General features: G+C 48.4%; 1 long non-coding RNA gene across 1 annotated transcript; it reads right to left on the bottom strand.

Moving 5' to 3' along the window:
• Positions 1-6,356: 6,356 nt before the first annotated feature.
• On the bottom strand, positions 6,357-60,214 carry LOC124416668. Its single transcript, XR_006930799.1, has 3 exons — positions 60,093-60,214; positions 23,678-23,798; positions 6,357-6,419 (listed from the first exon to the last, which is right to left on the bottom strand). It is a non-coding gene; the product is annotated as an uncharacterized LOC124416668 (long non-coding RNA).
• Between the last annotated feature and the right edge of the window lie 346 nt (positions 60,215-60,560).

Raw genomic sequence — 60,560 nt, 5'->3', positions numbered from 1 at the left:
GGTTCACCGCTTACCGAAGACGGTCGAGAGGCTCGGAAGGCTTGGGGTTCCCATCGCCCTTGGAAGGAGAGTCCATCTTGTGCTCGTTGGTGCCGCGTTCGCCAGAGGTCCACCTGAGGTTGCAAGACCACGTGCTATGGGGGACCACGTGGTCGTCGGCTCCGGTTATCCTTGAACCCTCCCTCAACCGGGTGCAGTAAACAGCCACGTGGGCGTGCATTAGGCCGCGAAACAAACCCTGAACGGAAACGGGGTTGGAACGTCTTCACCGCGCCACTGTCTCGACAAGAATGCACCATCGTCGCGGATGGGATCTGAATTTTATATGTAAGTCACCTGAACCGAACGCGAAAGGGAACCGCACGACGGGCTTCCTGGCAGACAGGGAGAGGAATACGAACTAAGGGTCCTATATCCATCGGAGCGCGCTGAGCCGAGCCGAGCATAGCATAGGATAGCAGAGCAAGGAACACTGCCTGCCTGCCGCCTGGCACCACCCTGGTAGGGGTAGCCGGCGTCCGTCCCAGGACTTGCGTCTCTTTCCTCATCTGCAAGTCGTATAGCCGAGCTAATTATCAAGTTAATATGGCCATTCTGTATGGGGCCTGAGAGTGGGTGGAAGAGAGCGCGCTGACGAGCGCGGGGGGCGCGGAAGAGGGCAGAGAGAGACGCCAGGCGTCGCCGCAGGGGCGCGCGGACGCGTGCGAGGGAGACGCCGAAGTACATTGATATTATAAGTTGCTTCAATCGCTGTATTCATTTGTAAACTAACCAGGCTAAATGTATTCACCGGCGCGCCACGGCGCTGCGATAGGCGGGGCCGGCGCCCTTCCACCCTCCGCAACGACGAGCCAAGCCGCGACGGGGCTCCGGCACCAGAGCTCGCCCAGAAACGACGGCGATCCCAGGACGAGGCCGCTCGCTCCGCGCCGAGACGCGACTCCAGCGCCAACCTCATGTATGTTTCATATAATTTAAAGCAGTTCGGTCTGCTCAAACTCTGCGGCATTGAGGAGAGTCAGCTGGCGCAAGCTCTGCAACCGGAGGACGTCGCTCGAGGGACCGGAAATGCGGAGTCACCGGAGCCTAGGTTGCCTCGCGTCGTCCCGTTGCGTGCAGGGTACGTCTTCGGTTCCGATTTCCGTTCTTTGCCTGTGTTCGTTCGAATCGAAATTTTGTTTTTCTCTCTATTTTAGAACACTGCTTATGACTCCTAGGAAATTATTTTCCTTCATACCGCCTCCGCAAACTTACCCGCATCTCTTGTTTTTCTTCAGTACATGCCACCTAACCCCGCTTGCGAAGAGTCACTCTGTGCTCCAGCCGCCCCGAGTATGGAGACGACTTCTTGCCGACGCGCGAGAGAGCCGCAAACCGCAGAAATATGAATGCATGAATGCATAAGTGCCCCCCCCCCCTCCCCCCTTCCGTCCCGTCACCGACGTCGAGCCGCTCCCGCCCACCGGCTTCTTGCCAACTCCAGATTTCTTCCCCTTCGCCCCTCCAGGTCGTCTCCTTGGTTTACTCGCGCGATGTCCCTGAGGACGCGGAACAGCTTTGTTTTCCTCCTCATTCGAATCCGTAATTGTCGAGGTGTTATAAGCTATTAATATTGTCTAAACACCCGTGCATCTATTGTCGGATTTTTCAATTCCTTGGGGAGTTGGGGATGCGGATGAGACTGCAGGTACGTCAACCTCTTGGTAAAACACTCTCGAACAGCTACTTTTTCTTATATACCGTCCGTAACTGATCCTTGCTGATGCCTGACGAGGTTCTCACTGCTTGCGTGGGGGATGCTTAACTTTTTATCTGTCTCACGCGTCTCGATGCCGCCACGTTGGCTTATATCCTCCAAGGATCAAAGCGGAAAAGGGTAACAAATCTTTACCGCAAAAAGCAGCACCACCAACGCGGACTCGACGCAGTATTGAACGGAAAATTGGCATTAAATGCATGTCTAACCACACTACCTCGTAAGAATTGACGGTTTTTCCAGCGAAAATGTGCGAGGGTGTTGCCAGTGCGAACAAACGGATTGACGAGACGTCGCGGAGACTACGGACGTCCTTTAATCAAGCCTGAGGTTTATAACGACGATAACGATACAAACAGAGTGCGCCGAAAGAATTGGGAGTAGTATTTGCAGCAGCTCCGCACGCGTGTTATTATTCCACCTCTACGGCAGCCCCTCGAGGAAATAAGGGTTGGGAATAGAGAAAAATGATGCAAATAACGCGTTTAATAAAGTGTCACTCGGTGCTCCTCGCGTTCACCATTTGAATATTGTAGCATATTCACTTTACTCTTCGGAACAAGAGGATGAGAAAAGAGGAAGGTGGCGGCGATGGGCCGGGGGAGTAATGGCATGAGATAGCGAATCGCACCTTTCCTCTCATGCATGATTCAGTCGCAGTATCTCATTTCATCCGCGGGCCTCTGCTAAACTATATCTCCTAATGGTAATGCTATTCCGAGGCACATATCTCTTTATATTACGCGGCTGCTTCTGCTCAGGCTATATCTAGCCCAACCTAACCTATACTCGAGGCCGACTTTTAGCCACCCTGTACATGAGCCCACCCACCTCCCTCTCTTCCTTACCCCACCGCCCCATTTTTTCTTTCCTCCGGTGCTTCGAGCTAGGCAGTAAAGATCACGAGGCTGTACGGGTATCCGTCTGCGGTGCCGCGGCTCGAAGAGGAGAAGAAGAGCTGAGGACGCTGAGGATCGGCCATAGAACACAGGGGGAGAAATAAAGAAAGAAATTGTTAGTTCTCGCTGTTTTAAATTACCATTTATTACGACACGTAAACCCAACCATCGCGGGAGGTCCTACCAGCGGCCATCTTGTCCCGCTCCACCCCCACCCGATATTTTCCTTCATCTTCAGTGGGGTGAGATCGCCGAGTCGACTATATCATTTTAGCTGGCTCTTCTTCTTTCGCTCGCGTCTGGAGGACCCCGCGAACTTTGCGCTGCAGCGTTCCTCGTTTCGGCGCGAGCAGGGGCTGAACCCCGGTAATGATCATTACATCCGGTATAGTGACAAGTGAGCGCAGCCCTGCCTGCAGGAAATGGTCCCAGATAACGGCTGTCAGAGTCATTTTTATATTATGACGAATGGATCATTTTTTCTTCACTTCGCGAAAGGTTTCTCTATATTTCTCACTGTGATCATCCCTTCGCAGCGCGCGGAGGTAGGTGTGTAACATATTGGTAACCGGCAAAGTATCGAAAGAAAAATCACCCTCCTACGAATATCTGACGATTATCTTATACCTCTGCGGAAGACGCGGGGATAAGAACAAAAGAAACGAAATAGAAACAATTGTATGATAAGAGAGAAAAAAAAATTGTTCATCGCTACATTTTTCACAAGTAATTTCATCTTCCTGGACAATTTTGACCCAGAATCTGCTTGCCTCTGCAGCGAGCTTCTCTGCGGGTAAAACTACCGATCGTAAACGTCGGTCGGTGGGAAAAATATCTGTGTATAGGGTAGTGGAAAGTCCGAGAACCGAGCTGTTCGCCCCTTCCCGCCCACTTTGGCAATAGCGTCAGCCACTCTTTCATATCATATCGAAGCAGCTCGTCTATGTGGAAATGCGATCACTTAGAGCCGGCCCCGACGTATAATTCGGTTCCCTGTCTGCGATCGGCGGTGGGTCTGCACAGCATCCAAGATCGTATATTTTTTATTATTGGTCAGAGCCCTGGAGTCGGGGTAGTTTCGATAGCTGACCGCCGTTCTCCGGGCTTTTTCATCCTCGCGTGTGTGTCCGGGTGTGTGTGGGGCGTAGTCGGCGAACCGAATCTCGCGAAGACACCCGTCGAACTTGAGCACCGTATACGGTGTCGTCGGTGTGCGGCAGCCGTCGGGTGGGAGAGGAGGGCTGCCGGGTTTTATTGAGTGTGGACGGCCGAAGCGATCCTCATGTTTTTACATCGGGGCAATTTTTCCATCGCGCCTCGTTGCCTTCGACTACGCACTAGCCTGGAAGAGATACTCGATGCTGGAGGCAAAGCCCTACCTGCAGTGGGTATCTACGTATATATATCAAGTCAAGACCACAGGTACGTGTAATACGTATGCTTTTGTGCCTGTGAAAATTCTACCTGCAGTACTTTGTTAGTTTTATTCAATTTCTCGGTCAAGTGCATTGTGCAGGTACCCGGTGCGGATTTGCACGCGTGTGATGCTGCGAGGATTGGTTATTGTGTGGGGGTGGTGTCCTCTTCTCCGTCGCAAGCACACACGTGTACGTCGCGGGAATCTGTATCCGGGTAAGTTGAAACAGCTGCAGGGTGCGGAAGCGAGACTTCTTCTTTGGTCGGTCGTGGTTGGCTCACCCTGCCGACCTGGGGGTTCGCCAGGAGAACGCGGATTGGTCTAGAGCGGCTGGTCCGCATTCTCTCGTCGCCCAGAGTCCTCATTATACGTTGACCTAAGAAAATGAACCCCTTTCCTAGCGGCTAGGGGCTGAAACGGGGGTGTGGGTAGCCGCGGCGAACAACCGAACCAGGTGCCAGCCTGCCTTCAGCCTCGCAAACTCCTCGCGATAGCGGCAGGGGTGGACCAGGGAAGGGATGAAGGAACGTGGGAGGGCGGGAGGGGCAACTCATCACTTATGGATACTGATGACTCCTGCAATGAACTGAACCTCGTCTCGCCCCCGTGACTCTCCTGCAGCGCCTCTTACAGCTCTGGTAAACCTTCGATAACATTTTCTTTTCCTCTCGTTTCCTTACTCCGGCAGAGAAGAAGAAGAACAAGAAGAAGTAGAAGAAGAAGAAGGAGGAGGAGGAGTAGGAGGAGAAGCAGCGGAAACTCCTCGAGAGCTGGAAACACAGAGGTGGTTCAGATGGTGCTGGGAAACTGTATTTTATTCGATTCTCTTCCCTCGGTGATGGCTGCCGGCTGCACGGACCGCGATCACTTTGTGAAACTAATAAGGGGAATGGTAATTGATCACGGAAACGTCATGACGTTGAGGAGCAGCGCAAGGACCTGCAGGCACTCTACCTCATCGACTCACAGTGATTAAATGATAACAGAATCGTCGATCGAAATAACTCGTGGCTCTAGTCTTGCGGAAAACGTCCAAAGACCTCGGAAGATATAACAAAGCTCACTCGTCGACTGTCATTAGGTGAAAAAATCACAAACGCTGGCAGCGTAGAGCGTCTACTGTACCGCGGAAGCGGGGCAGTGAAATTTTACGACATATCGAGATATATATATATACGAGTATATACAATGTATATATATATATATATATATATAAACTATTCTCTTCCCTTGCCATTCGTTTCTATTACTCGGTCTCGGCGTTTCCGGGGGTAGTTGCCCGAGTTAGGTTAGACTAGATTTATTTTCACTTCGTGAGTAGGTATTTTTTATGGCCTTCCGAGCTCCGAACGTATACGTTACCGAAGGCCCAGCTCGCCTGCTGCAACCGCGACGAGCGTGGTGGACGCCAAGATGATCTCCGCACGCGTCTCGCCCGAGTTCACGGACGCTGTTATCGTGTATGCAACTTATAAATGTATCCATACATCGGCGTGGGTACGCGGTTGTTACCCGAGCACCCATACGCATGTGTATGCCACAGAGCCAGTCGACTCATCGTATAATAAACCCATAAACACCCCCGAGTCGAGCGGCGCACGGGCCACCCCATATGATACATAAAACTGCCTGCACAAGCTCCGAATGCAGGCCTTGATACCAGCTTAGAGGTCGCATAGGTGGGTGCAAGTCTACTAGAATCGACGAGAGGTTCGATCGTTTTTCACCAAGCACTCGAAGTATCACTCGGAAAGTTTCAGGTCTTGCAGACCACAGACGTTGTATACTGTAATATGTGTTATTTTGTACTTTGCTTGTGGATTTCCGGAACGTTGATTCAAGCTTTCAAGCTTTGGAATAAATTTTCGTTGATGAAGCGATGTTGAATCGGAATGGAAGGATAGTTCCTTCAACTTGTGGTTGTGCACTGTTAATACTCTGGTAATACCGAATTTAAGAATTCTACAACTCGAATCCAATATGATAGATGTTGAATTCAATATTTTTTCATATCAATTGACAAAGAATGAACCCAAGAAGGATGGCGTTATTGTCTTTCCATAATTTCGTTTTTCGTTCAGAAAAATTTAATTTCCTGGTAATCAGTGTCGTCTATTAATATCAAATTCAACACTGTGGGTAATGGATCACTTACGTAAAGCTTAAGCTGTGGCTTACCGAAAATTTAAATCTCTGGCTACCCGAATTACTAGCAATGATTTGGCCATTCCATACGCCTGAGTATGGCCATGTACTTAGCAACGATTTCGTATGACGCCAATCAGGAAATGATCAGGAAACATATTCAGGAAATATTTGATTATCCGTGAGACGCTGGTATCGAATGCTAATGGAATTCATTGTTTTGCTTATTTATTTTTGTGACAATCGTATGTAAATTTTGATCACGCAGATCGCGAGTGTAGAGTGATGTTGGAATTGTCAGGCAAAGCAGGTGAGCGATTTATAGACGGTGTGACGGAATGATCGAATCTCGGTGAATAAACTCAGTGGAAAAGAAGAAGAAGAAGAAAGAGCACGTGCCATTGAAGAGGCGAGGGGCGAAGGGAGCCTGCAATGGTTGTGTAACCGGTGGATCGGATCGGTTCGTTGGGATCGGGTTAATTAATGCGTTTTAAGAAACGGCGTGTACACAAGGCGGTGGCAGGCATAAGTAGCTGGCGTACTACGTAAATGATATGCGTCATGTGCGCGAGACGACCTTGCGATGCGCGGATGCACACGTGGTGAATATATAGTAAGATTGTTGCTCGGAAGCTTACATTTGAGTTGAGCATACTTAAGTACCATTCGTTAACCACCGGCGCAGAGTTAAGTAGGTACTACAGGACCTTAGAGCGCATCAAGGAAACAAACAGAAGCGAGCTGCCGCGCGCGCGCGCAATATGAATTAAACATGTTGATTAATAATTAACAAGTTGCCCCGGCTTCTTGCGTATGCTTCGTGGGTATAAGCCATGGCACCCGGGGGCATTCGCATGGCCGATAGAGGACCATCAATCCATCCATCCATCCATCCATCCATCCATAACGATCTGCATGCGTGAGCTCATATCGTCCGCTTAGGACGTCACATGTGAAAGAATGAGCACCAAAATTACAATACGCGCATGCCGCGGTTCACCGACTTGCCGCCGGTTCGGATGCATGATGCATGTAGGTACACACAATATGCCGCGTCTATTTGAATTTAAACGGCTCATAGATTGCCCTAGGTCAGTTTCATTATCTGAAAAGCAAGAGTGAAACAGCGAATCGATCCTCCCGCCCATTAATAAACATGAATTCTTCCTCCTTTTACCTCTCCGCGTCCACAACACACGCCACGTCGTCCACAACGACGCCAAATGAATGAAATTAGCCATTATTCCATTAGTCGAGTCTCGGCACACTCGCACAACTGGTCACATGGGCGCGGGGCACGTGCCATGCCGCAACTGCAGATGCTGTTCTTCCTGCATGGCAGTGCACTGATCAAATATCTCCTTCGCTCATCTCCGCTCCACCTTCCTCTCGCCTTGGGTTTTGCATACTTTGTCGATTCATTCTGACGGGAAGAAAATAGCAATTAAGTGAGCCGGTGTATGACACGAAATTGATATTGATATTGATCTTCCAAAATGAATAATAATCAACAGATTTCTCTCCAAGCATGAATACCTCACTTTTTCGTTTTGGTTTTCTTGGATTCGTGAGTTTGCACCGATGGGGGTGGGCCGCGTATTTTCTCCATTGCGAAGTGTCGGAGTCCTGCTGTGGTATTACATAAACGCGAAGGAGTAATTAGTTTTGTGAGACTTGCGGAATAATTACGCGTGGGCGAAGCGGGACTTTCGGTGTCAGCGAGCCGCGGTCGAAATATACATGCCTACCTACTCCTCAAATGTAAATCACCCAGCTGAACACTTTGAAGTCAAAGTTATAACGTTGTAATTAGTCAAACGAGTACAAAACATTTGTCGCCGTTGTACAGCTATTGCGTGTCCGTTTTATATATCATACGCACGGTACTTTTAACCAACAACCAACCGCTCGACGCATTTTCACTCGAGAAAAATTAAAAGCTCTTCAACGAGTCTTCGGTACGATGGGTTTCACATCGGCGTGTAGAATATTCCGCTTTGACCCCCGTGTCGAGCCGCGATCGGAATACGGCAAGAGAAAAAAGAGAAAGAAGAAAAAAAACAGTCATAGAGATTAAAGAAAAAGGTTTGGCGGTTTTACCGCATCCTCACCCGACGCGCTTTGGAACGTTATACCCAAAGCTTAACTTACCTTGAGCTCGGTGCTCCGGTGCTTCGTTACGGTTTCGTCATAGTGTGATATTCTGGCGGGTAAAGGGCTCTGAGACAGGGGACCGTGAAGTTACGGCTTTACGGATTAATTAGCGATAAGGTTTCTAATGAGCGGCAGGTGCCGAAGTGCCCGTTGCACCGTGCGTTTGGTGAGAGGTGAGAGGCGACGCGGATGGCTTCTCCTGGACATCGTCATCCTGCAGGTCCCACCTTAAGTCGAACCTCATCGAAGACTCCCGGCACTCTGTGGCCGCGGTTCGCGACGCCATTTCGCGCTCTCTACGTGGCTCGAATCTTCATCAATATCACGCGGCATGCTGTAGAGCCGAAAAGATATCGCGAAGCGTCGAGACGCTCGCCTCCCGCACGAGTCACGTACCCCAATCCACGCGGAGACACGTGAGCAAGGTGTGACGCTACGAAACGATGTCATCGGACTCGAACGAGGAATGCGCTTCGCCGTTTGCCGCACCCATTGTTCAATCCATCTGGCACAGCGCGTCCGTCTCCGACTCGATTCTCTCGCATCGGCAACGACAAAAAGACGAAAATCTCCCGCGGCCCAAATGATCTCTATCGGTCCTTGGCCGCGAAAGTGGGGCCCCATTTTCATAGCCCGAGAAATTTCTGTTACGTTTTTATTTTTGCTCTCCCGTCAATCGGGAGAATTAACGACGCTGGCATTGGTGCACTGTGACCTTATTTTCATCGCTGATATACGCACCTTGAATGCAAAACTAACGAGCATCGACGCGAAATGAAACGCGTAGGTACGATCTTAAAAGTTCGCAACGCAGATTATAAACTTACAGGATATAGTAAATTTGTTTATTATTGCGTTTTTCTTGAAAAGTAAAGGATATAACATTTTAGAAAACTCATAGGAGGAAGGAAAGAAATCGTTAATTTATTACTTTTCAATATTTTCTAGTATCGCTGAATAGAGTGTCATCAGGTTTTTAATACAATAATTATTTAGGTGCTCAAGGATGTAGAATAGCTCTAAGTTTTCATCAATTAAAGGTACATAATAAGAATTCTCTCGTTTTATGTACAAAATTTTCACCCGCGTCAGCGTCAAAACTTGGAAGTGTCAATATTTTGAATGGCCGATATATCGAAATTTCAAACATGCGAAATTAAAATAACAAAAGACGAATTGTTCGAAATTTTGGTATTCGAAAGTGTGACTGATTAGAATGACTGCTAATCCGTAATACTTTGATAAATCAAGATTTCAAACAATTCATCTTTCATCATTTTTATTTCCACATCCCTTTCAAGTTTTGACCCCCACCCTTTCAAATTCTGAAAAGAAATGAAAAATATCCCCGAATTTTCCTAATCGATTGCCTTACAGAATATATATGCTCGACTTAGGTGCACAGCTGCCATTCTTCTGATTCTTGGTATCCGTTGCGGAGGTGGACTCGATTGGAAATTGAATCCAGACATGGAATCCGACTGCGATGATTGTCAACCGGTTAGTCCGGCTCTTGCAATCGCGTAAAGATTGATCGTGGAATAGGTGTCAACTCGTTACGGCTTGGACTTTCGGACTTCTTTGAGTCGGGTTGACCACCGACTGCCTTCCGGTTAGCCGCGCTTTACGGTTCGCGGGTCTTATTATCGCGGTAACGCAATTAAAGGAGAGGAAGCCTAGAAATTAGCTCGTGTAAATATAGACTGCCCAAACTTATACCGTATATATATGTAAGGTATATTACGGAGAATAAAGAAACAGGCGGCACCAGCCGGCCGAGCCGAGCTTAAGGGTGGCGAACGCACCGAGCCAGGCGAGAGCTGGGTGGAAGAGGGCAGAGAGAAAGAAGAGTGGAGGCTCCTGAATATGCATGCCCCGAAGGGGACCCGCCGTCGTGCGACTGCCCGAGATAAGAGTCGACTTATTTTTCCTGCCTTTTATTTCACTCCATCCTTATTTTATTTTGGCGCTAACTGCTGCCCACTCGAGTCCCCGCCGGAGATGGTCCCGTTCCTTAACTTCCTCCTTCCCTTTCCCCTACTGCAGTCGCTTCCTCCTTTTCAACGGTATTGTTTTCACCGGCGCCAGATGTATAATTCTCGGACCTGTTTTTCCTCCCTGGGATCCTGAAGGATACCTATTCTATCACATCAAATGCTGATTTGTTATGCTTATAAATTAAGATTTGAAAGCGACGTATCGAAGCTGATCGATGGCTGGAAATTTTAACTTTTTCTCGGATAACGGAGAGCGTGGTGTGGCTGCTGTATCGCATTTTTGTATATTACAGATGCTTCTGTACTGCAGGGACATACCGAGGCATAACAACAAACGCGATGTCGACAAGAATTTTATGACTTCTTATTCTCGAGTCTGAAGTAGAGAGCTTTTCAGCGCTTGCTAATCAGATTAAAGAAATTTGTGAGCTTATATTCGTGGCGGTGCTGAGCTACGGCCGGAAAGTCGTTGGGCGCTTAATTTTTTGAGGACCGCGAACGAGATACTAACGCCGTTCCGGGGGATTTTGAGCAAACGGCAATTCACGCGGCTCAACGAAACAATTAAATTAATGCGGCAAGTATATACCGGCTACGGCGAAACGGGAAATAGAAGCCCCGGTTACTACCCTGCTCTCGACTCCTCCCGAGCATCGCTGCAGCCTTTACAATTAAGCCCCATAAAAATGTAAGTTGTCTCCCCCGTCCGGTCGCTACTCAACGCCAATGAATATTTTTATCCACCCGGCCATTACTGCGGCCTCCGCCTGCCTCCAGTGTTCAAAGGGTCTCGAAAACCTCGACCTGCGATTTAGTGCATAATGTATACACTCAACGAGTGATCCTTGCATCTTTTGCCAAAGCAATTTTGGCCCCCGGTACCTTCGAGGGACCTCAGAATTCTGATAGTAATTAACAAAAACCTTCAGTATGCAGATCAGGGTGTCAGGGAATGAAGTTAAACTTATCTTTTCTACCTTTATTCGCTGATTATCCTCATTGGTTGAAAGCTACAATATCGGAAGTTGGAAATATTAACTTACAAAGTGCCTTACAGATCAGTAGACTTTCGTTTATAATGAGTTTTCTTTGTCTGTATGTGTTACAAAGGTTTGAATAATCGTCACATAATCCTACGAAAAAGTGTGTATAAATGTACGCTTTGAATCTTTCCGTAAATGGTTAGCCTAAATGAACTTCTTACAACGTTTCTTCCTTTATGTGTGCTTCTCAAACAATACTTACAGCCAATAAGCTGTATATGTACAGTTGATTATACACAAAAATGAAGTAACTAATTCTCATTCCATTTCCTTGAGGTAGATCAAGTTTTCTGTACAATTAAAGTTCATCTCGATAAACTGCCTCACTGCGTGGAGAGAATTAAAGAAACGAAAAACCGAAAACCGTGGCCGAACAAACGGCATGAGCAGGCAACGGGAAGGGGGATTTTATGAGCGTTACTTGTCAGAACGTGTCGCTAGGAGCTGCGGGCTACTGCGAACTGGTATTATCGGTTCTCCAGGACGTTACGGACTCCTATCCGCTGCGCTATGGGCCCCATACGCGGTCCCACAACAAACAGACGTGCCTACTTCCTTTTCCCGCGGTGTCCACCGATGAAAAAATCATGAATATGCATCAGCCGAGGTACGGGACGCCCTGCGTGCACCGGTGTGCTGGCACATCGTGGCAGTCCCTGTATTCGTGCGCACTTGCGATTGTGTTTCACGTGGATATACCGGCGTACACGCGGCTCGTATCTACGCAATAAGGGACTAGATTATCGTTGTCCCGGTTATTTCGATTTCAGTTGGCTTCTGTGAGCCCACCGCCTCATGCTAATGACGAATGCTAAAGTTACGATACGTAGCCCATACTTGAGCGGTTCGTAACTTTCGACTGGTTAGACGATTGTGTTCTCCAGGTTGGTTACTGGCCGACATCGTGAGTTTGAAATTTAAAAAAAAGACGCAGCGTTGCGCCGGTCTCCGGGACCGATCCTCCTGGTCGACGAACTGAGCCTGCACACCCGGGTCGCAACAGGAAGGAAACGTGAAATGAAATACACGCCGGTAACTCGGCAGGCCGTCAGGCTGTAGGGTGGAACTCGAAGTGGAAGTAGAGCTCGGCTTGGAACCAGGTCTGGAACCGCGGCTGGACGGTAGTCCGGTCAGAAAGATACATATTTTTAAATATTTTAGTCACGGTTCGCAATTGCCCCGTCACGCAGCCTTCCCACCCACTAGCATGGCATCGGGACTGGATGGCGTTCCTACGACCGAACACACCTACCACCAACTTCCACGGGTTGTAGCTGCCTGCGTGCCGCGGACCGACTTTCGTACACCGCGCTTAATGCCCGGCTGAAAGGATGAAACGCGAACAACTCCACCGGGAAATGTAACAGCCCGCAACTGGGTACACGCACCAGCTACTCTTACAGTCTCGGAGATATGCCTCTGCTCAGCTACGCGCTCGTTTCGTACCTTCAAATTTATTTATCTACAGACGACGAAGGCCTACGCGATAACCTATACGTTGGGATTAAACAGAGCACGAATTACTGTGCTCAGTTGAGGGGGAGAGGGGATAGAGCCTGCAGGATGGTCTAAGATCATACCTATGTATAACAGTATTTGTTTTTTTTTTTCTTTTTTTTTTTTGAAGAAAATGGAAACACTTGGAGCAATTTGAGTTCAAGGGCTTTATTAATTACAGTTTCAAGAACATTGGAGAATTTTTTTTATCGGAATTAGTAATGAAATTGTGGCATGGCGCATATAGGTAGCGAACGATTCCAAACTCGAGGGCCTTTGTGGTGGTGCATCTCCTGACGTCACTGTCCAACTTGTAACAGATAGTAAAATATTCTTTAGGTAAAAACATTTTTTTGGGTTAGTTATGTCGTAGCCCAAATGTTAAAAGACAAGCTTTTTCAAATATATGTACGATTATGAACAAAAAATTTCATCTTTCGATCGTGAAATAGATGAAAAACAAATTTGGAAATTCAAAAATCTAGCCACAAGGTTGAATCGATTAAAAAGTTTTAAAGATTTTGCCAAAATTTCAAGTTGATTGGATAAAAGTTGGAGTACCTACTCAACTACGCTGAATCGATGCATGTGTTATAGTTTTGGAAGAAGGCTGTAAAGTCATTGTAGTGTTATTTTATCAGTCTAACGATATGAAATTTGACTCTTGGACATTTTCGAGATTCGTTGTACCTAATTTTGCGATAGGACAATAAACCAAACGCAACTATTCATTATTTGTACCGAAGATTTAGGTGCTTCTGAAACGAAATGATCCAAGTCTTTCCTATGCCGAGTAAATATTAAAAACATATACTAAGTCTTGAATCTTTGGCATAAAAGTGTTCCTTCGAATGCCGTTGGCCAGTATATAGAATATATACAACATTCGAAAAGCAGGTGATCGGAGCTTATTGTTAGAGGATACGCGAAGGCTCGGTGTCTGACCCTTCGGCTTTGGTGAGGGGCTATTACTTTCCACAGTAATACAGTAAGAATTACAACCGTGAGTAAGATAACGCATCTGCTGCGTCCGTCGTCTCAATTTAATGCTAGCGATACCGGACGTCCTGGGGCTGCCATATTGCCCGCGAAACTGTTACTCCGAGCTTGTAGCAAACTTCGGCGGTGCGTCCAGGACGGCCAGACCCTCCTGGGTCCTTCTCCAGGAGACATACCCGCCATTCTTTTGTCTTGCCGCTCTGGTGGGTTTCTGTAAGCCGCAACCCACACCAATTAGTTGATATATATACCCGATGCCTCTGTGCTGGAGTTTTCAAACCACCGCTGCGAATCGCCACGGAGCCGTCGTACTGTTGCGCGTCTTCTGCCACGTTTATTGCCTCGCCCGTACATTTCCTTGTTGCTATAATTACACGCGCGGGCTTATCTCTACTTCTCGTCTACCACGTCGTGGCCACCTAGGTACATTCGTTAAAAACTCACGCCGTCTGTAATCCGACGTACAAGACGAGTCGTATACGCACACCTTGGACGTATAATCGTACACGCGGCGCGATGACTTCCTCGAAATCTCTGTATTTCAACACCTAATTCTTGACCAGGAAGCTTACGCTCGCGATTTTCATTTCTGATAGTTGAGTCGAAGCCAAAACGCGGAAGAAGTTTATACCTAACTCCGTGAACCGAGAATGATTTGTGTGAAATAATGTTCATTCGTCTTTGCTGCGATTAGTTAATTTTTTTTTTTTTTTTAATAATTCGTCACGACCGATTCACAGTCGTTAAAGATTGGACGGAGATCGGTGTGGTGTTCAAGAAAAACCTCAACCTTGAACCCGTTTCGAATGAAATTAAAAAACGTGCCAAGGTCATGGCATGATGCAGAACAGTCTCCCCTATTATTTCCATACGGAATATTTTGGCTTCATATCGCGGTTCGTTAGCGCCTCCGCAGCTCGGCCTGACAGTGGGAGAAGAAGGAGTATCGAAAACATGCGGATAATACAGTATCTATAGGTAAGATTTGTCCTCGGTCGACTTGCGATGGGGATAGAGATTGCGGCGAGCTTTGAGCGACACTGCGATTTGACGAGATGACGTGTCATTACGACGAGGGGTGTTTCGGGGAGGTTAGGGGTAGTATTAGCGTAACGCTTTGGAAACGAAATCCCGGAAGCCTCGCGCGGGAAGTCAGCATGGTTGGAAAAATGCCTCGGTCTTTGCGCATACATTTCCATACATCAGCTCGAGACTTAGGGTACAAAGAGCGAGCGAGCGAACAGGCGAACCAGTTGAGGAGCGAAGCAAGGGGGCAGAACGGAATAAATCCAACTAATTAGACGAGGAAAAACCGCGGATTAATTACCCGTCGCCTCTGACGTGCCTCCGGCGGCCCTTCGTGGCTCGTCCGTTTGCCGAGGCGAAAACAATTTTTCACTCCGGAGCTTTCGAGTTTGCTCTGGTTTGAGATCTCGGCGCTGCGCTGAGAGGTCGGAGAAGACGGAGCGCGGATCTTCTACTCGAATGAAAAGGAGGATGAGATGACGAGGCGAGAGTCTAGATCGAAGGTGCGTGTGCAGCTCCTGTCGCTGATGTAAAATTTCATTGCAAATTTTCTAGGCAGCTATAGCAGACTGAGTTACGAGTCAGGCAGAGAGATCCTGGGACCACAAGTTGACTCACTTGTGTAGACGACAGTCGGTGCAGCCGTGATCGCGGGGAAAGAGGAGGACGATTGTCCCTTTCTTTGACAAAGCGCTGATCTCGTTCGAATAAAACAAGTGGGTTCACACTCTTCTAAGGTAAATACTAAAATGCTAGAGCGAGATCGGCCGGGCGTGTGACACGCGGATAGTCGGAGGAGGCCTCCATCGGAAGCGGAGAAGGACCTGAACCGAAAGAGAAGCCGAACGAGAGATGAGATGAGATGAGGATGAGAGGAGGGAGGGGGAGGGCGGGAGATCTCCCGAGTGTTTGCGCGACTCTCGAAAGCTCTTTGGCTCTGCGGGGGATGGAACGAAAGCCTGGATGGAGAAAGGCCGGCTAAAATGCAGATTTCGCGCGACTCTCGAGTTCTGAAAGCGTCGCCCTGAACCCGCCCCCTCCTCTTTGGCCCCCCGGCCCGTAACCTCGGTGCCGCGTCATCTCACCGTAGCCGGGGATTTACTTAGTGCGACTTATTTTATGCCCGAGACCCACTCGAGCGGCCCTCTTCTTCCATCGGATATTTCTTCCTCCGTTGGTGACGTCGTTTCGACGCCTCGATCTGCATCGTCGTTACAGGCTTCTAAGATAGAATGCAGCGTACTAATTTCTTGGCTCGAGTTCGTCGTCTTCGATACTGACTATGAGTCGCCTCATTTCAGTAATGAAAAACTCTCGAGAATGAAGACATCGAGCAAGAATGATATGAACCTGTCGCGTGATTCTTTGATAGTTTACAGTTCTGTTCATCCCTTGTTCAAAATCACTCAATTCTTCTGGGTCAATGTTATAGGTTCGAGTGAAATTTAAATCGTGTTACAGAAGCACGGAGCGAAGAGAAGCAAAATAAATTGTTTGATGTGAAGAAACATGGAGGATTATTCTCGGTGTTTGAGAAAGTGCCGGGGTGCAGTTAATTTATCGACTCGCGGTTAAACGATCTGCATGATTTATGCAAGTAGATTCGGGGTTGGAGTAAAAATAATTCTAAATAAAATTCCGAGGCCGCGATATTATTCCGTTTAAGTTTATACCAGCTCTTGCAATTATTCTAACGAGTTTGCCAAGTTGTATGTACGTGGATAATATGGGTGTACGTATATTTGTATAATACATACTTGGAGTAGATACTCGTAAGTTTTTCAAAATTAACGATATACAGTTGGAAAAATTTGTGATACGCATACGCATCCCGTCCTTGGCACGAGTAAATCAAGATTGAAATTCGATGCGTCGTATCAAGGTTTTCGAAAACCGATGCAAAACAGTTTTATCTGCGCACGGTGTTTTTGCAATTGGAAAAGAATCGCAGATAGACGAGCCCTACCCACCCGTTCGTCGGATCAAGTCGAATTTCTTCGAGATAAGGTAAAGATAAGGCAAACGAAGATGAAAAAAGGAAAAGCAAAAAAACAGCAGGAATCCGGTATACATCGCGCTCCGGTATCTGACCCGTCCAATAATTCACTTTATGGAAATACAAGGGGCAGCATATTTTCTCTAAAATTTTTGCGCACGGGGGTGGCTCTCAGACCTAATAAATCAAACTGACCGGAGGCTGACCGCCCCGACAGCCCCGCAGGACCTTAGCATACAGACAGCGGGCGTTTTACTCCGCAAAGGCAGCGAGGACGCGCCTATCTCGGAAAAGTTGTATCGTTTCCCGTGGGTGGAAGTCGCCGACGGCGCCTTAGCCGAGGCGGTTGGCCTGCGGGGGTTGGGGGTGGTCTACAGGGTGAGGGTTCGGGGGTGGCGTGGTATAAGTCTGTTGTTTTATAAGGGTAGCGTGGGCCTGACTGGATAAAAATTATGGAATATGTTGCATATAAAGTAAGTGAAAAACAGACGGAGATGATGAATTGCTGTAAGAACAAGGAAAGTAGGAAGATAACGGCGAGAAGCATCAATCACGTCGTTGGGACGGGCGTCGACGGAGCGCGACGGAGGCGTCGAGGAGCGTCGCGACGTCCGCGAAAACTTCCACGAGACGTACGGAGCATCCAGGTGCGGTGACTCGAGTCGGGCCGATTCTTCCCCGCGGAATCCCCGCGCAATATGTCTCCGTTAATTCGTTATCCCCGAGGCATCTCACCCCGGGCATATAATCCACGCTCGTCCGACGGCGTGACGGTTAAGTCACGTCGTGACACCGACTTCCCCGGTCGCAGCACTCGTGCCCGTCGAATCGAACAACTGACGTGCGTCTTTTCCTCCTTGGCACGGTGGCCGCGGTTCTTTAGATCGTATCGCTGCGGTCACGGCTCTTATCTCCGTTGCACTAACACACTTTTAACTACCGGGCGACTCCTCGCCGCGCCGGTTTCCCCGGAGAAGGACGCCGGGCTTCTTCCAGCACCGCGACGTCGAGGGTGCCGTCGGCTGGCTTATCCGAGTCTCTCGACGACAGGCACCTGCCGCGCAAGGTGTGCGGCCAGAGTCCTCCTCCTCAGGGCCTGAGCGTTGAAACTAACGGTTCAAATTACCACTCGGCTTACCTAAATATCGTTTATACATGCCAGCTTGGAGCAGCGATACATCGCGGTGTCGAAATTTGAGTACAATCCTTATTCTGCTAAAGCACGAGCCTTGTTCGTGTTGCTGTGCTTCGATTGTACGGATGTTCTTCGGAGAAATTTGACGAAGAAACATTTCTGCAGAGAGGAAATGGAAGAGGAGGAAACGCGGCGTGGCAAGCGAGTTTGGCGCAGGTGAAGGCGATCGCAGGTGGGCCAAGTGCTGACCTCGCGTCGACCGCGGTAATCAGAGAGATCGAGAGATGCGAGGAACGCATTCGGCACCCGACACACCGACATCGGGCAGCTGCACTTTACCACCGGATAAATACACGGAAAGATGACCACCGGATAGCCATGCTACATGTACACGGCCGGCCTTCTTTCACTTATCCTTAGCCCTGTGCAATATTTCTCCTTCACGCCGGTCGTTAAAGTCTCAACGTATTTATACTGACGTGAAAAATTTTACCGGACTCGGAAATTACGGTGGAGTCATTCACACGGTATGTAGAGGGATGCCAGTTATGGGTTACTTGGAGGGAAGTGAAACAATTATCCAAATTGCAGTAGAACATCATTCTAACTCGACCTTTATTGACAGGGTAATACTTTTGAAAACGCTGAAGTACACAGATCGCTTTTATTCAGTATCTATAATTTTGTTATAATTTTACCCAATCTCACTTAAGGCTAGATTTTATTGTAGCGTAGCATTTCGCAAGCTCTATCGAAAATCAATTGGCTAAGAATATGACTGTTTTAATTAGATATTACTTGGATAGGGACACATAAATTTCTGTATTTTATAGTATCGAATATAAGCTTGAAACAGTTGAAATCGTTGTATCGGAAAACCAGTCAAGGAAAGTCATTGAAAAAATTTAAAAAAATTATCAACGTGACACTGTTTCCGATACGCATATTTCGCTTTGGAGAACTAAGCTATTTAAAACTTTGAAAAGCTCCCATTACTCTGTGTGAAAGAAGAATTGGATATGAAGGTAAAAGTTGAATAGAAGTACGAAAGTCGCGCCGAATCGATTGTTAAGCCTGGAATCCAGAAACTTCAAGATTTCGCCGTGAGTCCTCTGGCGCACTAAGACGTGGAGGATAAGCTGCTGGGCTCAGCTCGCAAGCTCGCCTCGAAAGGATTCCTGCCTTGCCTTCGGAGGTTCAGCCTTCGAGGCGTCCGGCGCATGCCCAGATAAAGCTCTAGATAGGGGTCGTCGCAAAGCGGCGCGACGTACCATGGAAGCTGAAAGTTTGGATGGAAAGTTCGGCCGAGCTTTAGGCGGTGCAGGGATCGTCGGCAACTTCCGGCAGCTGGGCTCTCCGTTCCCCGGAACTACAGTTCCGGCGAGACTCGATAGATACCATCCTTACCGGCGCGTTTTACGCTTTTTGTCACGTACGTCTCACGCCGTCGTACCTTCGCCTTCGCACAGCCCTGACTGCCCGCTACGTGAGGAGCACCTCGCACCCCGCCTCGCCGTATGCCGGCGTCATACCAATTAATCGGCTGCGATCCCTATCGCCCCTACACCGTGTCCGGGGCCTTTTCACGGGTCCGGGCCCCAGCCACGCTCGCCGGCAGTTGTTTCTCTATCGTCCGAACCATCGTCCGCAGAAGGGAGGCGGTGCTCTTGCTCCCACTGTCGCGCTATGGGAAACCCTGACGAGAATACAACCGTTGCGACAGGGCTGCAGGCTGTACCGTCATCGTCATGAGAATTCACTTCTACCTTATTATAGATATATATATATATATATATATATATATATATATGTATATATACATACGAGTGTATAGTCCGATCTGGGTCAATGCTGCGGTTGTGTACCTCTCGCTGGAGGACCTATACGCAATTGTCGCGCTACCGGGAACATCGTCAGCCGCTTGTCGAGCCGTCAGAATCTCATCAGTGAACCTCCTGTAACTACGTCGGTAACCGGAACAGCGTTTCGCGTTGAGAAGGAGAATCATTTTAGATTAAAACGCCTGTTGCCCATCTTCACAGCTCACTGTAACATATAATGCATACATCTTGTTTTTAATGGAAATAAAATAGTAGGGGGTGCAGTTTTCCGCGGGTGAAAGGTCGCGGCGTTGCGACGCGGGGGGACGGGAGAAACGCCGGTACACTGCAGACGAGCGCGCGTAGCGAGGAGTGATTGATTTTTGTCGCGGCTTTGGTTGTCGGTACATCAGCGAGATTCCACGGTACGTGGGTGTGCGTGTTTGGCAGACCGCACCGTGACAAAGGCGTCGCGACGCCGCGGACCGATTGGCGGTTACCGTCCCCGGGGGGCGGTGCCGATCATCGTCGGACCGCGCGATGCGCCGTCTCGATTTTAACCACTGCGCTGCGCCGGCGAAGTTTCGGTTTCAAGTTTTACTCGTTACAGCACATGGATCATGCATGATGCATCAATTAGCGAAACGAGATCGCACCGGAAATCGCCTGACGAGTGTGCAACGGGAAGTTGAAAACAGGTCGCAAGTAAGGGTGACTGGATCGGTCGAAATTGGACAGCGATCTGCGATCGCATCACCGAGATAGAACTTCGCTTCGCGTATACATAATACCTGTTGTGATGGGGATCGCTCGCAGAAAAAATATCAAGATCAAATTATATTTTTTTCTCTCGTGAACTCCTCTTCAAGATTCTATCTCACAATCGGTTCTCGTAATTCGATCTAAATCGGAGGATTGATGACCTAAAAAGGTGACGGAAGAAAGGGAAATTTACTTGATAAGGGCCGATAAATCATGGCCGAAACGAAGTGATAATAGCCGTGCATATTCGGACTGAGAGACACGCACATTGCGGATAGACGTACCTAGGGTTGGTAGGTATATGTATACATTGTACAATATCGAGAGAGCGCAGCGCGTTTCGCCGAGGGAATGGCGCTGCTGGGGTGGAGAGGGGGCGGAAATACGGCGAGGGGAGGGGGAGCAGCTAGAGGCGGGGGGGTTGCCACTTGGCACTTGGCACTTGGCACTTACCTCCCACTACCCGTCGCCCCGGGATAGCGACGTGCTGGAGGAGAAGAGACCAAGAGCAAGAGCAAGAGCAAGAGCAAGAGCAGCGGAGCGTCAACGCGAGAGGAATGGCGTGGAGCGACGGGAGAGGAGAGGAGAGAGGACCTGGAGGAAGCCGTGGGAGGGACCAATGGACATGCGCGGGTGTGCCGCGACACCACGGCGACCTTCTGGCCACCTCCAGAAACAAAATGGCTACCTGTACTCGAAAGCTCACCGTCAGATGGCACCAGCACCTTCCGAAGCCGCTCGCTGGACGTATTTGCAAGAGTTTCGTGGTTTTACAACCCAAGCAGCTTTGCGAGAACTCGAATCTTTCAACAACGAGACCTACTGCAGGAGAGAGAATATTTTTTCATACAATATAATTATATCCATCGGATCGAATGGGGAATCGAGTGCCTGACTGTTTTCTTTCTTCTTCTGTCTTTAAAGGGGAAACTTCGATCGCGGAATTAATTTGTAGGAAATTCAGGTGCTGTATGCGATTATTCAGAAATCTATTCAGCGGATGACTGACCTTATGGTGAGGTTTAAAGTACACGGGGAAAGTTACGAAGCGTACTCTCCTGCAAAGACCGACGGGACCGTAAAAAGTTTTCTTCACGGTTTCGCAATTTGACTGTTATTTTTACCGCCTCGTTTCCTCGTCGTTTAGGAGGATCCGTAGGCATGCCTTATACGCACATGCTGCCTACCTGTATACCCATACACATGGTGATCGTGTATACGGCATTCGCCCGCACCAGGGACTCGATAATAAATACGCCACAAAATTCCTGGTTTATGCCCGGTTTACGGTTTGTTGCTGTTATCGGTCGCTCGTTTCATTCACCGTGCAACACGGCCGAGCACCGAGTTCGACCCCGCAAATACCGCGGAGCTCGAGTAGAAAAATCATTTCTACAAAGCATTCAGAAATATGATTTTCCAAACAGGTTATCCGACGGAGTAGTAACGGACCGTCTAGTCAGGCCAAATTCGTATCCGCGCTTCGCCGCATCCTCAGTCAGCTATAAAAATTCGTATATCATATTATAAGTATGAAGCTGTACGTGCGACGTAAAATATTATTATAACACTGGTTGAGAATATATGTGAAATCCCTATACTCTTCCGCAGAGTATATAAGATTAAATCGCTGGCATACGGAAATCTCTTTAGGTTATATACAGTACAGAGTGATCACGTTGCACTGGGAATAAAATATTGCTGCAGCTCGCATCTGTGGCTAAAGATAGGTAGAATTTATGTTTCGAAAATACGTATTAGGTATGGAATTTTTTCTTATGCAAAATAAAAAGTCAACCTTAAAGCTTTTGTTTAATGAAATTGGATGCATAACGGAACGACTTATCATTTCAGAAAGACGTTTTATTCTATTTTTCAATTCAAATTTGTAAACCTGAAAGAATGAATCATGAGGAAAAAAACTGAATCATTCACTGCTGTTCGGCAGCAAATATCCTCGAAAGGATGTAACATCTACTATAGTCACTACAACGTGTCATAATCATATGGGAGAAAGATTGAAATCTCAATTGTATAGCAAAATATAAAAATTCTTAGAGAAAATTTGAATGACAAATCGACCCAAGGTGGAGAGAGATTCGGCAAAAATATTTCGTTCACAATTATAATAAACTTTTTTCACTCCCGTTCTAGTTTTGCATTTTTGATTAGCATTGTGAATTTAGTTGAGTGAAATAAGACGGCTGCAATAATCTTCTGTCATGTTTTGTTAGAGAAAAGCGGTGTATTCGATTGTGAGTGTAAGTGACCAAGGCATAAAATATCGCAATGAAAACACACGAGACCCTGTTCGGTTATACCGCCATATGCTGTTTATTATTAATAACTGGCTCATTAATTCACAAGTGCTAAAACAGCGACAGCTTTGGTCTCCTTCCGCATTAAGATGTAACATTGTACCAAGCCCGTGATATTAAATATGTATGTATGCAGCGAGCGATAGATCTGAGCTAAGAATCGGTAACCTACCTCAATAATTTAACCAGCATTACATCACGAATTCCAAGCATATCTCGAGCGCGGAGCAGACGCGCGCCCCTGAAAATCGAAAGTGGTGCAGCTCGCACATCCATATTTCATTCGGCGAGCTACCGCGCTGTGTTCTCTCTCATTGAAACTGATTACGTGAGAAATTCAGTAATTACACAGCTCGTAATAATCGTTGCTGTACATTCCGATTTCACCTGCGTATATTATCCAGGCTGCTTGAAGGTATGCGACTCATTTTAAGAATCGCTGCATCGCTTCAGTATGCGCGAGTGATCGGTGCGCCGGTGATTGAGTTCTTTTCATTTTTTGCCGCAAAAATACCGACGGCAAGGCGTTCGCGAGGCGCTTTCGCAGATCTTACGCCACTCGGCTTAGCTGCTCCTGTGCCACGTGTGAATATCATTTGAATGCATTAAGCGATGCGTGGAAAAGGCGTGTATACTACAGATATACAGAGCCGTGCTAGCAGGTCTAAGCGACGGTGCCGAAATCGTCGAGTCAGAAAGTCAAAAGTACCTACCTTACAGTGGTAAACAGAGGCGTCCATCATCTCCGGCGCTGTTGTCGTCTCTGCAGTTCAAAGCACGCACGGAAGTGACTGGCTACTGACACGAATGGAAGCTGTAACGTCGTCGCTCAACCTGCAACGTAGGAAAAAATATCCAAGTATAGGAGACGTATTTTACGTAAATAAATTTACGCAGGTCTTTGGTAATAGTGAAAATTTGAACGTATCTTGCAACGTTATACTTCACTTCTTTATCCTTATTATACGAGTACCTACTTCACAATGTCAAGTTCACTGTCGAACCGTTGAAAATATCAGAATTTTTGGTAACCGTATACCTGTAGATGACTTTACTAAAGTATATACGGTGGAAGTGATTTGGATCATGGATAAAAAATTTTCATGGAATGGACGAATGCACAGTGTAACGAAAATGGGTTCCGTGTATTTTTTGACATCTGGATGAAATAGTGCTCCTTTTACTGTCTCTCTTTCATTTTTGTTTTCGTTTTTTTTTGTGGGTACAGGTATATATTATAACGAGGAAAATGCTCGTGACGTTCGCGGCTCAGCTGTCCAGGACATTGATTGGCGAGTGGCTGGCTTTGCGGGGGGGGGTGATTCGATGTTTTTAGGTCGGTAGATAGGACGCGGAGTCTCATGCATATTCAACGGCACTCCGAACTCCTCCGTCACGGAGGGAAAAGAACACCCCCGTCCCCCGGAGCCCGACGCCCTCGCAGCCCCGTTCCGCGCCGCTTCGCAGATCTCGACTGGGCTGTAGGGGTGCTCACGACTTTGTTTCTTGATAAATTTTTTTTTTCTTTCTTTTTTTTTATCACTTTTAGTTCTCTCTTCTTGCATAATATATATGTATACACCATAGTGTAGACTGCAATAGCTACGCAATCTTTTTGCGAGCTGTATGACAAGTTTAACAGTATCGATGGTGCAGTTTCGGGTTAAGAGATCAATGATTATGCAAACATAACTCGAACCCTGAGCAAGAAACTAGGCCGCGGTTTACTAAATGCAATTGATACGATCACCCGTGAAAAACCGCGCTCATTGGTCCGCGTAACGACGTCTATATCTTCGTTCTTGATCGCACGTTTCGCGTAACGTCTAAATATATATATCACATGAAGAGTACACGCGGCGGCAATCAGGAGCAGAGTTCAAGGGGTGAGTGCAGACTAGTTCGGTCGATCTTGGAAAACGGCCTCGATCGGAGGAGCGTGTAACCGGGTACTTAGTTACTAAGCAAGTCGGTTGTGTGTGTTGAAGTGACTGTGCGACGAGGGTTGAAAGGCAGCCGCGGCGGACTGCTGTGAAGTCGGGGCAATATCGCGTGGCCGCCTTGACCTCCCGAGTCGATTTTCACCGTGCGATAAGATAAAGAACGCGGCGTAAGAAAAAAGCTGGAGTCCCTTTTGGCGGTGGGTAAACCTGCAAGTCCTCCGAAATCAAAAGTAGCGCACGCGACTCGAGGGGCGGAAGCATGATTCGAGTATCGAATTGACATTCCGGTGAAAAGTTACGAGCGATACTGAAGAGCAAATCTTTCCGATCGTCGGCGATGATCACCCCACACGCGTCTTCTCACCCCCTTTTTTCAGAGAAAAATAATCCGATGAAAGATACTCGGCGCGAGCATCACCTTCAGCTCCGGGTAGTATAGGTACTCGAAGTATTTTTCGCCTTCGAGGAAAATACCGACGCCAAAGACCGAGAGGAGAGAATGTGTTTTAGTACGGTTGCAATAAATTTTCACCGGAGGACTCTGCAGTTGAGAGCTGCGGAAGTATGGGGTCCGCGAAGTTGAGTTTGCGGCTGCTCGAGGGACTGATATCCCTCATCTTCTTCCCCTTTGATATCCCTCCTCTCTCCTCTCATCCTCTCCCAGCCCCCTTTTATTCTCCGACGCCGCCGTTCTCCCTCCCCTCCGCCACTTCATCCTGTTCCATCCCCGTCCGTCCACCACCCTTACACGCCACCCTCGCTCTCAGCTTCGACACCCCCCTTTGTGCGGAGAAGACAGATCGAACCACCCTGTTTACACTGCGATGCGATGATTTGCCAAATTAATTAGTTTTGTTTCAGGCCTTTCCCCTACTCTAAAACCTTGAAGCCCCTCCATTGGCGGAAACTCCGAACAATCTTCGAGGCCGTGTTGATAATCCACGCTCGTCAGCTGCGTCGTGTCTGAGGGAGCTTAAGCGTCATGTTTCCACTTTTCGGTACTGCGTTACAAGGCAAGCTATTTGGCCTGGTATGAGGTAACAACAGAATTACTCGCATGTTCGATATTAATCGAAATCACTCGCGTGACACGGGCGTTCCAAAATCGGTTGAAACTCTTCGAACGGTTCTGGGCAAGCACGCAGCGACGATGGAGCGACATTCGCTCACTCTAGACATGTGTATAGGCTCGAGACCTTGCTTCATTATGCGGATATGCAGATTTCGAAAGCCCTGCTAGTCAGGGGTGAGAAACGGTCGTAAACAACCGGGAGAAACTTATTTTTTCGGACCAACCGTCTAACTGATATCGAATTGGGAGTTTGGATTTTAATAGATGACGTATCTCGTGAAACAATCAGAGACTGATTAAGTTCGCGCGAATACCTGCACGCCAATATTTAATTCTAAAATGCGAGTATTAATTAGTTCTCTCGATTCCGTGTTTTATCCAATGCTACGCTAAATGCATTTGGAACAGATTTAACAGTATCATAAGGTACGTCGATATATTTTTTTTTTAAAGTCAAGTGAGGTCAACTTATACCGTAAACATCGGAGTGAACGCGGCAGTAAAATGTCGGAGGATACCGTTAAGCGGTCATTGATGGGTTTGCCGGTTATCAAGCGAGTAAAAACCAATAAAGTCAATCTTCGATAAAGCCGGTCAACTCGTTCGCTTTCAATCGTAGCTTTCTAGTACATACGTATTCCACGTGTGATACACCTCGAGGAATTCAGTGAAAAAGAAACACAGTTCAGTAAACGTCGAGTTTTTGAGCTGTCAACAGTGCGAGTTTATCCAACGACGGTTAAGCAAGCCAGGAACGAATACCGGCTGAAGACGGAGTGATCCGTTTTCGAATGCACATTCTGCAGTAATTTCCCCCGAATCAAAACTCCGAATAGATCTGAAAATCCGCTTCCTCCTCATCATCCGCGTTCACCGCTGACTGGCACTACGGGAATCAATATAGAAGTGCAGGCAAGATGGAACGACGGGGTGGAGGACGTGGAGGACAGGTCGAGAGAGCCGCCGGGGCGACGGAGACGTTGGGGGTGGCGCCTCATATTTTGCTCATTAGCGTCAGCATCGTCGTCAGCTACGGGACGCCCTCACTTCGCACAGCCGGGCTGCGGGGAGGGAGAAGCCATCCATCATCTTGTCCTCCTCCCCCTCCCTCGATTCCGAGGAACGCAGGCTTCCCTCACACCGGGCGGCGATCTCCGGCAACGAACGCTGACCCTGGGCGCTTCATCCCTTGCCGATTCATTTTTTGGCGTGAACACTCCCTGCGGTATCTCCTGCTTGCGCAACCCGCGTGGCAGCACCTCGCGCTTGGCCGAGTCAGTGACGAATAGCTGGTCCCGCTGTCCGCGTCCAAGGGCTGGTGATTACCGTATAAATTACCATATTACCCAGCCGCAAAAAGTTAAGCAATAATTTACCAGTTACCGACGTTTGTCTTGATAGCGTTTCCTTGTTTCCCAACGGGGGTGGAGCGATACGATTCACCTCGTTGCAAGGGATGGGCTTGGGTAAAAAAAAAATCTTCGTTTCTATCGTATATGGAAAATGAATTAAATTTACTTGCGCCATTATCGAGCGCATTTACTTCGCTAGAGGTCAATATCGTGATTTGATGATAAGCCCCTCGTTTTTCTGTGGAAAAATTGAAATCCTTTGCCTCTTATTGGAATAAGAAATCTTTTTCACTCGTATGTTTCAGTTAGATCTCAAGTTTACCAAGAGTTACTGTTGGAAATTTTCTATGCACCTGAATCTTATTCCCCTGCAACCCCGTGACGTGAAATGGCTGCACTTCCGGTACGAAATTCCCAGATTGAGATAGTATCAGGTAAAAATATTACCGGTTCACGTTTCGTGATAAATCGTACGAGCGCCAATTTTGCAAAAATGACACTGGAAATTATTTAATTTTCCATACATTAGATCCTTCGTTTTTTTCTCATGTCTGGAAACGGTAAAATTGCCCGCCATTGCCGGAGGCTTATTCAGGCCTTTGTCGGTTCACTCGTTGAGCCAGGCATCGAGGGAAGAGCAGCCAGCGGTTGGCGGGGGAGTAACGAGAGTGCGTGAGTGCGTAGCGGAGCGTATCTTTTCCCGGCCAGCCAGCCTACAGTGGCGGCCATGTCCTGCTATCGGTGGCTTTCTGGCTTTAGCCTGCATTCGTCGACCCGTTCGTCCATCCACCGCGGTTAGTTTCGTAACCGTGAAACCCAGCTCCGCATGACCAACCAGTCTTTGACGAAGCGAGCTGTTTAGCAGTCAATACCGCACCTCGTCCACTTCGAGGTCACCGAGATAACTTTTCTCTTTGGGTGACAGATTTTTACCTCCTCATACCGTACTTGCCAGCATGGAAATAAATGTCCAAATTTTTTGTCGGCTAATTGGAGGTTTCATTGTTCGAGTAGATCCTTTGTTTATTAAAAAGAAAATCTTTGAATTGGCACATATTTACAAGCTTGCTAAAAACGTTTGAGAAGTGGCTAGCAGACGCGCGTTGCGTCGCTTGCAATATGAGTAGTAATCAGTTCAGAACTGATTTTTATTTTTATTTTTCTTCGTTAAGTTAAGTCCGATTCATTCGCTCCTAGACATTTCTCTCCTCGTCTGACTAAACCCTGAATATACATATATTTACCCAAGAGAAGAAGAAATTCGAACGAAATAAATTGTCTCGATCAAAGTGGGGAAACAATTTTTCATGTATCTTAACGATCTCTCGAGTGTCTCTGTACGCACAGAGTTGTCAGGACGGCGAAAAGAATGCTCAAGACTCCGGGAATCGTCGCAGGATAGCGCGTGGAGTTACGCCCGTGTGATTCGGGGCTGCGGGGGCGGCCGAGCGACAGAACGAGACGGAACGAGATGGAGTGATTAAAGGGGATCGCGCGCGTGTTCTGGGCGTACAGGCGCGGTGTCCATGGCGACCGCGGCGCAGACGCACCGGCTCCCTCGGGCCCTCTCCAGCCCTCCGATATCCTGCGGCCCTCCGACCCCCGACCCCCGACCCGCCGAACATTCCCCCGTTTATACCCACTAAACACCCTATAGAGAGCGCGGCCCGTGCTACACGCACATTACACGCGCCGTGTCGCCGCACACACGTGTCGACTGACGGTGCGGAAAACGCCCGTATATTCTGTATATTCTCACACAGACACGTGAATGCGCCATTGCGAGGGTATGCATGCACTTGTCAGAGGTTCTCGAATACCCCCACATGGCTTCTACGTAGGTGCGAAACGACGCATTCGTATGCATTCTGCATGAATCCAAAGGTCGTTCGACGAGTTGAATCTACTTTCGACCGTCGATCTTCCGTGCTTTCGGGGTACTGAGGAATGCGACAGAAACACTTCCGTTATTGTCGCTTTTTTATAGTAGACGAGATTGCACTTTCACCGTGAGATTATTATTTGAAAATCGTGATTTTTGGAAAAGGGTATCGAGGCATCTGCTGACTCATGGTTCTGATAAAAATACGGCTCAGGGGCACTCGGCGGGTCGTCGTCAGGCTCGGGATTCTCACTGAAATAATATAACCGTGGTATGATGTAGGAACGGAGCCTCAGAATAGAACGGAAAAGGCGGTGTTCAGCCCGGCTTAAGAACTTCTGAAACGGTTGGGGCTTGGCGCGTTTGTAGAGTGGGCGGTGATTTCCGGGGACAACAAGACCACCATCCCGTTTGTCTCTAACAGCAGCGTCGCTTCTGCCCGTGACGGTTTCACGGCCGAAGCAGCGATACCGCGATTGCAAAAACTCTCAAGATCCATCAGCTGCAGGACGAGCCTGTAGGCCAAAGGCTGTACGAATACCGCGACGGGTAACACTCTTTTCGAAATTTTTCTGCAGACTCAACAGCCTATCGTTGTACTCGAATCCCTGCATGCCGGAAAATGATAGCCGCTGTGTGTAAACTTTGCCAGAGTTAATTGGCGCTCTTTAACCACAGCTGAGCAGAACGATTGTTTCGTCCGAACGACGGATTCGCTTGTTCGTTCATTGTTCGCAAATGCTTGGAGATAAAGGAGACTGCAAACGGAACGAGGGGGGTAGGCAAAGTGGCCGCGTGCGTGAACATCGAGGAGAGAACACGTGAACATGTGAGTATACGACGCAAACGAGATAGACCCATAAAAATGGTAATTTCTATCGACCGGCGACGGGAGCTGCTCGCCTGCATGCTATTAGCCCACAGACCCAACGCGTGGAACCGCCGACGCATTCTGGCCCAACCCGATCCTCTCTCTCTCGCTTTCTCTTTCTCTCTCTCTGCCAGCTGCGAAACTGCGCCGGGTACAGCTGGACACTTATCGTTGACCAGTTACGTCGAACGGTGCTCGAGCTGCAGGTTGGTATCCGGGAGCCCACGACAGATGCGCCCCCACCTTACGGGGGACAAGTGTGGCTGTGAGAATTTCAAATTATATTGTTCTCGCATGAATCTTGAGCGTTGGCGTAGCTAAGTACACGCCCACTCATCATTTCGACCGTTCTATTCCAGTGGGAATCTAGTGCCAAGTAGATCATGATAGTCCGCTAGGTCGTTGCCAGATACCTACTCGTATCGCTCAAGTGCTGGATGTGGTTCTATTCGAGTTATTTACATTCTCTCGACGGAGACTTGTACACAATTATAACTGATTATTTCAAGAACCGTATGAGTTTGTATCACAAGTCAAGTTTCATAGAACTCCTCGGGTGAGTTCAAGATCAACCTTCGATATCTATACCTCAACCACTTGGTGCAACAACCCGAGTGACGACGGTAGTTTAAAGGACGAATTCCGAATCAAACTTTCCTTTAAATTGATCAATATTTTCACTTTGATGTGTGCCGTAGCTGTGCGGAGATAACTATTTTCGGGACGCTACTTTTTCGGAATAAAATATTCTTCCAAGATTATTCAATTTCTGACTTGTCTCCTATACATTGCTTGATCTTTATGATACCTTCCATACTCCTCTTATTGATGGGAACTTCGCCCGCACTGTCGCTTCACGTCTCTCTGGTACAACGTACCGCTCTTTTGTCGGCACTGTATCCAGCACCTCATCGGTATGAATACAAAGTACAAAGGATCGCAGCTGTATTCCATTTGAAGCAATTTTTACGTATCTGGCGGTATGAAATCGTCGAGTCGACGATCAGTCTGTGAAATCCGCCCGAGTTAAAATAAAAACTCGATATCAATCAGCGCATGATACCTATACTCTCTTAAGATTGCATATCCTGCGGAACACGGACTAAACGTGTCTCAACTTTTCCTATCCAGCTTTAAACTCCGTCAAAGGGAGTTTCGACGAGAAATCTTTGCGACGCGCCGCGGGACGAATTTCTTTAGACAGAGGTTCCTTTTTTCGAGGGTGGTATCCACGGCATGATGGGAACATTGGTGGCCTAGTCTCTCAAAGGGTCTTCTCGATAAGGTGCTATTCAAATGGCTGACTGCGGCGGAGTTGCAGTAGCGGATGACGTTCGCTATACGGCTTTCGGGGTTCCGGGCCACGGGTTACCGACTACGGATACCGCGGACCCCTTCGAAGCTCGCCTGGCTCATGAAAGATGCATAAGACGACTCACCAGGGGCGCGATAAAGAGTCGACAACAGACAGACCGACCGACCGTCACCCTAATACCCGGTGCAATACAGGACCCCGCGTGCAATACTGGATACTGCCACCCACCGCAGGGGGTGTATCCCGCTATCAATTAATTATAATCTAGATTGATGGATCCGATCGTCGCGTATCGAAGATTAGTGCCGGTGCGGGGCGCTCGGACGATCTGAAAACCCCTAAAAACACTCCCTCCTCCCCACTACCGCCTCGCGATTACGTAGGATCGTGGATGCAGTCGCGCCTCTACGCGTCATGCACGTGTCCTCTCCACCCTCCTCGTCCTCCTTGTCATTGGTGCCGGGGGAGGAGGCCTTAAAACGCACGTTTCGGATAATCGCGATCCTCGATCGTCGAGCATTCCGTCAAACGTCGCGAAATTTCGAGCCGAAATACGGGGTGGAAAATCGTCAACTCATACACGTGTCATGTGGCGTGTTCGAGGTCCGAATGTTCTGCTACTTTTCCGGTAAACGTCATCCGGACGAGAGTGAAAATAAAGATAAAAGAGGACGCGAAATAGTCGATCGGATGAGTTATATGGCCGCGTATGTGCGCTAGATCCGTGCCGTTTATACGTCGGGCGCCGCTGGCGCGAGAGCTGGGACGTCAGGACGGACAGACCGCATTACGCAAACGTATCACGCTATGTGGCTCAATGAAAACAAACAGACCCCAGAGAGAGAGAGAGAGAGTGAGAGAGCAGCTTTGCCTGCCTCCATCCGCACCACCCGCGCCGCCTGCATAAATTATATCGCTCTTCGTGCGAAGTACCAGCCTGCAGAGAGTACCATGGCATGCATCCTGCTGATGTAGCGATGCAGCCGCGGGACCTGTGGTGTCCTTTTCTCCCCGCTCTGTCCAATAATTCGCGGGCATTTGGTTCCCAGCGACGCTACGCTGCATGTCAACCTTCCGAGTTTGCTCCGATTGCATTTTTGTATTTTTATGAAGGAAAGTCTACCTTATGCGCTTTTACAGTAGTAAGAGAGAAGGATTTAGGATCATGTTGGGAAGAATGTGTTGAGCTGTGGTAATAAAAAAAACTTTAACGTCGAACGTTTAACCTTGTTTATAATTCTTTTAATAGAAGAACAAATAATCAGATATCAAGGATCATTACATGTAACGAAGTAATTCTCAGGGAAAATTTTCGTGGGCAATGGATCGAATTCGCTTCCAGTCTTCTGTGATGATAGTGTATCGACCTGATGAGGAAAGCATGATCAGAAATTTTTTTGAAAATATGATGGATTACATTATGTTAATTAAATTATTAGAATAGTTATGTCGGAAGATAAAATTTTAGCTAAACTGCCTGAAATTCTTGAGTAATTATTTAATGTATATTTTTAAATCACCTTTCACCGATCGGATTTCAGAATACGTAATTTTTTAATAATACTAATGCAGCTGAAGCTTTTTCCCCTAGCAATATTCTTAACTATAGGTATTTTACACCATAGATCAAATAGCTCGGAACTCCGAACTCATGTATGTATATAACCATAACCATATTCACCCGTATAGTATAAAGAATTTATAACCTATATGCGGTGATAAATATTCAAATCCTGAGTGTCGAAGAAAATATTTAACTACTCATTAGGTACGTGTGATAAAATAAATAATCCAATAGCAAAATCGATCATCAATTGATTTTTTATGCATCGGTTATAATTACATTTTTCCATTGTACCCTCAAATGTATCAGTGTCGGGAAAGTGGTGGGTAATACAAGCAATAAATAGTAACTGCATAACATCGTCGCTCTACCTACAAATGTACGGTCTAACAGCGAGGAAAAGTGGGGCGAAAGGGGGACGAGGGGGGGGGGGGGGGTTAGTGCAGCACGTGGTGGCAAAACAAGAGATCAGGGGTTGGTAAAAATTGAGGAAAACTGTAAGAGAATTCGAATCGGAACTCGGCGGCGTTCGGCGGTATCTCGGGGAGCGAGAGCGCAGGGGTGGCTCGGCTCGGTGTTGGGCTGGGTTTCGGCGGGGCTCCCGCTCGCCGGTCGGAGCCGGGGGCCGAGGCGCGTGCAAAGCTGTCCGCGCGGGTGCGAGAGGGATGGAAGTCGAGAGCCGAGGAGAGGGGAGCGATCGATGGCCTCCCTCCGAAAGCTCCGCCGACCCTCCAGCCGCCCCCGGTGGTCGGTGAAGCGGCGGCGGCCGTCATGGCGGCGCATGCAAATCAGCATGGCGTCGAGACGCCCTCCAACCCCCGATATATCCGCCGTGGTGCAGGACAACCCGAACCGCCGTTGCCGACCCTGCAGGACGACGCAGACAGACGCCTAATATCGACGAACCCGATTCGATTATGTCCACGGTTTGCTTACGGGGCTTCGCCTTGTGCACAACACCTTCGGTCCGCACGACGCGGATTATCCCGCACGCATTTATCCCCCGCGATCTGTACACCTTATACCGAGTTTATAAACTAAACCGAGCAACTAACGTATTGAGCCCGATCGCAGAGCTAAATTTGGACTTCACACTGATTGCGAGCGTTCGTCTCGGAGGAAGTGAGATGTTGTTGCTAATTTGAATTTAATAACGAACCGTGCAACTTGCGGGAGTCAATGATCTTCTCCGTTATTTATATCATCTTTACTGTAAGTTGCTTCTGGTAACTCGCCTCATATCTCTAATTACCTCCACGTACGTACGTACGTAGTGGGCATAACGGGCATTGACTCCGAGGTACATCGCAAGCACACATATTATATGCGTCGCACTTTATGAGCATCGGGCTACCTTGGCTGTGACGGCAAATGAAATGAAACCAGATACGGTAGTAGTAGAAGCCGAGGGAATGCCTCACGCGTCAGACAACTACGAAGACGACATCGCTGCAGAGAGAGCAAGAGAGAGAGGGAGAGAGAGAGAGAGAGAGAGAGAGAGGAGTGAGGCGCAGATACCTACTTATCGATTACGCAACACCGGGGCGTCAGTCTACTCTCGGTCGGAGGAGTTTATGCCGTGCGGCTTAACAGTCGCAATTGTCATATTATATGGCCGCAACGCTCAACCCGTATGCAGGGTAGCGAAAAGCTGCCGCGGAAAGCGATAAACATGAAAATACTTGCTGCAGGTAGGAAGTTTATGCTGTTGTAGGTACTCTCCTCTCCTGCACCGCACGCGCGCTGCTTGATAAATAACGCTCGCTGATGATAGAGGCAGTATAACAGTTGGTTGGTGGGTTCCTCTGGCAGTCGAGTTGAACAGGTAGTGGTTGAAACAGAGTGGAAACACCGCGTAGCTACACCGGCTTTGAGCGCCGCGTCGCGTCACCCAGACAACGGCTCTGCCACCCGCCGCCCGCAGCCCGTCGCATTTGAATACAGGAATAAATGCATAATAATTAGGTCAGTTTTGCTAGTCAGCTGATTCTCTCACCCACAACACCGTGCTAACCGAGGTTAGGAATCCTTGCCTCAAGACTTTCGACTAACGGCCGTCTAAACTCATGTTCGTGCAGCACAAATTATACCAGAACACTGTATATATATATATACGGTTGTTATACTGTCACTACATAATAGACAACTCATTCTGCTCTGCGTTACACACCTGCCTTTCCGTATAATTTAGAATTTACAAAACATTTCATGAATTCGAATTACTTACAACGACCTATAATAATTTATAGCTCTACGGTCTAGAATTCTTTACAAGTGCAAGGAAAAATATTCTTCAATTTTTTTGCAATTGAACGCAAAATCCAAATTTGGAAACTTTGCTATCGTTCAGTTTCTTTCAGTGATTCGGTTAATTCCTATTTTCGAAATGATTCGAGTTACCGGTACGCACAACGCGAGCCGTCATCGGGTACTTCTTCGGAGTGTATATCCCTAAACTTAATGAAGAACGTACAAATTGTGGAAAGTCACAATTGTACCGTAGAAATAATATTCCATTATGGAATCTCTTATAACTGTAACCTGGACGATGTTCAGGTGTGTTATAAGGTTGAGCGTTGAGAAGAGGAGAAACGGGCATCAACAAAGTTGCGCAACCCGTGGTTTGTAGCGTTCCCTTATGCCGAAGCATCCAGAGTCACTCGGTCTGTGTTTCCCGAAGGTGAGTTTACGAGCGGGGTATAATAAGTACCGATTTAAAGGTACTTAACTTACGACGCAACACGAAGAGGATCAGAATGAGAAACAGCCGTAGTCAGAAACTCGTGAGGCGCACTGGGAGGCCGGCTGACTACCGCTACTGACCACTGCACAGTATTAATAGCCTCGATCTGCCGCGTTGGAAGCCAGCCGGCGCAATGGGTGCGGTGGTAGACTTTTGTTTCGGTTCAATTAGTGTCACGCCGTATAATCCGGGGCCCAGCTTTTCCCTCTGATCTTCGGCGCGACAGAGTCTCTGCGATCTCTGTCCGCAAAACATCTCCAAACTCATATCGACAGTCAGCGTTCTACAAAACCAGACTCCACCGTATCGCTCTCATTACCGGGAACAAAAAAGAACGGATCAATCACTCCGAAACCAGCAACTTCCGACTAGGCTCGATTGATTCCAAGACGGTGGTAATGGAACCTTATTTTCTTGTATCCTACCAGGAAGCTTGGAATGGACTACGACGTGCTACTCGCGGTAAATCGCAAAATAAGAACTCGGCTCGGAATCACTCGCAGTTAAAATTCCGAAAATGACGCTTCGCGTCATAACAACTTCCCGAAGATCATCCGTCTTCGAATCGGCCGATGTCACACGCTCGGCGCATGCAGCACGCCGTGCCGTGCAGAGTACCTACCTACTCGGGGAAAGCAGAGAGCGAGCGTGCAGACTTTGAACAGTCGGCCGTCAGGCAGCGCACGTACGTCGCAGTGCGCAGCCCGCATAGCAAGAGCGCCTCTTCGCGATGCTTCGGCCCCGCCGCCGTCCGATCCTGGCGCTTTTAAGCAGGCACTGACCTTCGCTCTGCCCTCGCCTACCCGACTCCGTACTCCGTTTCGCCTTCCTCTCGCCCTGCGGGGAACGGAGAAAGTTTCACAAATTTGCGGGTGCAAGGCCATCGCGGAAGCGGTGGCTTTGCTGGTCTACGCCCCCCGCCGCGGATAGACGAATGCACGCGGGGTTATAGCTACTCTTTGTTACGCGACGAGAGTACGGTCTTGTGACCTTGGCCGAGCCGGAAGGCGGAACGCGATTCGCCCGACGATTAGCCGCTCCTTCCGCCCCCGTCCTTTCACTCCTCGACTCAGGTGAGTGGAGAAATCTGCTTTCTCCTCCAAGTGGACGATAACTCGTCGAGGCACCCCAATCGACTTTACGGAATACAGAAACAGCAGACGAGTGAAGAATTATCAAAATCACGAAGACCACCGTCGAGTTCAATCTGAAATTGTTTGCCTCAACCGAATGGAGGTTAAGAGATAAAGAAAAATGGCGACACCTTTTGCCCGAGTAATTACGTTAATGGTACACCGATCTACTTTGGAAAGAGAACTCTCTGAGCTAATCCAATCTCGCCCTGAGATACTGCCTAGTCCTTTGCCTTGTTTTGGATTGATGAAGCCAGCATTGGACGCAATGGTCAGGTGCTATTCCTCCGATATTAATTTCCACCAAAGGTCAGTGGATCGGTGTTTTTTTCTTCTCCGAACAATTCGGTCCGAGTCACCGGGTCGAGGAGAAATGACGAGCTGGCGGTGTCTGAAACACGAGAACAGCTGGCTTGAGCGGATTATTACTTTGGGCGGAGCGGCGAACGCGGTATTTCTGACAGGTCATGCCAAATGTCAAGGTAGCGAATCGGACTGAAGCCAAGGAATGAGAATTCATTCCGGGACGCGGAGAGAACAGTGGAAATATGCATAATTCGGCTCCCCGCAGCACCCAGACGCGTAAAGTACGCTTTGACGTGTGTTTGTTTGCTCGGGGTCCGATGGGGGCTTACGGAGATACTTGGTGGGGTCCGAAACGGTAGCGGATAACATTAGCACACAATCGAAGAAACGGGCGAGCGGCGAACGCGGCGATCGAGCGAATGCGCAATGCGGTGCGCGTGGGTCACAGGTCAGACCGGCAACTTGGTCCCCATTGTGTCGCCGACCATTGTTTCTCGGACTCCACGCTTACGAATCAGTTTACTTACAGAGAGTACGAACGGTCACTTGTCGGCTCTTTTATTCTACGTACATTATATACGTGTGCAAAATATCGAAGACTTTTTCTAAACGATGAACCGCTCATTTTTCTTACATCAATTCTTTTCGCCTCTAATTTTTGTTTAATTTAATTATTCTTTGTTTTATTTTCATCCGTTGAATATAGACACACAGTATCGACACTGTGTTACGATAGAATTTCATTCGTCCAAAGTTAATCATACCTTTAATTTCAACGTCACGGGGAATAGATCCGCGCTTTCTCCCTGGTACCAGAACTGCGATCGGTGACTTTTAAGGGGGAGGCTTTTTTACAAGGAGCCTCGACAGAATTCCGAGTGAAATAACGCGACGTTCGCTGGTTTCACCTGGTTGACCGGTTGACTGGTGGGCACTTTCTGGTTGATTGATGTCAGCGGACGGTTTCATGGCCTCCGTCCTGCGGATGGGGTTGAATACAGTTGGCGCTGGACTGGCACTGCTTAAGCGGAAACGGTCCATCACGTGACCACGTGACCACGCGACAGTCCAGCCTTTGTTCAGCGCGATCATTAGTCTGTCAATATGCCGAAACGACGCTGCCGACCCACTGCAGCATCTACCACAATGCCCCCATTGTCTTGCGTCTCCCTCCGTCGGCGTCCCACCCCCGCCTTATCCACCTGCCTCCCTAGTGGCGGCCCAACCCTTCCTGACCGCTGCTCTCGATGGTGCCATGGGCATTTTTTTCGACCTGCATTTCCATTTTTCTTTCGCAGACACGTCGTCGCATTTGCCGGGGCGATGTGTTCCAGCCGGTTCTGCACGCATCTCGCCGACGGACTGATCGCTAAATCTTTGATCCGAGTTGATTGGGTAATCCCACGGTGTTAATGTACCTCGCCCTCTGCACTCTCCACCCTGGGCTGATGTCGTCGAGGAAGGATCTTCCGCTGATCCGCGCACTACACCACGTCGAAGCCGCGCGCGTTGCGAGGGGCGTGAAACCCACCCGTAGCAGCGGCCCCCCCTCGGCACGAAGAACACCGTAGTGTGTGCTAAATCCAGATATATGATGCGCACCCGTGACATGCAAATCTGGGCAAAGCCCGCCGCCATTACCTTTTAAAATCTTTAAAGTGTATTTAGACAGCCACCCCGTGCGGCTCTCTATATACGATCCGGTGAGAACATTCTCCCGCTGTAGTATCCAGATTAGAGCAGACTAAACCTCCGGTCGTCGGGGGTGCGTCGTCGTTTCCGGTGCTTTTTTCACTACCTCGCCTAGAAGGCGCGTTACACGGATAGAGCAGCTCTTTTTCATCTCTATCAAATTAGTGGGGATTTAATGACGCGCGGAATTGTCGGACGACTGTCTCTCGAGCATGTACGCGAAGTTCCCTTGTCTTCCACCGGGTACGCAACCGAGTGACACTCATTGTTCCTGTGTCCACTGATGCGGGTACATGCCAACGTCTGATCCTCCCAGCGGTGCTCACCGGACGACGATCGCCTTTTCCGCGTAACACCGAAGGCTGACTCGAGGAGCGGACGCACCATCGACGAGAAGACAGTCGCTGGTTACGACGGGCACCGAACGATTGATGCGAGCCTCTTCGGAGACGAGTTTTTGTCGTTCTCCGCCGCCGCATCGGAGTTTATTTCATCGGCTCCGTTCCTCGTGCTCGTGGGTGGCTGCCGCCTCCTCCCCCCCCCATCCACCCCATCCGCGCGCGCTGACCGCCCCGTTTTATAGTGGTCGGATGCTTCCAATTAATGCCAGACAAAAACCGTCCGCGCTTGAGGGTGGTCGACACCAGCACCCGTTGCCGATGCAGGGTACACCGATGCTTCATCAAATCAAACAAGATCGACGCCGTATTTCATTAACGCGAAACATTGTTCATCGCTGATCCACGCGGCGCCCCGACACCCGCGGTTTTACGTCGGGTACGATCAGGCCGATGGGCAACACGGATTTGGAAAATTCCTGATTAATCAGTTTCCCCGGCTACCGCATATGTACATCCTGTCCTTCGTCAACGTCGACTGAGTGATCGCGGTTGTCGACCTCTACCGACGTTTCGGAGACGCGAAATTTCTGGTCGTTCATCATCAGGTGGAATTTGAAGTCCCGGCTCGAGAGTGAGTTACTTACTCGTTGATCGAGTGGTGAGTGTCTGATTGCGGCAGGATTCGCAATCAGCGGGGGCGCGGATCACTTCGAAACCCCTTGCGATCGAGTCACATCGTAAATGAAGACAATGTGTTTTCGGAGCTGAGCTATTAATGCAGGTTGTTCGATCGAAAGTAGGGGGCTTTGGTATGCCTCCAAGAGCTCCAGGGGACTCTACCAAGACCAATAAACAGGCAGGAGCATCGCTAGTCCGATCTCTGCAACTGCAGTAGGTATATACTCGCCGATTCTTGCCCGAGAGACAAAGCGATCGGTTCCACGTATTCGAGTTCTTGCCTGCTTCCTTTGGCTTTCTTCTGCAGCTCACCTCTTACCTACATGTATGTATATATGTGTGTTTGTGGGTATAATATAAACTTCTGTTCGAACAGCAAAGTCTGCGCGTCTTGGACGAGCTTAAAACGTGAAGCAGTGCGTTCTTCGTTGCGAGTCGTGCGGATATTTTCTTCGCATTCCCCAACGTCTCGGATTACTTCCGGATGATTTGACCAGCGATTGCATTCACCTGCACATTCCGCGATCTGCTTTCATCCGTAGCGGAGCCTAATTGCCGTCCAAGGATGCAGCTATCGATCTTCGAAAATGAAATCTCTGATTCATCAGCGATATATCGGAGCTTACGTATAATACCTTATACACCCGTGACGAGATATCAAATAGTTATTAAAATTCTCTTAGCTTCAGGCCGTGGCGCCTGGGGACCGATTCGCTTCCAGCGACCTGTACGGTCTTTCGTATTGCCCTTGGACTAGGGGAACGGCCGTGGCACTCGTCGAGGAAAGGGTTGCTCGCGGATAGGGTCGCGTTTTAAATGCATAAACAACGAACAGCGCATCGAGCACCGCGGCGATGGAATTCCGCCCTGGCATCCGTGAACCGCGCCCCAACTCGGCCAGCGGACGAAGGATTCTGCTCGGCAGAGTCGCCTAACGCACTTACAAGAGCGAGGGTCTAACTCTGTTTGCTGCGCTTAATATTTAGATGGAGGTGTTGAGAGGGTTAATTAATACGAATTGCCTCGCTAGGCTCACTGCACACCCTTCCGCTACCCTCGCTGGAAAGAGCCTCGCGACGCGCCATTCCCGGACTTAACACCACCGCCGTGATAGACGCCGCGACGCCCCGCGAATTCGGTTGGTCCGAAACTTGATCCTGACGTTCAGGTTAGAATGTGAGTCGCTTAACGGCAGCCTGGACTTAATTCGTCGCGTTTTAGCCACTAAAGATAGAGAAATTATTACTATCGCGATATCACCGATCGGCACGTGGATCATACGCGTTAGTAAATTAAACGGAATAAAAATATCCGGGGCAATGGCGGCGGCAGTTCTAACTAAGATCTTTATCGAATCTTTCGAAATGTTTATGAACACTATAAACGTTGCGTTTGAGTTTAGAGTTCGCTTCGATAGTCCTAACGATAACCGCGCCGGCTCTGGCGATAGCGACATATACCTACGCAGACGGAACAGTTATCGAAATGAACATATACGTGTACACTTATTTGAAAATCTGAATCATTTTGTCACGTGACAAAGGGACACTAATCCCCGGCCCGAGGTCAAGCCCCCGGAAACACGAAGGCTGGGCACCGGGGAAACGACGCCAGCTATAAGCAGCTATACCCGGTTACGAGAAGAGACTGGCCACCCACATGTCAGAATCGACACCGAGCTAATCCTCCATGACTCTCGACAATACTCGGTTTGAAAGGTATAATAATAACACCAGTCAAAAATACTGAATGGTGAAAAATATCCTGCTGAATAATATTCAAGATGGTGGAATTAATGGGTGAACGGTGAAAGGTGCAGCACTATTCTCGACCCCGCTAATGGGATCGTTGTCGCAACGTTAGAGGTGGCGAAACAGCGAGATAATTCATTTCGTCTACGCGATGGTTGAACCCTTGGAGGGCCCCGACGCCATTTGGCGGTTTGCTCGGGTAGCATAGAGTCATACAGACAAACAGGCAGGCAGATGCGTACGGTTGTCGTTGCCCGAGTCTCGGCGGTGAAGGAATGTATGTATACCGTTGTGGTTCGTCGAGCCTCTGAGCTGAGCTTCTCCTTTGGCCTCAGCCCCACCTTCACCTCCACCTCCTCCGCCACCCCCACCTCCGGCGGTATTCCTCTTCGCGTCGAGCAGCGGATAGCTCGGGAACCGTAGAGAGGTTTTAGAGGGTAGAGGAGTTCGGAACGAGAGTGGAAGCCGCTAATGAGGCCGTGTGTAATTAGGGAGCTCGCGCGGCCTAATGAAGCGCTTACCTACCTTACCTACCTCGGCTATACCAGGCCTCCTCTGGTTCCACCCCCGACCCCCGCCCCACGTACAAGCCACACTACATCGCGGGAGCTAGGCCACGGTACTTTGGCCAGAAAGAGAGAGAGGAAAGCGAGAGGAGCGCCGATGAGTCGTCCTACCAAGGCTGGCGGCTGCAGCTTCGATTCACACCACCACCTAGCAAACCGTTGATCACGCTTTGCGGGGGAGGAGAGGGACGGACTCAAGAGGGATGGGATGCAACTCCGCGTTACACGCTACCATCTTTGGAGACCATTACGAGATTAACCTCTCAGGGATGTATTTATCGACGGGGTGCCAATCCCCACGTCCGGGAGACAAGGTGGTGCGATCCATTTTTGGATCCAGGAACCCCGTACCGTCTGCCGTACCCGGTAAATCGTTGTGCTCGTTCTACCTTGTTTCTCCGTAAAAACAATTGTGGCCATCCGTGAAGGACCGTTGATACCAATCACGAGTGTTCAGATATTACGTCGTGGTACCTGCGTCCCTGATTCCCTTAAGGGCCCTGCTGGATCCCCGTGAAAGGGGGGCGGGGGGAGGAAGGGGAGCGTGGGCCAGTCTTATCTCTCAATTCACTCGCCAGTCCTCGTCCCTCCCCAGAAACCTGGATCGGGTCTCCGGGACACGGCTACTGGAAGTGGAATCACGACTTGGCGTTGGCCACGAACGCTCAGGTTATCTGCGCCATTTGCATATTAAACTAACTCACAACGTGCGCGACTACGGCGGCATATTTCAAGCGGATACGCCGACTGCTGCTGCTGCTGCTGATGCTCCTGAACATTGGACCACTCTCGAGGACGAGGTTGCGCTGCTCCCTCTTCGCTCTGACTGATTCCCTGCAATCCCGCTGCATCAGCCACCTTTTCATACTCGTTCGACTTTTTCGATACAATATTTCCGGGCGCGAACTCGCTACCAATATGCATTGATCGACTCGCTCGTCCCCCTCTGTTAATTGCCGACCAGGTCCTATCAGGAACCACTGTAACCAAGGCACCGATGCTCAACGTTTTAAAACTCGCTCACGAGCTCCGATTCAACCCCTGATAAAATATTATTCGAGCTTTTGAACAAAGATTCTCGTTTTTTTCCCTCCAATACGGTGTAATTGGGACCGTCATACATATTTGTCGCACCGTATTGTCACTTTTGTTCCTGTGTGTGCCTTGATACAAAAAAGAAAAATAAGCTCCGTGAAGGATACTTTTCAAAGCATCGCACCGTATGTAGGATGACACTGTGGTTTTTGCCACGATGCCATTACCGTATTGTCCGCAGGAGGGATTTCACGGTTTCACCCGGATCTCTTACATTGCGCGTACCCGGAGTAAACGCTTCGCGTGACAGCGATAAATTTGGCGGATTTATTTCAAGCCGGACCAATCGGGTGGAGGATCTTCTCCGTGTGAGCACACCCTTACCGGCCTCGTTGCTCTCCGAACGTACCTACCACACCCTGACAACATCTTAATTCGCGATAAAAGGTATTAGGACTCGGAACCGTCTACAGACTGGGTGGCGAATGGGATGGGTCCAGGACACGCAGCCCAACCGTTCCCAGTATCCACGTCAGATTAGCATCTTTTAAGCCTCGGAAGGACATTTACCGGCCCAGTCCTGACGCTGTACCAAGACTCTGGGGCTGCGAGCTGAGCGTTTGAAATGAGCAAAGAAAATGTTGATGCGAAAAATTACAGACGTTATTGAAGAAAGTTTTCAATTAGGTATCGGTCATCAATTTAAATACATCGAGATTCGATGGTGATTCGAGCATGCATATGAATATTTGACCGGAAGATACTTTGAGGTGAGGATTCGATTTTTAGTTAACCAGCCTCGACGCAGTTTCATTACCGTTTAAAAACGTTGAAAATTTTACAGCAATTATTCGACGAATCCTCCGCCGTCGAAGTGCGACCGCCTCGAACAGTAAGCCGGAAACTGGGTGACAGTTAATTACTTTTCGATGATTATTTACGCAGTTATTTTCGGGAACTCGGACGGAATTACTCTTCTGTAGAGGGTTTGGCTCGAGTACTAGCCTACAGTTCAGGGAATGCATCAAACTGAGAATCGGAATTCAGGGTGTTGATAACCCGCGTTAAATCGACGCACGTTACAACGCTGGCACGTGTTCACAATATTATTTATTATTTATGCTAAGTTATGCGGGACAAGCTATAACTGGCCAGCGGCCTCAGTCTGGCGTTTGTCTGACCAGACCGTCGTCGACGGCCGCATATTTATATTAATTTCGTGTCATCCCGTGGCTAAGATAATTATGTTAATAGGATCGTATTGGTCCTCGGTAGTCCAATTATAGTTTAAGATACCGAAACAGTCGTACGCGACACGTCCCTTCAAGATCGCGCATACAAATGCCAGGATAATCTCTGATAATTAAGCCAAAAAGTACCCGAGTAGTCGTTAAGTTCGATGTGCCAGGCACCACTTAATTCCTCATTAGAAGAAATACCCTGTCGGACCTATAATCTTTGAGATTAACTTGATGGTCGTAATTTTTGATTTGGTTTCTTTTTCTCCGAGATTTTTCCTTTCCTTCCCTCCCCCGGGGTAGCCTGCAATTAGTACTATTCTAAAACCCTTAAATTTTATTTAAAAACCATTTTGGAACTTCGCTGGTTCCTCCATTACCCTTTTACTCACGATCCTCATTATCGTGCACTCATTCAAACCAAATCTCATCTCGTCCTTAGACACCGAAAGTAACAAAACGGAGTTTAGATGGCTTCCGTCTAATATACTACACATGTGTTTTTTTTTTTTTATGGAATCTGTTCAATATTTATCCAATTGAAATACGATACTAGAATAAATTTCATTTTCTTCAGAAGTCCATCTTCTTGGCATTGAAACTAACTTTCGTTTACCACGTTCCCGTTAGAAAATTTCACACCACTGAGCATATTTTGGATAAAAATGTATGCTGCAAAGCTGCTAATGAATCATCAACTTCACAGAAAGTGTTTCAATACAGAGAGTACGAGAGACTGACATCTATCAACTTTATATTCGAAATTCTGGACGTTTTTCATATCAAACTGGACAAAAAACAAAAATACGTTTCGCTAGTGGAAACAGCGTGAAGCCCTCGGGCACGCATGGTGTACGGTCGACGACTCGAATAAAGCATCAAATTCCTGAATCCACTTTCAGTTTTGATAAAACGCCTAAACATCAATCGGACTCGAAAACTGGTCCGTAATTTGAGTTTACCCAGCGACGGGAGGATTTTGGTCCAAGTTGAAGGGCCTCCGAGCCGTGGTCGGTGTGGTCAATAATTTTCCAGTACGTAGCCGAGGTCGGGTGATGCATCTGCTGAATATGTATGAGCTCGCGACACCCCATAGCACTGAACCACTATCTGTGGGTGATAGTGGGTGCTCCAGTGGGGTGGTGTTCTGGTGGCGCGGGGGAAGGCAAGGGAATGGAAGGGACGGGAAGAGAAGAGAAGAGGAGAGCAGAGAGGAGACAGAGGAGACGAGAGAAGAGGCGACGGGGAGGGAAGAGAGAGCTTATATCGCTTGCAAGAACCACCCCGATGGCAACTGGAGCCGGAGTCTAGAACCTCACCCATCATACACAGGGCTCTTCGGTTCTCCTCTCCACCCGCATCGCTCCACCCCGTTACAGCCTCACTCACCGAGTATTCCCAGCTCACCCTACCTGCCCCACCCCCCCTCTCCTCCTCCTCCTTGTCGCCCAGCATCTCGAGCCAGTCACTTCCAGGGAAGCGCGAACGAAGCATTATCTTAGCGAGGCGAACTTGGCTCGTAATTCTATCTGGAACAGATGCCGATGACTATAAGACGCAGCAATACACGATGGTGTCGATCCTTCAAGGAATTCCACCGCGGAGTGTCACTCTCGGACTACACACATGCGTAAGGTATCCACGAAATCTTGCATCAACCTCGACCCGTTATTAGCTCGCTCGGTGTCTATACGCTACAGATCAAAATCTTTACGGGTCCATCAGGGATCATACACTGTCGACACTTCGCACGATCCCCGGTTGATGCGATCGGAATTACTCTTATTCGGACATTCGGGTACTTCGGCACTTTTTTGACCCCGGGGAAAGACGATGTAGCCGCCTATCTGATCCCAGATATCCGGACCTGACCGGATGAGGAGAGATTCGACTGTCAGCCTGGAACTATAAGTGGCCACTTTCACTCCCAGTTGGGCACGGTGTGACTATGATAATGTATGTATATACACCCTCAGTGCGAATGTATGATAATATGTATCTGCATATTATAGCTATTCATATAACGACAGAGATATTGAGAGAGTTCCACTAAATAGGGATGGTTACGCCTGAGCGACGAATCCCACAAGACAGGATGAGATATTGCTGGATTAGGGTGCATTATAGTTTTAATCCAACCGCGTTAAAAGGCATCGGTTCTCAATCCGATTTGCAAGGATTCAAGATTTTGTGTGGAGAATTATTTTAGAATGGTCTATATCCAAGAATGAAGTGCGGTTTTGGTTTGAACAGTTGCGTTTCTGAATCGGGGTGAATATCGCGTTGGCAATGCGTAAGGACAAAGGAATCACGTCTGTTGCGTAACTCGTAGGGGAAATTGGTCGGGTTCGATCGTTAAACAAAGCCGCGACGTGCGACATCGTCGTAAAGAAGAAAGAAGATAATGTTTAGGGTTACGCGCTCGAATCGCGTAAATTCGATTCCGAACCCCTTACCGGATTTCTACAGCAGGGTGGAGAAATTAGGGTAATATTTACAGCGGGGAACCGAAGCGCAACCCTTTCATTTCGGGGTGAACTCGTGCTCGCCGCGACGCCTCGTTGAGCGCCACTGTCAGACGGGGAAGGCGTCGCCGCGTGGTTGCCGACGACCGGGTGCCCGGGGCCCGCGGGGTGGCGGAGGGCGTGAGGAAGGGTTGATCTTCCCGTCCGGGGTGGGCGATAATAAACCAGACCAGTGGCGCAATAAAATATATCCGAAGCAGGCGATGACTTGTTCAACTAGGGGTTGGCTTCATTACCGAACTCGCTTCATTACTAACCCCTTACGCGCAGGCCATGCGCAGAGCTGTCTCAATTCCTCCTTCGGCGAAACCCGAAAACACCACCGAGACGAAACGCAATTCGCTACGATTGCTGCGGAGGAATGTTTGCGGGCTGTTTTGATGCTCGAGGACCTTTCTCGCTGGAAAATATTCCGGTGAATTGCGGTATCTACGGGGTAGCCGCAGCGTTCGCAGACGTCGGTGGAATCTGAATATGCAGGTCGACGACGGTGCGGAAAACGTTGGATGAAACGGAGATAGAAGTAGAGGTAGAAAGAGGGATCGTAAAAGCTGAGAAACCGGAGCTCAGTGGAGCGACAAACGTACCGACAACGACCCAGGAAACAAAAACGCACTTGACGGTGGATACTAGCCGGTGGAATAGCGAGAAACGGCCGGGCGGTGAGGGAGGTTTGCGATGAAAGTTGAAGAAAACGCGCGAAGAAGGGAGAAGAAAATATAACGACTCACGGAAGGCATAACGCCTGACTTTACTGCCTTTTAAAACTCCCATAAACCTTTCTACGTCAAACTTTTCAATTTTATGTCTCAACGTTTCGTTCTTCGGTACCTACTCTCTCGCCCCGGAGCACTTAGACCCTACTCCGAAAATGTCTACGGGACATTATTCGCACAATTCTTAAAATGATAGATGCGAGAGTGATAACTACCGATCTTCGAGAATAATTTGCTACGCAATTTCACAGCTGTCGGCGGCTTTTCAAAAATAGAAAATGCCATGTCTGCCATTAGATCTCGTTCTTTCTCCTTGAATCTTTCGTTCTGTACTAACGCTGCGACGATGAAGAGGGCGTGCTGACCCACCGGGGCAAAGGTCGTACCTGACCCCGATCCCGACCACCACGAAGATCGCAATCTGGTCTCACATAACGGAGGGTAGGTGTTGGCTGTCGGTGGATTCTTATCTGCACCCCGTCGAGGCGTCGCGACGTCAAAGCTCCGCGAGGCGTTGGCGCAGCGCATAGACGCGTGAAATGAAATTTGACAGATCAGAGCGACGCTCGTTTCAAAATGGCGTTAGCAGCCGCCTCCCGCGCCTCTCGCCGTGCCCCACGGGCATCGCCTGCCACCCCCTAGCATCACCCCCCTCGTAGCCTATTTTATACAATTCTCTTTTATCTGTTCCCACCCTGATTCCCTCGGGGCATGGGTTCGAGCGACCGGAGGCCTCCTTAGTTCCAACCCGACACCTTTTTACAAATACATCACACGCCCCTCTGGCCGACCGGTGCCCTTGTTCGGGCTCCGCATTTGCCTAAGCACATCAACTGTTGAGGGGCACTTGGAGCACTTATGCCCGGGTCGGCTGGTACTTTGCGCTGCAACGAGCCCGCGTCTTTCAGGAGACGGGAAGGGGGCAACACGCTGGATGGTCAGCCTCAGGCGTTTTAGACATTTGTCACTTTCGACGGATCCTGGCAGAAACGCTCCTTTCTCATCCGGTGTCGATAATTAAACGCCAGCTACTTAGAGGCACGGCCAGGATAAAATCCCGGGGGTAACAACGCGAAGGATGGTTGACCCACTATGCGAGAGCTTGGCTGTCTTAGGTATCGAAAACCTGACAAAATTCACACCCTGGAAGAAAAAGTGATCGACGTGAGCACCTCGTACACTCCGTTGTTGAAATGGTCTTTTGATGGTGAATCAAAGCGGTCGTTATCTAAGATCAAAGTTCCAACATCCGGGCGGGGCTGGAGTTCGGTCCTATTCAGGGTACTGTTACGGGGTCATTCGATCGAGCGGCAGCTATCCCCGCATCGAAAACCAAATTATATGCTCAAAGAATCGCTGATCTCTATTTAGATGCTATCTCTTCCGTGATGCAAACCGGACCACCAACGCCAACAACGAGGGGAGTCTCATAATGACAGACGTGTGAACAGATGAGCATCAAATTTGTTCAAAAACCACTGCACATAACGCAGCGGCGTACAGGCGACATAGGTGACGTGGGGAAACCACGCAGTGACACACGCAGAGGATCACGAGGACTATCATGAAGCGAGCCTTGAACCGGTGGCTTAAAATCACTGGCACTGCTTTGCCCTACCAACCACAATGCTGATGGAAGGGTCGCCCATTTTTCAAGTACAAAATATTCCTCCACTCTCCGATTCCGATGCGTATTCAACGGTGTTGGGAAAAACCGCTGACCTTGAGCGTGGCCAAGGTTACTCTGTGCCCACCTACAATGAAACGTGAAGTCACACAGGTGCCTGATACACGACTGCTTTGTCTCAGGACACAAGAGGCAGGCATTAACATTAGTGATGGGCGACATTTTGGTGAAAAGCACCGTTTCTCGTTGGTCGATCGATCGCTTAGGACCTTGCTGTTTCCTCGGTGGCGTTGTCCCGCGGCTCGTCACCCTCCTCTGCCCTTCGCCGCCCAAGAGTCGATCCCGTGGTCTTCTAGCTGAATCCGAAACCGACCGACCGACCGACCGACCAACCGACCGACTGGTGGACGGTCGCTCTGAGTGCGATGAAAGCTTTGACACCCCGAGCACGTACTCGGGGCAAGGACCGACGCAAGCTCACCCATCCACCCACCCACCCCTGACCCTCTCTCGCTCTCTCCCTGATTCTCTCAGACCGATGCGTCTCTCCTAGAACACGCCATTGTGTTCTGCTCTGGCAGAAGAGCCTATCTCTACAGGCGGCTGCGGGTGTGCGTCAGCTTTTGCTCCCGGTATGGATTTTCGAAAACGGTTTTATAGCCGGATGGACAAGCGTGGACGGAAACCCGCGATTAGAACGCTGCTCGTGCAGGCCTTGATTGAGCCGATCCTGTCCCGGCCCTGAAGGTTACTCGGTGCAAGCGTCGAAGCGCCCAGCGGGTGTCTGGAGACCGGTTGCAGGCTTCCGCGACGCCGTTTTTCGATTATTATTCATCGAGTGACGCCCGGGAAATCCAAAGCAACTAAGAGGCGTCGGAACCGGCTCGATTCGGAGCGCAATCCGGGCGGCGGAAGCCGATGCCGTGAGTCACTGCATCGGGCCCCTGCTGCATGCTCGACGAGACCTGCGGAGGACCGACTCGCGGGTAGCTAAACAATACACGGGTGGGTGGGGGCCTGACTGTACAATACCAAAACCGACAATGGGACACGTACCTTCGGATGGAGGCCGCGGCGACGCCACTCCCGTCACCGACGCTCGCACCCACGGTGACATCGCCGTTCGTCCGTTGGGGGCACATCCGAGCCGTAGCCGCGGTATGCCTGCACGTACGCATAACGCATCCATCCACCTGGCTCGCATCGCCTCTGTGAACACTGCTCAATAACTGTGGTTGACACAGTCGCGGGGGTCATCGTTCTCTAATAAGGTCATCGCTGTGGATCTGAGGAGGCTTAGCCAGGGTGACTGCATATGGCGTGTTCGCACAGTGTCAGCGATGATCGTCTTTCTATTAATTCTAGATGTTCGTTAGGTATGATTATTGATATATGTAGGTTCATACAACGGCTGTCGCCAAGTTGCGAAACGTACAATTTCGACCGATGAAAACTGTGTCAATAAGTTTCAGCCGGCGAAATTGTAAGGTGGGCCTCGTCGACGTTGATTATTGTACGCAAATTAAGATGGCTAATTTATTCTCGATTCCCACCACCCTTCGCGGTATCGGAATGTCAACTCTGCGGAACACTCACGAGATGGAGACACCACTTCGGCCTCGCTTCTCCGTCTCGCTTGGACCCCCGGACATGCCTGTATAACATACCTGATGCCTGCATCTGCCGCTTACAAGACGCCTCGAGGTGTTCGAATACGCCGACCCGTCCCGCGAACCAAAATTCCTCGCAAATTCGACCTGAGGAGAAATTCACCCGCGGTGAATCTGCGGCCCGTTGTCCGGTAGGCAATACGAGCCGATTATACACGGCCATTTTTGTTTTATTCTGACCTTACGTCGTTTGAAAATGATTTCGACTCGGCACGAGCTTTGAATAGTCAATGAGTTACTCAGGTCGAAAAGAGTTTAAAAAGTGCAAGAAATGGATATTTAGTTTTTGGCAAAAGGTCAATCGAACTCACTTTCGAGTGCAGGTAAATCTAAGAACTTTTAAATTTATTCCGATTGTATCAAAGCTTCTTATATTCGACCGAATGCGTCCGATTTTTCTAGATTAACCTTGAATTATTGATGAATCAAAGATCCGTAATTCAGTCGATACATTATTGATTACCAACCGCGACGCGATCCATGTCCGTAAGTGGGAATAATTAGCACAATTCAATGCGCAGGGTGATAGCGGGACGTATAAAATAATAAAGCAATATCTGGAATGGAGGAAAAATTACTGATATATCAGCGTCCCAGGGGGGTCTGGCATAACTATGAGCTATAGTACTGCCGTGCGGCAGTATATCGGAATAACCTAGCCCAACCTAGGCTAACTTAACTTACGGTCCCCATTGGCCAATAACGGCCTCTTCTAGGCCTCCACCGCATGTAGCAGGGCCGATTCTTTATACGTCTACGGGGCAAATAGATCACATTTCCCGCTAATAAGGGAACTGGTGCGACGTTTCCCCTCCCCAAACGTTACAACCTAGTACTGACTGCACGCGCCCTGGGGTTCCCCGATTTTCGCGTTTTCCTGCCAAATTCCAGCCGTCTACCAATTGTGTTACTCCTCCGTACCCCGGGCGCCATTCGCTAGGGTGTGATTCATTGTCATGGTAATGTAACTGGCAATCGATCTGCCTCATTACGTCAGCAAAGTCTCAGCCGTCACGGGTGACCTTATGATCTTTTTCCCTCAATTCATGGGAAAATCTATCGCCCCAATATGAACCGACATGTAGGTACCCTGGACTAGCTTCCCTACGAGCGGATGTCCGCGAACTATGTAAATAGCTTCAAACCTCACTCCAATCTTCGGTGTGTATCCATAATTATCAATTTTCGTTAGATATCGTAAATCTTGTCCCGCCGTAGCGTACTTATGACGTTAAACGGATCTCACGGAGAGGGTGCTAGCTGTAGGTTCACCAGGATTCCTAGATTGTCGGGTTGCGGACTGGGTGTATAAATGCTCCGAAGCTCCGCCCGGTCAGATTGCCTGCCTAATTATCTGCAAAGGCACGATAGGGAGCCCCATCTTACGAGATGGAACTCGGAAATCCAGATGGGTCGGTAGGGTGACAGTTTCTAGAACGGGAACTGCCTTCCTAGGTCATTGTTACGTCATTACTCGCCGTTAGTACGGTCTTACGATTTGAAATTTTGCCCTGTCGAGGACGATGGGAGCTCGGATTCACCGGAGTAATTGCGGGCTGTGCTAATCCTATAATTAGCGGTAACCAGTTTTTAACTTTGACAGTCTAGTTCCCGCGACAAAATTAAGGGTTGGAAATATTCCATCCGAACAATCAAAGCCGAGCGTTCGGTAATTAGAGGCTTAATTAACAGCTGACGCGATACCAAATTATGTACTAAACTTATCAGGAATTGAAAACTGTTTATCTTTTACCCCCTCCTCCCTCCTGTGGGGAACTTCCTCAAGCCGTTAATATAATGTCGAACAAACTTGGCCAACTAATACCGAGTTTATCGGCTGCGATGCGGAGAGTCCGCCATTGTTAATTCTGGAAAACCAGAGTCTCTTATCTATTGCGAAATTAGCAAGAGAAAAAAAAAATCAAGCGTATTATACCCGTTTGGAAAAAAAATTCTTTCCTCCACATTCGCTCGCAGTATGATCGGAAACTATTTCGCAATCGAGATTCAATTACCCGGCTGTTGAATTTCAGCAATAAAGTAGTTGATGTAACGGTTTTCATTCAATTCGTATAACCATCGAACGAAATCCCATTTCACCCGGGCTAACTGCCAGACCGTTGTACACCGATGGTACTTTTTGTTCTGCCCCGCTATTCAGTTCTGTTTTTCCACTCTCTGCTTTAACCACAATGAGAAGTTCATACGTGCGGTACTGACGTCTGGCATACCGATCAGCGTTGATCGAGCTCTCGTAATTTTCGCGGTCCGCGGCCCTCGCGAACATTGATCCTTAAAGGTGGACGCCAAGAGGAGTGGAAAACGGGAGAGTATCGTCCCGAGGACCTATCGCGGCATAAACAGAAGCCTTCACATAGCGCTCGACTCGACTCAACTCGGCTTGGCGTGGCGTGGCGTGGTGTGGTGTGGCGAGGCTGAGCTAGGCGAGCTGCAATCAATACTGTTTCGGCTTTACGGTAGAAACACTCTCTCTGAAACAGCCTACATTTCGGCTCGGGAAGCGACAGCGACGAGCGGTCGCTCGGGAGCGGGACGGAGAGGGATGTAGGATGGCGAGGGTGAGGTGGAGGTGGCGGGGCAGGAGGGGTAGGGGGGCGGGGGTAGGGTCGGCACGGGCCGCGGTCCGCATACTGATGGGCTCGGTCCCGCTCCCGCGTACACCGGCAGTGCCGGAGGAGAGCTTCCAACAGCCCACGAACACGGGTACGGAGCTCGGAGCTGCGATCTCCTCCGAGAGAGAGAATTCCTTTCCCCCCCACGAACCCCCAGCCCCTCCGTCATCCGGTCTGCCTTTCTTCGTTCTTAGCAAACCTATAACGTAAGAGTGGGAACCTCGTTGTTAACGTCATTCAAACTCCCCGCAGATTAATAAAAGGAGTACATCAATTGTGGGTTGGGGGCAGTTTTAACTGGTAACTCTTGATCGCAATCCTGACATTTAATATCACATACCGAGATTTTAATTTTTAACGATCGAGGGACCATTCACTCAAGGCTTATCGTACATTTGATAGTTGGAAGCTAAAGTGTAAATCGAAGGAACTTGAGCGGCTGAAGTATTATTTTAAATGACAAGGTATTATTTGAGATATCTGGAATCATTGGTAATCGTTGCACAACACTTGAAATCACATGATAGTGTTGATGAAGTCACGCGGCAAGCGTTGGAATTCATGGATAGCCTTGTAAGTCTTCCGGTAAACGTCGAGTGGTTTTAACTGATTAACAATTTCTATATTAACTTCTGTCTTTGCGCGTACTTCTCTTGATTTTCTGTAACTCGATGCAATTTTGTTCAATTTGAAAATTACTGAAAATCCCCTATAATGCTCGGAAGTGATCGGAAATCAACTAAAACCACTCGAAATCAAAGTGAAATAATTCGAATAAGCCATTTCATCACCAAGTAAATGACCCCTCAGTGAAAACTGTAAGACGTTTACGAAATTTTCAACTCGGTCTAACCTTTAGAAAATAACGATTTTTTATGTTTATTTTTTCTCCATCCACTGTACAGACGAGGCGATCGTCTACGGAGTTCCATGCTATACGAATTTCAGAACCTGCTTTTTTCATCGGACCGCGTTGTGTTACCTGCCATTTGTTGTTACGGATCTTCACTATCGAATGCTGGGTGGAAACATTCACAGTCGCTTCTCGTTTCACTTTTTTTTTCTATTGTTTTACTCAGTCAGCTTGTGACAAAAAAGTGTTGAAATGTGCATCATTTTCAACTGTACCTTATAAAGAGAGACCTTGCGAGGTGGAACCCCGAGAGTGGAAAGAATGAGTATAATAGTTTCATGAGAAATAAGAACCGTAAAAGCACACGTAGGATACATCTATGTATAATCCGGGCGACGATTTGATCCAATTTTCACTTTCTGGACAATTTGTCGGTTCTAAAAAGCGCAGAGGGTTGTTGGCGCAGGCCTTTGGGCTGAACTATAATAGAGCTCAGTCAGTAAGTGGGAGCCCGCTTCTCAATTGGCTCCCCATTGGGCTCGTTCCACTCATTGGATCATCGTCGTTCGCCGAAAATTCGATCATTATGATTGCTTATGATGTAAATGATGCCCCGAGGCAGCAATTGATTCCAGCCCATGGACTTCGCGTGGTCTGTAACTCCGTACACACCCAGCCAACGTTACCGTGCGTATGCGTACCTACTGCTAGGCCACCATCCAACACCATCCCGTCGATTCAGACGGGGTCAAACTTGCACCGTATAAGATCCCGGTGGGGTGAAATACCTAAGTGGAAGTGTAATCCATGTGTGTATAGACGCGCATATACACCTCATACTTGCGTCTCGCGCGGGCCGAAGGGACACCCCAGGGGCCTCAACCTCGATCCTCGCCGCCTAATTTGCCCCCGGCTTCTTTATGGCCGTCATTTTAAATTCCACTAAAAAGTAAACTATACTTAGGTCCTGTCTTCGACCAGGCGTATGCATTTGACTACATGTTTGTAGGTACACGGACCATTCCAAGTAGGTGTATAACGCATGAAAAGGCAACATGGACGAACTCGTCCTCGAGATCGGTGTCGAAAATAATTGTTCTACGGATGAAATTGCGGACACGTGAAAGGTACGATGGACTGTTAAGGCAGAACGAAACGGACACAGGCTACTGGGCATTCCGATAGCGATTCGTCATCGTTATACGACGGTGCACATCCCGCGCACCAAAGTCGGTTCATACTGCGTTTATTACGCGCGCGTCACGGCATTGTCTGGGCTTAATATAGAAAGTATCGATTTGCAATTCCTCTGACGGATATATTTCTCGCTGAATTTGAGCGACGCGGCTGTCGGAAGGTTTTTGGACCTGTAACGCACGTCAGAGTAGCGAGGAACACTGCAGCCCGGAAACAATGGAATTATTAACGCAGTCCAAACTTGAATGATTCAATACAATATTGACGGAAGTGTTTTCATCGTCGAGGAATAGATTGCGAATTACGTGTTATCGATACGATACCGAGAGATGCGTGTTATGTCGCACAGGCACCCTTGAGGTGAATGGCGCATCGCACGGCAACGTCTTTCGCCGGTCGTAATGTCGCATCCGGTTTTGTTCGATCGCGAATCAGCCATCGATAAATCGGCGAACGATCGATCGTCACGTACCTAACTCCCGCAGGCCTCACGTACGACAACGTCGTCTGCTTTTTCTGTCCAGGGTGCCTCGAGGACGCGCATCGAGACTCCGCACTGTCCGACACAGGAATGCCTACCGTCGTCGGAAACTAGGCGCGCTATCCAGCGCAGACAACATTCTCCTAGATTTTTCTATCCGTAAAAATCCTCGAGCTAAGATCGAAGTAACAAATCGCATCAACGCTACCGGTCGACTATACACGCAGTCATATAATATATATGCCTGTATATCAATTGCAGAATTATAGTCGCATTTTCATCCGCGGTTAACGATTTACGAAGAAGTATACGTTAGAACTGGTTTTGATAATCGAATGCGGTTAGTCAGTTACTCGATTGAGGATACGATAAGTTCATGGTGATCATATTCAAGATACTAATTGGATCTGTGGCACATCATTGTTTGCTTAAAATATAAATTTACTTTATTTTGCGGAGATACAAAAAGCATCTCGCTTGGATTTCAAGAGAGATTCAATTATGTGAAGCCCATATTTTCCATGCGTTATACAACAGCTGCGTGGCATGTATCGTGAAAACTGTAACACGGCAAAGTTATTCTGGAAAATTATATAATTTCTTGTAAATGAAATGGAAAAATCTTCAGCACGTTGAAAATATGTCAATTTCAATCACACTCGAGGATATAGCTATTGCGAAACAGTAATTCACTGGTTTAATCACCATGTCCCTTATATTTAGGTACGGAAACTTTCTTGGCCATTACGAAGGGTCGTTTAACTGCCCAAGCTTAGTTTTCAACAACATCATTTCTCACGGCGTGTATTCGTCACCAAAACAAAGATAGAGGTATACGGCAAATGCGCGGAATACGCTGTGGCTTTGACTTTTAATTTATTAACTCACGACTGTGGAAAACTGGCTGGTGTCGAAATATTCAAGGTGCAGGTCGAGTCGAGATTATTTTTTCCGTTGAAAGTTAGGTTGTTTCTTTTTTTCTTTTTTTTTTTTTTTTTTTTTGTATTACTCTTATTTTTTTTCACGTTCCGTATCTATTTTGTAATCTATTACTCGAAATTTAATACGCGTCCTTGCCAGCATTAATTAAGCAGCCTACGAACTCGCTAAATACCGTTGCGACAGAGAGGGATAAGGAGAGAAGAAAAAGGAGACACCATTAGCCGCTACTTGTAACACCGGATCGAACCACCACGTCCATTCCGTCTAACGGGCATTCCAGAGGTGAGTGCGAGAGGAGCTAGTAGCGGCGGCAAGCGAAACGTAAGAGCGGAGGAGACAAGCTGCTTGTTATACTTTGTCATTATTTATTACATCTATCGCTAATTGTTGACTTTAATTGAGAAAGTTCTCAGGCTAGAACGCCATGGGATTTCTTAGCAATTTTTATATACCTCGCTATTCATTTTTATCTCAAAGTGAACGCGCGGCGTCCCACAACGTCTGTCGCATCGCGTCGCGACGCGCTGCACGTGTCTTGGGTCAACTTCTGTCCTATTTCGTAAGCGATTCTTAGGTACCCATTAAAACTTGTTGACATCTGATGGGAACATCTCGCCAGGGCCTCGATAACAAGATCCGTTAAGCCGTTAAAAATAGTTCTCAGCAAGGCCCACCGCGGGCTGATTCCTCACCTTCGTGGCCGATTCCACTTCCAGATTTCCACCGGAGTCTTCTTTTTTTTTTTTTTGGTTAAAAATTCCGTGAAAATAAGGCCCAAGGGCAACACGCCCAGAGTCAAAAGCAATCGGAAACGAAACCCGGTGCAGCGTCAGATCCTGCGGGTTTTCGGGGCTGAAACCACGGAAACTTGGTCGGAGCTGAAGACAGCCAACCCCGTACGTATTGCAGGCGACAGCTGTCAAATGAAATGTTAAAAAACGTTAACCAAGCGAAATTCTGAGTGGTACGTGAGGAGGGTGCGCCTCGCCTCGTCTCGCCTCGCCTTGCCGGACGCCCCGGGCGGCTGGGTTTTCTGATCCTGCGTATGGTCCTTCGGTTTCGAATTGATAACCCTCCGACAGCCGCTGCAGTGCGAGAGAACAACCCTCTGCGAGCTTGAGTAGAACCGAGCGAGTATGAGAGGCACATGATGCGGCAGAATCGAAAGCTTGGAAAAGTAAACAGAAACGCAAAATAGCTGACATTGGCTGTCGTGAGGCTGGAATAATTATTACTTTGCCGTTTAATTTGATTCGACTCTGACTATAAACACATAGAAGTATTTAACGTCTGTAATTAACAGCTTCGATCTCGGACAGACGCTAATGCTGCACGTATTTCGACGGAATATATTTCAACATACTCGAATGTGTGATTACCATATTATTAACGATCACTGGCCAGCTAGTGTTTGACGAATTAGAATCTATTTGGAAGAAAATAATAACGTTTGCTGTATTTGCTGCGCGAGTAGTGCATACCTTGCCATTCATCGAACGTTAGTAGTGTAATTATTAAAATTATCTCTGGTAAAAGACTTTCAGGTGTAGAAACAATATAGAGAAAAAAAGTCATTGACAGCGTTTAATATTGCGGATTGATCTCTGCTTGTGTACTGTATATACAGATAATAATATTCGCTGAGCATTGAATTGTTACCAGGGCTTTTTAGATTAATTTATGCAATTTTTTTAGCGAACCTCACGGTTCTCTCTTCACACGCATATTTATCCGTTTGAGTAATTGCAGTTATTGCAATGTTGTGTCACTTCAATCCCTCCCTGCTCGGTGGTCACGTCAAACATCCTAGCTATCCGGCCTGACGCGTGGCCGTGCTAGATTTCACTCGGTTGACACTGAAAGATCTGTTATACGCATACGCGTCTGCATCCGATATGCTACACAAGCACACATGGACGCATGTATTATTCATAGTATGTACGTATGATGCGTCTGCAGCGATCGATATCGAGCGAGTCAGATCCGCGCTGCTGAATACTCGCCTTTTATGCATCCAGAATCACTTTCCGCTGTATCCTGATCATTGGCGATGAAATTGCTGCTCAACTTTCCGCAAGGAATACGGGGGCGAGATGCCTATTCCCAAAGATTTTCGCCCCTAATTCCGGACTGCGTAGCGTGCCACTCCGCGTTTTTTTTTTTTTTTTTTTTCTTTAAGCTCGTTGTTTTCTTAGAGGTTACTACGACCTCTAATGTCACTCCTTCTCCAATATATTCAAGAAAAATTGCATCGTCTTTCAGGGGTTCGAGATGCCGATGTCGAGCTTCGAAAAATAATGACTCTCCTCGTCAGATGACAAAGAGAAGAAATTGCTTATTGCGGGGTAATTGTCTTTGGCATCGCGACGACCCTCTTCAGCCACCATAATATACAGACTAATATATGCACCGTGGCTCGTCTACAACTTTGGAACGCCGCCGAGCCAAGCTCTGTGACCACCCCATAGAATAGAAAGAGTAAGAGAGAGAGAGAGAGAGAGAGAGTGAGCTGGCGATACGGATGAGGATTGCGGATGGAAGAAGGTGAGGGGTGGGTACGGGGGTTGCGTCAAGGCCTTATTCGCCTTTATTGAATTTCGGGACACTTCCAAGAGGGGTGCTACAAGAATTAATTCACGTTCTGCTGCATTGCTTTTTATGATATAACTGCGGTTTGTTAGACGTCATTCACCAAACGAATTCAATTTCGAGGCATACATATACTGTTTAGAATTTATTTTTCTCTCTTTCAGCTCACTCATCCTGCAGTCATCGTCCACACCGCACAAGAAGGCTTCGTTACGGATAACAAGTAGACAATGTTCCAGTCTATACTGTTATTTGCGAATCGTTGTGATTTCACAAAAGCTAAAACACGTTTAGCTCTTGATCTTCTCTTTTTCAAATTTCGTAAAGTTAAGACTATCAACCAGCTTGTCGAGGCCTAAAGAACTGGATCGTATAAATAACCGAAATAAAAATGACTCAAATTGGGTACGTACCAATTGACGGTTTTCCCAAACGGTGGACACCGCGATCGCTCTTCGATTCATCTTTTCCAAATTTCTAGAAGTCACGTGACTTTTAACGGGTCAGATGTATTGGCTGCATCACATGCCTTCATCCCTTCCTTTCTCCCTCTCTCCCTCCCAATCCCCACCACGTCGCCATCCTCCCCCCCCCCCCCCCCCCTGTATGAACACGAGGAACCGGAGACCACGAGACCCTGACGAACTGGCATCGTACGAAACCGACAACACTTACGCTTGCCAGTGACTTCCGGTTAAATTTCCCCCACCATTAGCTTCGGTCACGGGTATAAGACGACCCCCAATCGTTCTTTTGATAGACGTGAAAAGAGGACGTTTTAGTTTTTTCTTTTCGGAGAGAGCGAGTTGACGCAAAGGAGATGAAAAGATCGAGAATCGGGGAGGGGGGATCGATCTACCTGGAAAAAACTGGCACGTGGA

This window comes from Diprion similis, chromosome 2 (genome assembly GCF_021155765.1).
Source record: "Diprion similis isolate iyDipSimi1 chromosome 2, iyDipSimi1.1, whole genome shotgun sequence".
NCBI classification, from domain to species: domain Eukaryota; kingdom Metazoa; phylum Arthropoda; class Insecta; order Hymenoptera; family Diprionidae; genus Diprion; species Diprion similis.
Note: the sequence above shows the minus strand (reverse complement) of the source record. Positions and strands in the feature narration are given on the sequence as shown.